Source organism: Pinus tabuliformis, chromosome 6, assembly GCF_031772625.1.
Source record: "Pinus tabuliformis cultivar Carrire ecotype Pingquan chromosome 6, CPIR1, whole genome shotgun sequence".
In the NCBI taxonomy this organism is placed as follows: domain Eukaryota; kingdom Viridiplantae; phylum Streptophyta; class Pinopsida; order Pinales; family Pinaceae; genus Pinus; species Pinus tabuliformis.
The window spans coordinates 190244582-190316670 of record NC_142292.1 but is presented as its reverse complement, the minus strand read 5'-3'; the positions used below and the strand labels follow the sequence as shown (position 1 = coordinate 190316670).

At 40.3% G+C, this 72089-nt stretch overlaps 1 protein-coding gene and 1 pseudogene across 1 annotated transcript; both read right to left on the bottom strand.

The window, feature by feature from the left end:
- Positions 1 to 22970: 22970 nt before the first annotated feature.
- On the bottom strand, positions 22971 to 27677 carry LOC149258105 (chromatin-remodeling ATPase INO80 pseudogene; annotated as a pseudogene).
- A 15117-nt stretch (positions 27678 to 42794) lies between these two features.
- On the bottom strand, positions 42795 to 43638 carry LOC149258104 (putative germin-like protein 2-1). Its single transcript, XM_089401208.1, has 2 exons — positions 43440 to 43638; positions 42795 to 43339 (listed from the first exon to the last, which is right to left on the bottom strand). Exons 1-2 carry the CDS (start codon positions 43567 to 43569, stop codon positions 42795 to 42797), a joined length of 675 nt encoding a protein of 224 aa, XP_089257334.1. The 5' UTR covers positions 43570 to 43638.
- Positions 43639 to 72089: the final 28451 nt, after the last annotated feature.

The window sequence follows — 72089 nt, the reverse complement described above, 5'->3', positions numbered from 1 at the left end:
TGTTGTACAATGTCAAAATGGAGGCCATTATGCTAGCTTGGTAACCAATTAAACCATAATGCCATTCACCAGGAAGGAGTGAAAGGTAGGCAGGCTGGCTCGTGATGGGACCTCCTGTTCCAAGGACTCTTTATTTTTTCTGATGTGCCTCTTGGATCATATCCTTGGTGTGGTGGCCATAGTGGGAATGCCACTTCACTTCCTTCCTTATGATCATGGTAGGTTGGTTCTTGATGAGACCCCCTATCTTGCATTTGACAACCCATAAGTTATATAAACATTTTTTCTTTTATTTTAGATATCATTTTTGGGATTCAACTGCGTTAAGTAAGTCATTCACATATGACCATTTCCATGAGAGGTAGTCGTAACTGACTAATTTCTTATGATTTTTGAATAGTTCACTTAGCACTCATTGCATCAGGTGATGCTCACAGGGGTGAAGAAGTGGGATTGAAACTAGTGAAATGAATCACGTAGCATCAATCATCACTTCCGGGGCTTGCACCTGGTAACCAGGACTTCCCAGGAGGTCACCCATCCCAGATCTCCTCTGGCTCAAGCGCGCTTAACTGTGGAGTTTTCCCCACAATCAAGCCCACTTAGCTTGCCACCCCATTTGCAAAACCTTAGAAAGTATTGTGCCTCATGAACCATTCAAGTAGAGATCCCTTGACTCTTTTTGAATTTAAGTATGGGGGTTTACGCAGTGCATTATATTAGATATCATTTTTTGGGATTCAACTGCGTTAAGTAAGTCATTCACATATTTTTTCTTTTTTTTTTCCTTTTTATAAAGTACTTTCCTATGTATACATAAAGGGTGGTTCAACACTCCTTAAGATTTGGAATGGTGGAAGAAGTCTTAACATCTCAATAGAAAAATATACCCTTTGTTCTTATTCCTTAATAATGATGAAAGAAGATTATGGGAATTTAAAAAAAAAGAACCACCATGATAAAGATAAGCAATCATATCAGTATTAGTAGGATAATGACAGCAAAAGTGATGGATAATTGTGTCCTTTCCTCTTTCCTCTTATCAATTCAAAGCAATTTCCTGTAAAAATAGCGATTTCATATGATTTACTGATTTCAGTATGCTCTAGTTTTGTATCCATTGCATAAGTGTATAGTTGTGCTCCAAAAAGACTCGAAATTATCATATATTGAGAAGAACGGCAACTGTCCTTTAATTGGAACAGCAAGGAGAACAAGCATCAATAAAAGGAATACGAGAATGTTGTTATTTCAAAAAGGAAGAGAAAAAAGTACAAGTGTTGTTCCTTTGGAAAAGGAACAGCAGAAAATGCCATTGTCGTTCCTTTGGAGAAGGAACAACAAACCCCAAAAGTGTTGTTCCTTTGGAAAAGGAACAACAAAAAACACAAGTGTTGTTCCTTTGGAAAAGGAACAACAAAAAACAAAAGTGTTGTTCCTTTGGAAAAGGAACAGCAAAAAACACAAGTGCTGTTCCTTTGGAAAAGGAACAACAAAAACCAAAAGTGTTGTTCCTTTGGAAAAGGAACAGCATAAAAACAAAAGTGTTGTTCCTTCGGAAAAGGAACAGCAAAAACGCAATTTCCGTTCCTTTGGAAAAGGAATAGCAAAAACCAAAAGTGTTGTTCCTTTGGAAAAGGAACAACAAAAAAACAAAAGTGTTGTTCCTTTGGAAAAGAAACAGCAAAAATGCAAGTGTCGTTCCTTTGGAAAAGGAACAGTAAAGTGAAAAAGGAACAGCCAATACAAAAAGTGTTGTTTTTTCGGAAGAGGAACAACAAAACGAAAGTGATGTTCCTTTGGAAAAGGAACAACAAAAAAAAAAGTGCACACAAATGTTGTTCCTTTGGAAAAGGAATAGCAAAAACAACAGTGTTGTCCCTTTTGAAAAAGGAACAACAGAAAAATGCAAGCTGAAAGAAAGGAATCAGCAAGATAGTGAAGGTGTTGTTCCTTCTACGAGAAACAACAAAAACAATAGAATTGTTGATTCTTCGAAAGAAACAACAAAGTGCAAAAACAATATGTACAGAGAATAATTTATGCTAACAAAGCAAAAGAATTATGTACAAAATGTAAAAACAGTTAAATCACTTTAATGAACCAGAGGTGAGGAAGATTTCTCTTCCTCCACCAAAATTTGCATGTCGGAGTCTTTGCGGAGTTGCTGGTAGAAGGATTCCCGAGTAAGTGGTTTGCGGTATAGTTGAACTCGGTGGCTGTTTGCCTTGAAGGTATGTCCAGATCCGTCAATGGTGATTAGGGTAAGGGTGCCACTATCATGTCACTTTTGGATTTCGTATGGCCCCAGCCAACGAGTCTGAAGCTTCCCAGGAAAATCCTGAAACCTGGAATCGTATAAGAGCGCCCAATCTCCTTCGTGAAAGACTTTCTTTTTAATGAGAGCGTCATGCCATTTAGCTCGCTGCTGTTGGATTAATGCAGTGTGTTGAAGGGCAGAGAGCCTGATCTCATCTAGCTCATTGATCTGCTGTAATCTATTAATTTGTGCCTCGTTTAGATCTAGACCAACTTCTTGTGTTGTTTGCAATGTTTGGATTTCTAATTCTATGGGAAAAATGGGTTCCTTTCTGAATACCAATTGGTATGGTGAATAGCCAGTAGTGCTTCTCCATGTTGATCTGTAAGCCCACAAGGCTTCTGGTAATCTTGCAGCCCAATCGCGTCTATGTGACGCAATGGTTTTTGTCAAGATTGCTTCTATTACTTTATTGCTGCTTTCTACTAGACCGTTTGCCTGTGGGTGGTATGGAGTAGTAATTTTATGCTGGATATGATAGTTTTTTATTATTGCGGCAATCTTATTACTAGCAAACTGTGGTCCACCATATGTAATTATGTCTCTTGGAAGCCCATATCGCACAAATATATGGAACAGGGACTATATGACGGAATGCTCTGTAGCTCTCGGCAATGCCTCTGCTTCAACCCATTTGCTGACATATTTTGTTGCCACCAGAATATATGTTTTCTGGTTCGAGGATGGGTTAATTGGACCAACAAAATCAAGTGCCCATCGCTCCAATGGTTCAATAACTAGCTGTGGATTCAAGGGCATTTCGTCAGACTGACTAAGGCATCCTGTTCTTTGGCAACCGTCACAAGCTTGAACGAACTTCTTTGCATCTTTGAATATTGTAGGCCAATAATAACCTATTTGCAGCACCTTATGTCCAGTTCTCTGATCAACAAAGTGTCCGCCACATGGTCCGTCGTGACAAGCTTTCAAAATGTCAAAAATTTCATCCTCTCGGACGCATCTCCTGATGTGCATATCTACTCCTGTATGGAATAGGTAGCCCCCAATCCAGGAAAATCGAGCACTTCGCTGGACAATCTGTTTTCGTTCATTGGGGGTCAGATGTTTCGGTAATTTGCCTACTGCTAAGTGATTCGCAACATCAACATATCAGGGTGTTTTAACAGTGACAACGAACAAATGCTCATCTGGAAATTGATCTTCAACTACTGCTGCATCCACAGGTTTGGGCATCCGTGAGAGAAAGTCAGCTATAGGATTTTCTTTTCCAGGGCGGTCCTTGATTGTGATATCAAATTCCTGCAATAAAATCAGCCATCTGGTTATTCTACCATTTGTGATTGGTTTATTTTATAAATACTTTATGGCAAAGTGATCTGTATACAAGATAACAGGATATCCAGTAATGTAATGCCTAAACTTATTGACAGCATGTATTACAGCTAGAAATTCCTTTTCAGTAACGATATAATTCAATTCAGCAGGGGATAAATTCTTGCTAATATAATAAATTGCATATGGTTTTTTATCTTCTTCCTGCCCAAGGACTGTTCTAATAGCTGTATCTGAGGCATCTGATGAAATTTGAAATGGCAGGTCCCAATTTGGTCCTCTAAGGACTGGGGCTATTGACACAAGCCTCTTCAGATCCTGGAAAGCACGGTCACATTTTTCTGTCCAAAGAAAGTCAACATTACCTGTCAATGCATATAGAGGTGCAGCAATATGCGAAAAAAGTTCTATAAATCTTCTATAGTAACCAGAAAATCCAAGAAAAATGTGTACCTCTGTTTGAGTGGTGGGAGTGGGAATTAGTAAAATTATTTGAATTTTGGCTGGGCCTACCTGTATGCCAGCCGTTGAAATATAATGGCCTAGAATAAGTCCTTCAATCATCATCATATAACATTTTTCATGGCTCGGACAGAGCCTAGTGGCAATGCAGTGATGGAGAACTTTTTCCAGTGTGTCCAATGCTGGGTCAAAATCGTCTCCGTATGGTGTAAAATCATCCATGTATACTTCGAGTCCTTCATTTATTAAATCTGAAAAGATGCTGAGGATAGCCCTTTGAAATGTGGCAGGAGCATTGCATAAGCCAAAAGGTAAAACTCTGTAGGCAAATGTTCCCCAAGGACAAGTAAAAGTGGTTTTGTCTTGGTCTTCAGGGGCAATCTGAATCTGATTGTATCCACTGAAGCCATCTAAGAAAGAAAAGAATTTCTTTCCTGCCAGAGTGTCTAATACTTGGTTAATGAATGGAAGGGGAAAGTGGTATTTTTGTGTTGCTTTATTTAGTTCTCTATAATCTACACAAATCCTCCACTTCCCATTCTTCTTTGGTACCACGACAAGTGGAGAGACCCATTTACTATCGGAGATAGGGTAGATGAAGTTCACATCTAAAAGTTTTTGAAGTTCAGCTTTTACAATGTCTTTTAGGTGAGGATTGCGTCTCTTTTGTGGTTGGTGAATAGGTCTCACATATTTTTCTATGTAAATGTGGTGTGTACATAACTGGGGATCAATTCCTTTCATCTGGAGAGTCCCATGCAAATGCTTCTTTGTATTTCCTTAGTAGTTGGATGAGCTTCTCTTCTTGTTCGGGAGTCAGGTTGGCATTAATGTTTAAAGTCTTTCCTGGGTCAATTTCTACAATTTTACTATTTGAGACAGAGGTAGTAGGTATTGTTTGATCATGCGTATCTTTAAGAGGATCTTCTTCTAATTCATTATCAAATGCTACTTCTATCATGTGACATTGTATACGGGATCCGGTTTCAGTTTCGCTAATAAAATTGTTAATGGCATCATCTTCTGTTTGGTCTTTGAAATCGAGGGCCTCTTCTATGGTTAATGGAGATCTAATATTTTCGGTTATGATACAAGATGCTTGATAGTTTTTATTATTGTGACACTTGGCTGCACTGGGGGATATAAAGCTAGATTCTTGATATTTCCCCCCTAGCTATGGTCATACTGCCTTGTCGGCAGCCAATATAAGCATCGGTAGTTGCAAGTCAAGGTCTGCCTAAAATCAACGGATGTCCATCAAGTCAGTTTTTGGGGTTTATTATCAGAAAATCGGCTAGATACTCCCAAGAGTCAATGGATACCATGACATCATGTAGTGTGCCTTCTAGCCGAACCACAGATCGGTCAGCCTGTTCTAATAAAGTGGAGGTCGGTTCTACTGATGTAATGCCCAGTTTTCGGCAAGTAGTGGTTGTTAAGATATTAATTGCAGCTCCTAGATAAACTAAGGCATTTGAGAAGGTTTTTCCATTGATTTGTATGGTTGCTATTGGATTTCCTGGGTCTCGTATTTAACAGGTGTTTCTTTCCCTGATAATAAATCGGATAGAGTGCCAACTACTTGGACTTTTGAGTTGCTTGTTATTTTCCTCCTTGGTTTCTTTATACATAGCTCTTTGATAGTCTTTGCATATATCAGAATGTCTTGAATGGCTTGGAGGAGTGGGATTTTTATGTACAAGTTTTGTAGTTCTCCCAGAATGACAAAATCAGAGTATTGTATAGGTCGAGGTATAATTAGGCGTTCTGGGAATGGAGGAGAGGATGTGATTTTTGGATTATGAATTTGTTGTCTGGTCATTTCCTCCTCTTGTGGCAGTTGTTCCAAAGGTAATTGATTTTCAACTTGAGCTGTTTTATCTCACTTTTTTTCAATGATACACCTAGATCTTAATTGAAGATCATTACACTCCCTTAGATCGGTTCCTATCTCTGGTGTCTCAATTATTTGAATGGATTGGACCAGTCTATTATTTGGATTGGGGTTGGATTGGGCTGGGAGTTGCGGTCTTAAGTTAGGCTAGGGGTTTTGTTGTAATGCTGGCAGTGTAGGTTGAGGGAGTGGGATGGTTCCTACTAGTTGATTCATCGGTCTTTGCCAGTTTGTCTACCAGGCTTGACTCTGTGAGGTAGGAGGAGCCCATTGTGCTGGATATGCATTGTTTTGCCAATATGGTGGGGTATAGGGAAAATTTGGCCAATTGGGTTGGCTTGCTTGATTCGGCCATGGAGATGATGAAGGAAATGATCGTTGTCACCAATTCGGGAAGGGAGGTTGATTTTGCCACATTGTATTATATTTTTGAGCATGATATTGTGGAGGCTAAAAAGAAGAAGCTGGGTTTGTACATGATTGTCGCGGCTGCCATTGACGACGCTGATTAAGTAGATACACCGATTCTGGCTCTTCTTTTGCTTCCTTGTATACTGCTTTCAATCTAGGAAGTGAGGGGCAGCTCTTTGTGGAGTGGTCTTTTGTACAAATGGCACAAACTTGGACTGCATCTAATGGACACTCTTTATGGCTGTGTTTATTTCTGCATCTAGGATAGAAGATTGCCAAATTTTGTTCTGCTTCTACTTGCTTTTGTTTGGCCTGCATAATATCAAGTTGTGTTGTCAGTGTCCCCAATATGTCAGTTTTTAAATTTTCTAATAAATTTCCAATTTCTGCACGAGTTACTCCTTCTGCCGAAGTTCTGTTAGCTCTTGCAAACCGATCATGTTCTGCTAGTTTTAGTCTTGTGCTGCCTCTCGAGCTCCTGATACATAAATTAATAACATTAGCAAAATTTTCCTGATAAATATCTCCTTTTCCCATAATATTTATTGTTTCAATCCATTGTTCCTTCATTCCCCTAATTAATGTTGTTTTTAATACATTATCAGGTAACGGTAATAATGCATAAGGAGATATTTGAAGCTTGTACTGGAAATGCTCTACATATTCTTCTAATGTTTCATTTGGTCTAGCTACCATTTGAAATATTTCATCTTTTAACTCTCTAGACCTGCAATAGTCCTGATATTTTTCTATAAAAGACTCTTTCATTTGGTTCCAGTTATTTATAACACCACCACCTAATCCCATGAACCATCTTAGAGCAACCCCTTTTAATGTGGAGGGAAATAATTTCAGTTTCTAGGGGTCAGTGGTATAGTCATATCCTCTACACATCACGTCAAATTCGAATAAAAATGCATCTGGATCTTCTGATGTAAGGCCATGGAATGTAGGAATATGCTGAAGAGGAATTGCTTTCATAGGTGCATTAGCTGCAGTATCCACAATGGGGTATTGCAATGTAGAGGCTTGAGTGTTTGGCTGGTTCTGGGCCATTTAGTCAAATATATGCCAATAACCTTCTGGGATGCCTAGGAGGGTATTTCTAGGTTGTCGAGGGGGAATGGCTCTAACGGGAATGGCCTTAACAACACTTCCTTTATCTGGGATGATGAGAGTGTCTAATGTCTGGGAGGGTTCAGGTTCTTGAATTTTTTTCAACTTTGTTATAAATGATTATTGCAGCACTTCCCTTATCTGGGCTGCTTAATGGCTGTATTACCCCAAGAGGAGATTTTGGTTCTTCAGTTTCTTCTGTTTCTCCTCTTCGTTCACAAAGATTGCTAAGGTTCCCTTCTTGCAATGATTTTGGGCTAGAATTTTCAATTTCTTGAAATCTTGCTCTTCGGTTTGACTATGCACGTCAGCAAAGGCTACAGATGGTGATCCTATGGCCTGAAGGGAACTAGTAGGCTGTCTAGAAGCAACTTTTCTAGGTCCTACTGAAGGCTGAGATTATGCTTTTTTAAGGATTTTGTCTATAAAGGTCGATCGGCCAAGGGTCACCGGCCCCTTAGCTTTATCGAGCTTGGGTAGAGGTTTGGGATTCTTTTCAGGCTTTTTCTGCTTAGTCATGCACTCAAATCAATTGCTAAGTTCTACCCAAACAAAATAACAACAAATCTATAGGAAAGTGGGTAGGAGAGTAGGGCTATTACATACTCCACACGTAGGTTCTTACCTTTCGTTTTTAAAACCCAGTTCTTTCCTAACAGGTTCTCACACTACTCTGGAAAAGAAACAAACGGCTACACTCTTCCCCCGCAACGGCACAAAAATGTCGAACTGTAAAAAGGGTCTTTTTCACCTCTATTTACCTCACATTAACTTATCAATCCAAGAACGATTTGTTATCTCAAAGAGTGTACTCAGTTTGAGGCGGTCATTTGTCAGAGTAATGCTAGTAGTATAGTGCTCAAGAAAATACAAGAGTAAACAGATGCTTAAAATAAGATCTACTTACAACAAAGCACTTTAAGACTTAAATCATGCATTCAGAAGACTAAGTAAATTATCAGTCAAGGGTACAGTAACAATAACTCATCCCTCTGTAAACTGATGTAACTGAAGACAATCAAGGAACAGATCATCAACCTGGGAACTAGACAATGAATGTCAATGCTCACTACAGTTTCAGATCGTTCAACGCAATGGCAATGCAAATAACAGGAAATGGAACAACAACTATAATTGAAACAACAACTAGGAAATGGAACAACAACTAGTCTTGATAAACAGCGAAACCTTACTCTAAGGAAATAAAGGCAGCAATTGTATCCTACAGAAATCAGAGAGAAATCCTTACTCTAAGAATAAATCAAACAACAAATGGAAATAGAACGACAACCAATTAGCAATGAAATATAGAACAACGCTTAGAGCCAATTGTGAATGTACAGTAAACCAAAATAAATAACACACACAACACACCTTGATATTGAGAGAAACAGTAATCTGACTCCGATACCACAAATATTAATCTCAGTTATAAAGGATAACGATCACAATTTGTAATGGAACAACAATGTCAATTGAACAACAATCGTAATTAAGTATAAACCATAGATGAATATAGTAATACCAACTTAAGACTGTTACAGCCCGGTTACTTTGTAATTGAACAGCAATAGCATTATGTAAAGAACAGTAATGTTACATCAATGATTTAAAGGAACAACAATGCGTTATAAAGTCAGAATGAACAATACGACATTCTTGTTACAGAGAACGATATTGTAAATATAACATAGTTGCGATATAAAATAACAAAACACACCAGATTACCGATCAAAGCTGATAGTGAAAACCACGCACGAATTAAAGATAATGGTACAAGAGCAAGTGTTCCACCAGGGCCAGGCCCTTAGCCTCCAGGGATACACTGCTTGAGATTATTCTAGGATCAAATATGGAACAGCAACCAGATTTATATTAAAGCATCCAAACAAAGTTACAGTGGATCACTTCTCAACGAGAGTCGATGATCAAAGTTTTAGATACAATGAGAAATTACATAAGAGTAACAACAACCGGTCCCTTGGGCTAGCAGTGCTGCCCCTTTTTATAACAGCCAAGCGGAGATATCAATTATGCAAAAATAGTTAAGATTGCGATCCCTAAGTATCAAAGGATCCTGAAGGATTCGCCAAACTATTAATTCCAGTTATCCCTTTGTTCTCTTGCGCCGATTCGATATCTCCTTTTCCTTTCCTTGGCTGATACACTTCAGTTTGGATCGCCTTGTCTGCATATGGTTTCCTGCCACTAGCAATTAACTCTACCCTGTCTTTTTCCTTGGGACGACAATATTTTTCTTTTCCCTTTTTCTGCATAAGAAAATGGCGATTATTAGTTATTTTGTGTTACATACAAATCTCATAGATTTTGCCATAATTTCTTATTATTTACCTAGTTCATGATGCAAAGGGATTATGAGTTTTTAAAGAAAAGATGACAAAATAATCAATAAAACATACCTTTTGAATCATTGACCGGAGAATCCACAGTATGAACATTTTTATACCAACGTTTCAAATCCAAAATGGGATCCATCATCAGGGTTTGAGAATGATGATAAAAGAAGAGCAGATTAGACAGAATAAATACTCATGAGGATAAAACATACCTTCTTCAGTACTCCACAGAAGACATCAATGAAACATAACTAGTGAACCATTTAGGAGGATGGCTTACCTAAATGGAAGTAGATGAAGCACCATCCTTCTCTATTTCCTCCTGCAGTGCCTTTGTAAGCCACCTAGGCTTCTTAGTTATACGGGAAGGAAAAAAAAATTATATATTCCTATGGTGGAACTTATCTGAATTTCACCTGGTCTCCTTGAAACATTCAAATCAACACAATAGGTATGAAGTGTTGTCTTCTCCTTAATTAATATTGGGCTCTCTTGGAACTTCGAAATCCATGTATCGTTATCTAGCTTCACATCTTAGCTTACTAATATCTTCCTTTGAGAAGGAACATAGATATTGTAAGTTTTAGAGGACTCATTGTACCCAACTAAAATACCCTCCAAGTTGGAGGGTTCAAGATTCATCCTCTACTCCTATGGAACATGAATATAAAGTAGACTATTAAAAACATTGAAATGAAAAACATATGGTTTCTCCCTTGTGAAGTCTTCCTTGGGATTTTTTTCCATCAACACCTTGTATGGACATCTATTTAGTATGTAGATTGCAATATAGCAAGCTTCTACCCAAATGAACATGGGAAAATCTAAGTCATGAACCATAGATTTAACAGTCTCTATTATAGACTTGTCCTTCTGATCATCAACGCCATTCTTTTGCAAATTTTACAGTATTGTCATCTCTCTCTTGATCCATGCCTTTTATAAAAAAGGAATCAAATTCATTAGAGGTATACATGCCTCCATAATGCAATCCTAGTACCTTGATTATCCTAAATGATTGGTTCTCAACAAGAGCTATGAACTCTTGGAACTTGCTGAAGGCCCCATCTTTGGTCTTCCTAAAATATATTTAAGTTTTCTTTGAAAAATCATCAATGAAAGTAACATAATAAATATCACATGTCTGTAAAGTTGATGACATGGATCACAAACATATGAATGGACTAAATCAAGAATCCCTCTAGATCTATACTTTCTATTTAGGAAAGCAACCTTGACATGCTTATCAACTGCACATTCCTTGCACACCTCTCTCTCCTAGACCTTGAAGTCAAGGAATCCATCCACCATTTTCCTCAAAATAAGTAGGGATCCATAGTCTAAGAGACTAAATATTTTGTGCTAGAGCTCACATAGATTGTCACTACTGGTCAACAAATCTCTGTGCTTCATTGGATTTGCTAGCAGTTTGTAAAGGCTACCCTCCTTGTCTCTTTTGGCCAACACTTGATTAGAATCAAGGTTCAAATGTTTGATGATTACTTTTTGGTGGCTAAAACTAGAATATTACCTCTGTACAAAGTTGATGACATGGATCACATATATCTAAATGAACTAAATCAATAATCCCTTCAAATATATACTTGCTTCTTGGGAAGGAAACCTTGGCATGCTTGTTGAGTGCACATCCCTTGCATGCCTCCCTATCTCCTTGACCTTGAAGTCATGGAATATAACCATAATTTTGTTCAAAAGAGGTAGGGAACCATAGTTTAGGAGACTAAATCCACTGTGCTAGAGCTCACATAAATTTTCATTACTAGTAAAAAAATCTCTCTACTTCTGGGAATTGCTAGGAGTTTGTCAAGGACACCCTCCTTGACTCCTTTAGTCAGCACTTGATTCGAATCAAGGTTTAGATTTTCATTGATTACTTTTTTATGGTAAAAAACAACCCTCTACTTAAAATCTGCTAGACAAGAATCCAAAGGGAAATTTTTTAGTCATACATACATCATGTTGTTACAATATTTATCCATTTGGCACATGTAATGGAATGGATCCAAATACAAATATTGGGTACTTTCCATTGTCACCAAACTCCACTTCATATTGTTATCTTGTTCTTTCTAGTTAAGAGAGGTGATTTTTTTGGGGATGTGTCTAGAGGCTTCACTGTTAACATAACACCAAACACCTGGAATCCACCATTGTTTTTTTGGTATTGACATTATCTCCCATATTGTATACATCATTCTTCATGATGGATTTGCACTCCACCATGGCATCCTGCCACACCTGCTTTATTGTTGCTTCCTCATAACTAGAAATTTTTATATCAATAATGGAAGACATCAATGCAACATAACTAGGGAACCTTTTAGGAGGATGGCTTACCTAAATGGAAGTAGATGAAGCACCATCCTTCTCTGTTTCCTCCTTCAGTGTCTGTGTAATCCACCTAGGCTTCTTGGCTATACGGGAAGGCAAAAAAATATCTATTCATATGCTAGAACATATCTAAATTGCACCTGGTCTCCTTGAAACACACAGATCAACACAATGGGTAGGAAGTGTTGTCTTTTCCTTAATTAATATTGGGTGATCTTGGAACTTGGAAGTCCATGTATTGTTATCTAGCTTCACATCTTAGCTTACTATTATCTTCCTTTAATAAGGAACATAGATCTTGTAAGCTTTAGAGGACTCATTGTAGCCAACTAAAATACCCTCCAAGTTGGAGGGTTCAAGCTTCATCCTCTACTCGTATGGAACATGAATATAAAGTAGTCTCTCAAACAAATTGAAATGAAAAACATATGGTTTCTCCCTTGTGAAGGCTTCCTTGGGAGTGTTTTCCATCAACACCTTGTATGGACATCTATTTAGTATGTATATTGCAATATAGCAAGCTTCTGCCCAAATGAACATGGACAAATCTAAGTCATGAACCATAGATTTAGTAGTCTCTACTATAGACTTGTTCTTCCACTCAACAACACCATTCTTTTGCAAATTTTATAGTATTGTCATCTCTCTCTTGATCCATGCCTTTTAGCAAAAAGGAATCAAATTCATTAGAGGTATACATGCCTCCATAATGCAATCCTAGTACCTTGATTATCCTAAATGATTGGTTCTCAACAAGAACTATGAACTCTTGGAACCTGCTGAAGGCCCCATCTTTGGTCTTCCTAAAATATATTTAAGTTTTCTTGGAAAAATCATCAATGAAAGTAACATAATAAATATCACCCGTCTGTAAACTTTATGACATGGATCACAAACATCTAAATTGACTAAATCAAGATCCCTCTAGATCTACACTTTCTGTTTAGGAAAGAAACCTTGACATGCTTATCGGTTGCACATTCCTTGCACACCTCTCTCTCCAAGACCTTGAAATCAAGGAATCCATCTGCCATTTTCCTCAAAATAAGTAGGGATCCATAGTCTAAGAGACTAAATATTTTGTGCTAGAGTGTTGGGCATGGAATCCACCCACAGCATGTTTTGGGGCTCAAAGCCCAAGTTTTGGTCAAATGTGTTGTAAGACTCCATGAATTTCGGGCACGGAGCACAAAGTATAGGTTGAGTCATATGGTTGTCCGCCCTAAGTTTTGTAATGTAATGTAATGTCATGTCGGCCTACCCATGGTTCGCAGACCATGGGATTGTATAAAGAGAGCGAGGCTCTAAGTTGTAAAGATAGGGAATGGGAGATAGATGAATATGAATGGTTTGAGCATAGAGTAAGAGTCTAAGTGTATTGGGTCATAGTAGTAGGACGAGGCTCTGCAGCTGAGTGCGCAGAGGCCTAGTAGAGTCCGCAGATGAGTGCGTGGACCCCTACAGCTGAGTGCCCAGGGTGGTGTTGAGTATATAACCTTGAAAGAAGAATAATAAAAAGAAGTTGATTCCAATTTCCGTGTATCTGCTTTTGTATTACATTCTATGAATTTATATTGTTTTTCTTATCATGCACACTTATATGAATGCTGAATATACTATTAAATATCACTAGACTTACACAGATAAGTTAAGTAATCAGAGAAAAATAGGTTAATAGTAAGGAATGTGGATAATAATATGGATCGCGCCCCGAGTAGGGCTGCGCGAAGGCAGCATCGGAGGGGGACTAATAGATGTGCGTAGCGACATGCGCACTGGGTCAAACCGCAGACCACTAGAGCTCATCAGACATCCCCAGGGTGCAGAAACCTGGTTCTAGCACCCTCCCATACTACTTCGGATGAGACCTCAGTCTGCGCTCCGTGGACTGTTTCCGAAAGGGCCAGTAGTACCGGGATTTGTTTGGCTAAATCACCTCTGAACCTAGGTTAGGCCCATACAAGCCAAAAAATGGTTCTGTTGCCAGGACCAATATCTACATAAGGGATGTCTAATGTCGTGCCACTGGAATCCAACAAAGAAAGAAATTGAAGGGTGGTTGGACAAGAATATTCACAAGTTCATGGCGCAGGAAAGCAAAAATCTGTGAGTATCTAAGAAATAGTGGTTGGAGTGCTACTTCTATATGAAAATCCACGAAATTTTCTTTGCATCCTTTCCTTCTGAGCTGTATGAGTGGATACTGAAGCTAGCGGGCAGTCAGGGAAGGTTTAGGCTCGACAAACCAATCGCGTGGACTCTGAAATTAGTGCGCAGACTAGAAGCGTCAGGAGATAAGATCGTGCAAGCTGTGGACCATTGGCTCGAAGGAATTATAGGAGGATTTATAACTGAGTTCGCAGTAGATACGATCGTCAGCTACAGTGAGGCGAAACGACATTTCCTCAAGGGACCGCGAGGTAAGTATATTAAATATTTGAACACTTGGATTAAGATGCTATTGTGTGAAAAGCGGGTTATGCGAATGAATTAATGTTTGGGACTACACGAAGTGGGAAGATCTAAAGCGAGGAAGAGCTTGTGAAAATCTCTCCGAGAAGCGCGATCAATCTGATAAGGCAACAAATTCCACGCTTACCACCTCCACCTACACCGCCACCCATCTCACCCTCCTCACCTCCATCTCCACCCACCCTACCTCCACCACCACCACAGTTCAGTATGGCGAGTGCGATCAAACTGCTGGTATTCAGAGGAGTAGGGAATGAAGATTCAGACCAATTCTGGTTCGTGGTAAGAGCGGTATGGGAAGCACAAGGAGTCATGGATGAGAATATCAAAAAGGCTACGTTGGTAAGCGCATTGCAGGATCATGCATTAACATGGTACATCAAGAATTCTAATGACTATCCAAACGCAGGAATCACAGAAATCCAGACTGTGTTGAACAAGGAATTTAGCAGGCCAAAATCGGAAACACAATCAATCATCGGGTTTAAGGAGATCGCGATGCTCTCAGACGAGACCCCCTGGGATTTGGACCAAAGACTCACGGGTATTATTCGCGAAGCCAACATGACATTGACAGATGGACAACACCGCACATGGTTTGTAGCTGATCACTAACATCACACTTAAGGACGACAATGTCATAGAAAAAAAATTCACCCAGGCCGAATATTTGGAGATGGCAATGAGATTGCATGACACCCCTATACAAGACCCTGGTCTAGGAGTCCAACAAATCTACGCACAGCTGCAAAATCTATGTCTAGAGATGTAGAGTTTGAAACAGGACAGGACACCTCAGCCAGAGGCGCGCGAGGAGGTATGGTGCATAAAATGCAAAGGCTAGGGGCATGACAAGGACCACTGTCCACTGTTCGTGAATTATTTGGCAGGAGGAGGGCCGATGCCGTTAAGACCTATGACACAAGCAGGACCAAGCATGGCGCCTGCATTATGGTGCGCGATCTATCATATAGGAGGAAAACACACTACGAATAATTGTCATCTATTGCAGAAGTATACACAGACATCCCAACAATTGTTTTGTAATTTTTGTAGGTCGGTAGGCCATGATGAACGCACTTGCAGAAGCTACAAACTAATGATGGATCAGATTCCTGCCTACACAGTGCAAACTGAAACACGAGCCCTCAACCCAAATGTAGGAATGGCATGCGCTGGATTTCAGGGTGCGGTCGAGGTCAAGGTGGAATGGGACCAGGAAGGGGTCACAGACGACTAATTTGTTACAATTGTGGAGGGCTAGGCACTATGCCCACGATTGTACAAACCCGACAAGGACATCATGTTTGTACTGTACTCAATTTGATCATGAGGCAGCAGACTTCCCTACATTGATAGCAAGATAGCGCAAAAAAGGGGTACTTCAGCCCCCTCTAACTCAAAATTTGCAGATAATGAGGTCTGAGCCACACAAAGAAGACCTATGACCACTGGTGATGATAAAGGTAAGTAGTTAGAAGAAAGTACGTGGGTTCGTAAGGCTCCTACAAAGGAACCTGAATTTGATTTAGAACCGCGAAGGAGACATTCATGGAAGCTAAGAAGAGCTTCACGGAGGCCTCCACTTCAGGTAGTAAGGATCAACTAGAACGAGGGATGGATCCTTCAGTGCTCACTACCTTTCTGGAGACATGCATGAAACTGCTACGTGACAACAAGGCAGTAAAAGGACTATAGGAACTTATCACTAGGCGTGCGAGGTCAGGAGAACCGTGCATGGTCTGGAAACTTGGAAAGTATGCATTGTGCATAGGAAGGGAAATGAGGTTGACTGTGCAAATCAGCGAATATGAAATGGATCAGGTAATCTTGGATCTCAGATCGGACACGAATGTACTGCCAAAACAAATATGGGAACACATGGGTAGACCCGCACTATAGTGGTCTCCTATTCAGTTATGAATGGTGAACCAACAAAAGATCTTGCCCATGGGAAGATTGCAAGGGGTGACAGTAGATATTGAAGGTGCGAGCACGCAGGCAGATTTTGAAGTGATAAATATTGTCGATGATAGTAATCCCTATCCTACGCTACTCACGACGATGATAGTGATGATGATCTCAATTGTATTTACAAGATAACAGCACGAGAAGAGGATTGGGTGAATCCGATCGCAGATGGAAGGATTTCGTGGGAGTGCGAAAGCTCTTGCACTTCAGATTTAGATGAAGAGATAGAGCAATGGCATAATCAGTTGCACAAAGTAACAACGCTTAATTGCAACATGATGGTTAGATCACTGTGCTGCGTGACCACAGAGGCAAGGGATCTGCCTACATATGATGGGTTGACAGCAGTGGATGAATTCCTCAACAAATTTGAAAGCGCAGTACCAGAACACCAGCGGTTCGATGCTATGAAGTGAGCACTATGCGCAATGCCCACATGATGGTGGGGTATGCATCAAGGAAGTTTTGAGGACTGGCGCGGATGCAAAAGAATGATGCGCCTATGATTTGGGAAACCACAGATACAGCTAGTAGACAAATATGATGGACGAGATGATCCACGCACACACCTCGCGAAATGGACCAAGGTCTATGGGGAAGAGCCACAGCCTGAATGGGTACATTTATTCTATCATACCCTGGATGTCATACCCATGAATTGGTATACTGAGATGGAGCTCTACCATGGTACGAGCGAATGGGATGTCTTGCGCGAGGGATTTTTGTTAACTTTCACATTTGAAGATCGTTGGTCAGATACTGTTGACGATGCGCTACAGGCAGTAAAAGTAGCTATCTTCAAAATACCCCAGGAGTCAATGGAAGTACTTCAGCCAGAATGGGTGACACAGTTGAGCTATTGTTACAACGTAAATGTTGAGGAGGATGATTAGGACCCACGAAATATTAACATTTCAGAAACGGAAGGCTGTCATGAGATTCAAGGACCATCACTTGAAGACCCCGACATCACCACGCCACCAAAGACAAAGCAGGTCAACATTGGAATAGAGGTGAAGCCGAAGTACGCAACGCTTAGGGACTATTGGGATGATGCCACTATGGATAAGGTTGCTGAGTTACTCCGCGAATACCAAGACTTCTTCTCGATCAAAATTACGGACTTAAAAGGGATCGTTGGCTACTTAGGGATGATGAAGATCACCCTGAAACCTGACGCGAAGCCAGTTAAGCAGCGGCCTTACCGCTTGAATCTGAAGTATAAAGAAAAGGTCCGTGAAAAATTAGACAAAATACTCGCAGCCGGAATTATTGAACCAGTGGAAGAATCCGGTTGGGTGAGTCCTGTGGTAGTACAGGAGAAAAAATAGAAGGGCGGAATAAGAATATGTGTGGACCTCAGGAAGCTGAATGACACATGTGTACACAATCCATTCCCAACACCATTCACATATGAAGTCCTGGAGAATGTTGGCGGTTAGGAAGCATACTCATTCACGGATGGGTTCTCAGGGTACCATTAGATCAAGATCGCACCGGAAGATAGGAGCAAAACAACCTTCGCAACAGAATGGGGCTTCTTTCAATACACCGTTATGCCGTTTGGACTGAAGAACGTGCCAACTATATTTCCACGCATCGTTGTGGCTGCATTCAAAGAATACATCCACAAGTTCTTGGAGGTCTATTTGTATGATTGGACTGTCTTTGGATTAGTTAAGCACCGTGTAGCAAGCTTACGCTTGATGTTGGATACTTGCCGCCAACACCAGATTGCGCTGAACCTTAAGAAGTGCACATTCCTCATTCCCTTTGGAAGCCTACTGGGACATGTAGTCTGCAAACAAGGACTGATGGTGGACCCTGCGAAGATTGCCATTATTCTAAATTTGGAAGCACTACGAAGTGTTAAGCAATTGCGTGCTACTTTGGGACACACTGGATACTATAGGAAGTTCATCAAAAGTTATGCCCAAATAACAGTGCCGATGGAAAAGCTATTGAAAAAGGATGTTACATATTGCTGGAATGATTATTGCATGAAGAGTTTGGATGTCCTAAAGGGGAAACTGGCCTCCGCTCCAATCCTAGTCTTCCCAAAATGGGATGTGGAATTTCATGTACATGTTGATGTGTCGTGTATTGTGCTGGGAGGCGTACTCACACAGGAGGGCGCAGAGGGTGTGGATCACCTGATCGCGTTTTCAAGTCGAAGATTGTCCAAAGTAGAAAAGAACTATTCTACCACCAAGCGTGAGGGGTTGGCAATGGTGTACGCGCTCTAAAAATACCGACACTATTTACTTGGAGGACATTTCAAGATGTATATCGACCATTCTGCGTTGAAATACCTGATGAATAAGCCTGTGTTGGGGGGGCGCATATGCAAATGGCTCTTACTGTTTCAAGAACATGATTTTGAGGTCATAGTCAAGCCGAGACGACTAAATGTAGGACTAGATCACTTGTCACGAATTGAGACGAGTGAGGAACCAACAAATTTGGAGGAGGGGCTACCTGATGCACAACTCTTTGCAGTGTGCATCGTGGACGAACACTTCGAAGATATAATCCATTTTCTAACGACAGGGACTGCACTGAAGGAATACTCAGTCCAACAGAAGAAGGAATTGGTGGTGTGCGCAGCGGACTTTTCTATCATCGTGGGGCACCTCTACAAATGGGCAACGATGAGATATTGCGAAGATACGTACCTGAATTTGAACGAGGTCAGATCCTCGCAGAAGCCCATGGGGGCGATGCAGGAGGACACTATGCAGGACGTGCAACTGCACAGAAGATTCTTCTCACAGGGTTATGGTGCCCAACCCTGCACCAGGATTCAAAAGCGCACTGAAAAACCTGCGATAAATGTCAAAGGACTGGAAAACCATTACGAAGGGATGAGATGCCATTAAATCCACAAATGACACTGCAGCCATTTGAAAAATGGGAAATTGACATTGTGGGACCGATCAAACGTTAGGGAAAGACGAGCATGCGCTACATCATCACTGCAATGGAGTACCTGACATGATGGGTGGAAGCGCAGCCAGTCAAAGACTGCACGATCGCTACGACTGCGATGTTTTTGTTCAAAAATGTGTTGACACGATTTGGCTGTCCGGAAATCTTAATGAGTGATCATGGAACACATTTCCTGAATGAAACCATTAGCGCACTCATAGAAGAGTTCCAAGTGTATCATCAAAAAAGTACACCGTACCACCCACAAGCTAATGGGACAGTAGAGGCATTCAACAAAATATTGGAGGCTGCACTAACTAAAGTATGTATCGCACAACGAAACAACTGGGACCTGCGCATACCTGTCGTATTATGGGCTTACAGGACAACGTGCAAGAAATTGATGGGACAGACACCTTTCTGGTTAGTCTATGGCACATAAGCTATCATGGCGATGGAATACATCGTACCTAGTCTACAAATAGCAGCGCTTACAGGCATGACAGACCACGAAGCTCTGGAAGAAAGGCTCGCGCAATTAGAAGAACCTGAGGAAGAACAGTTTCTGGTTGGATTTCATCAGCAAGTACAAAAGCAACATGAAAAGGCTTGGCATGACTGCCATATCAAGTCGCGCACCTTCAAGGTAAACGACTTAGTGCTGTTGTATGACAGTAAGTTTGAAAAATTTTCGGGAAACTTTCGAATGCACTGCCTGGGACCATACATGGTTAAGGAGGTCATGGATGGAGGCACAGTCTAGCTAGTCAAACTAAATGGAGAACCCTTTCCAGGGAAAGTAAACGGCAGTCGCTTGAAGCCCTACATGGGTGGGTCGGATATCTGACTAACCAGTCGAAGCACAGTCTTCACGACCCCAGGAACTAGACAAGGGTGTGGAACTATAAACACACGCTGCAGATGTTGGTACCAAGGTAAAGACAGAATTCATACACAGATGATTCAGAAGCAAGAATGTAATAGGTACACCAGGCAGTCGCTCAGCGCGCTACCGACATTTAGGTCATTCGGGACCAGTTGGAGGGACTCCATGCTAAGATCGCCGCGTCGACAGAGTGACTCGAGGGCGAGTCACAATGTTTTTGTTGGGGGCCTGTTGGGCATGGAATCCCCCCACAACATGTTTTGGGGCTCAAAGCCCAAGTTTTCGTCAAATGTATTGTAAGACTCCGCGAATTGCAGGTGTGAAGTATAGGTTGAGTCATAGGTTTGTCCACCCTAAGTTTTTTAATGTAATGTAATGTCATGTCGGCCTACCCATGGTCCACGGACCATGGGATTGTATAAATAGAGCGAGGCTCTAAGTTGTAAAGATAGGGAACGAAATATAGATGAATACGAATTGTTCGAGCATAGAGTAAGAGTCTAAGTGCATTGGGTCATAGTAGTAGGAATAGGGTCTGCAGCTGAGTCCATAGAGGCCTAGCGCAACTGAGTGCGTGGACCCCTGCAGTTGAGTGCGCAGGGCGATGTCGAGTCTGTAACCTTGAATGAAGAATAATAAAGAGAAGTTGATTCCAATTTCTATGTATCTACTTTTGTATTATGTTCTATGCATTTATACTGTTTTTCTTATCGCGTGCACTTATATGAATGCTGAATATACTGTTAAATATCACTAGACTTACATAGATAAGTTAAGTAATCAGAGAACAACATGTTAATAGTAAGGAACATGGATAATAATATGGATCACGCCCCGAGTAGGGCTATGCGAAGGAAGCATCAGAGGTTGCGAGGGACTAATAGATGCGCGTAGCGACGTGCGTGCCAGGTCAAACCGCGGACCACCGGAGCTCATCAGACATCCCCAGGGTGCGGAAACCTGTTTCTAGCACCCTCCCATACTACTTTGGGTGAGACCTCAGTCCGCGCTCCACGGACTGTTGCTAAAAGGGCCAGTAGTACCGGGATTTGTTTGGCTAAATCACCTCTGAACCTGGGTCAGGCCCATACAAGCCAAAATAGAACTCACATAGATTGCCACTACTAGTCAACAAATCTCTGTGCTTCATTGGATTTGTTAGCAGTTTGTAAAATCCACCATCCTTGACTCTTTTGACCAACACTTGATTAGAATCAAGGTTCAAATATTTGGTGATTACTTTTGGTGGCTAAAACCAGAATATTACCTTTGTACAAAGTTGATGACATGGATCACAGATATCTGAATGAACTAAATCAATAATCCCTTGAAATAAATGCTTGCTGCTTGGAAAGCAAACCTTGGCATGATTATTGAGAGTACATCCCTTACATGCCTCTCTATCTCCTTGACCTTGAAGCCATGGAATCCAACCATAATTTTGTTCAAAAGAGGTAGGGAACCATAGTTTAGGAGACTAAATCTACTGTGCTAGAGCTCACATAGATTTTCATTGCTGGTCAACAAATCTCTGCTTCTGGGATTTGTAGAATTTGGAAGGCCAAATACCTGACCATTCTACTTCATTTATTGCAACTGTGTAGTGACTCTTTTTTATATTCCATCCTGCGGCCTTTATACCTTTTCATAACTTTATTTTAGCAAGGGTGTGTTACAGGTTCTATGACCTCACAATGTTGAATAGTATGTCTTTTAATTCCCACGAAATGGGTCTTGAGTAATGTATGAAAAAGGTTGCTAATATCTATACCCATATAATGTCCACATTGGAGATACATATATTGCAAGATTTTCTATTTATCTATTAACATGTTTACTATATCTCTCTTGTTACTGTCATCCCTAGTTAAAATATGCCCTCATTTGATTGATTGAACATACCATGAATAAGAATAACTGCTATTTTCAAAGGAATTTGTCGGATGTAATTTCTCTAACTCCCGTTACAGCATGTCTAGTCCCTGTATACTTGTATTTCCTCTTATTTGGAAGGCATTCATGACCTTTACTTGTACACTTTTTTATAAGTGATACTCCTCTGTAAATATTTTTCTGCTTCCATGATTCACTCACAAAGGCTAGTGTTGTTTTTAAGTCGACTTCAACTTTGTTTCATAGGAAATTTGAAGAACATTATAGAACATAAAATACATTGAACCAACCTCAGATAGCTCTCAAACCTCTCATATGCCAAAAAATATCCTGCTTCAAGTTTTTTGTGCATAATTTGAATCTGAGAGCATGGGAGTTACGTTAGCTTAAGAACCTTGAGAATAGGGCATATGTGTATCACTACATAGTAGTTTCAAAGGACCAAAAGGTAGAATGAATATGAATCATAGCAGTCTACCACTTTCTACTACTGATCATACCTGTACAAATTATTGCCATCAGATGCTTCTTGTTGGATAAGACCAAGGCCATTGTGATCATCTAGTACCAATAGCATTGCAATGCTTGTTAAAGATAAACCCAACAAATGGGCTTCTATCTTGGAGAAGACCAGCTGTGAGAAGAATTTTCTTCTTCAATTTCTGCATTGGCATCAATATTACCTGTATTAACAAAAGAAGGGGATTATGTAGACTCTCCAACTTTCTCAATAGGTATGCCTGGTTGTGAGACATCATTTGAACTCTTCTTCATTCTCTTCCCAGGTCTTCCTTTCTGTTTAGAATCATTATCTATTCTCAAATGTTTAGGATCAATTTGTTCTAGAGGTACCTTTGAATCCTTCATAGTTTCCTGTGCATTTTTAGGTTTTGAAGATGGCTTCCTCTTCGAATTAAATTTTCTCTTTCTAGTTCCTGCCTTTCCAGTATCTAGTTCAATAGAATTCTCTTGTGATACTACAGAATCCTCTAAATAAGCATCACCTTCAACATTGGTCTGAATAGCTTTTGCTGTGCTGGACATGCTCTTTATCTTTCTCTACCTATCCTTACCCTACATATATCCTTTGTCCTTTATCTTCTACTCAAGCTAAGCATCATCCAGCAACAAGGAAATGTCTTCAGCATGTAGTAAATTACCTTGTGCATGACCCCCCATCATAACAAGTCGCTGAACAATATTTTTTTGACTAGCATTTTAAAAAAATTTCTCTTCGACAGTCTCCTTGAAAATAAGTCTGTACACTGTGACTTCCTTTGTTTGTCCTAGCTGATGTGCCCTGTCCATGGCCTATAAGTCCAAAGTTGGATTCCAATCACTTTCATAAAATATAACAATATCAACAGCTGTGAGATTGATTCCCAGGCCCCTAGCTCTTCTGCTCAACAAAAGGAAAAATATATCTTGCTTGTTTTGGAATATCTGACCATGTCATGACGATCCATTATGGTTGAAGATCCATCCAAACAAAGATATTTGTACTTCCTGTAATTCATGCAGTCCTCAAGAATATTGAGAATTTTAGTCATTTGAGCAAACATGAGAATTCAATGGTTTTCAACATGGAGGCATTTCAGCAAAGCATCTAATGTCTGTAGCTTCCCAGAATCTGTAAGCATTTTTGCAAGATCAAAGCTTTGCAAAGGAGGTGAAGATCCGAATATTCTATTTGTAAGCTAAAGAAATGTTTATTCAGAGAATAAATCTGAGTCTTTATTTAATCAAATAATGAGGATCCCGAGGTTTTGTAGAACCATTGAACTTGGATGTACGAGCAAAACCAACAAGTAGCTTTTTCATCAATGGATGATGAAGTTCTTCTGCATCCTGATATGAAAAACCATGTCTAAGCAGATGACATCAATCATGGGAGCTTGAATTGGAATAATGAATGAATAAACAGATTTTAACAATCCAATATTATTAAGAAAATGGTCTTCATTGGAGATGACTAATCCTTCATATTGTACACTTCCAGGACCAGTACATACTTTCTTCTCCAAAATATTGACTCTGCACGTGTTGCCAACATCAACAATCTACTGAAAGCTCTTAGTTTGTATTCTTCAATATGATCATACTGCAAGATATCCTTCTTAGTTTCCATGAAGCCTTAAATAATTTAGTCTAAAAATTGGCAATCCCATTTCGCTAAAGAATAAAGCATCCGTTCCACAACTGAACTTGTAGAAAGAAAAGCAACCTCAGCTGGCGAGAGGTCAATTATACGAGAAAACCCAAAGTTGCCACTTTTAGCAGGAAAAGTAGACCCCCCTCTGCTTTCCATGGAAAAATTGATGAATGAATATTTTCAGGCAAATAGACATTAAACAAGTTGTTCAAAAATCTCTACCAAAACCCCTAAACTGATCCAGAATAGAACATGGGTTAGATCTTAATACCCTCTCTGTAGACTAGCTTGGGAATCTTATATGAGATAAGATTTCGAATTCCAACATAGTGTATATCTTCCAGTTCATCAAAAGGTGGTGGTAAAAGTGAATTCCCAATTTGTTCGAAGTATATAAACATGCACCCTTCATTCCTTTCAAATAACTCTGGATGATTGCATACCTTCCACAACTGAATAAAAATTTTCATGAGGTTTTCAACCTTTTTGTATTTTATATGACCTCATGCACTACCAAGTAATTTGGCTACATAAATCTTATTCTGGATAGCCTGATAAAAGGCTTGCTGGCGAGAGTGCAATGTGTAGTTCATAGTTACTTCATTTTTATTAGTCATTTCGGTGATCACATCTTTCTTGGATAGCATGTAGTTGATTAAGTTAGTGTTCATGCAAATTGCCTCCATGATCTACATGGTTTTCTATGCCTTTGGAGAACCATTCATTGAATTTATCATGGCTATCAAACAATGTTGGCATGACAAAATAAAGCAGTGCCCAAAGTTCTGCCATCTTATTTTGAATGGGTGTTCCTGTAAGCAAAAGGCAATTTCGACAGTTGAAACCCAAGAGTGTTTTCCACCGTATTCTGTTTGAACTCTTAATCACTTGAGCTTCATGTAAAACCATATACTGCCATTTAACTCGCCTTAATTATTTCTTAGCAGTTACAAGGAGCTGGTATCTTGTAACAAGTATATGAAAACTTGCTTCCCTTCGATAAAGTCTTTTAGGATTTTTTTTTTTTTGAAGTACAATCCATTCATTACCCTAGTAAGGGAGAGATATCAAATCAGGAAAAAACCTTCCAATTTCATCGGTCAGGTGCAACCACAAGAAATGTTCCCCATATGTTCTTTTCCTCAGTTAAATGAGTTAACAATGCCATTGCTTGAATGGTCTTTCCTAAACCCATTTCATCAGCTAGGATGACATTCAGTCCATGTTCATAACCAATTACAAACCATTGAAGACCCTTGAGTTAGTACTGTTTTAGAATACCAGTGAACATTTTTGGTGTTTGCACCGATAAGGTAAGAAGCATTGAGGAAGCGTTGAGCAAATCCATGTTGCTAGAACCTTCAACCACACCCTCTAGTGTTAGGTTATCAGCCCCACGAAATTTTAAACACTCGTAATCAAATGCACTCATTTATTTTAATTTTGTCTGTTCAGAGTCTATGTTCTTTGCAACTCTAATGGCTTCTTATTTAAATGTAGTTTCTTCTAGATCTTCTTCCTCCATCGATTTCACATCATCTATTTTTTGACCCACATCTTCGGCAGTAGAGGCTCCAACAACTAGCATTGAAGGTTCAGTACGCTGAGAAGTTGTTTTATTCTGCATGAAATGATTGTAAGGCTTTGTTTGTGAAAGTAAAAAGTTTAGCCTCTGTTGTTATCTTTTACCTTGTCTAAGCTCTTCCTCATGCTTCAAAGCTTTTGTTGCACCCCTCTGTTCCTTTTTCCAGATTTCACCCTGTTTGTATTCTTTTTTCCAGACTAACAGTATATCTCGAGCTAATTTCCTAGTGCACATTGATGCAACCTTCTTCAACTTCAAGGACCATGCAAATCTAGCTTTCACCTCCTTTTGGAAATATTCTGCAAACTTTTTAGCATCGTTTGATTATTTTATATGATATAATGAGAAAGTTTTATGGTGTTTTGGCAACTTTCTTTTGACAATGTTGGCACAGTTCTTTGCAATTTTCTCAGCATCCTCCCTTTCAAACACAGATTGATCATAGCTACCCCCTATGATCGATGCTTCTTTGTGTGGGATGCTTCTTTGGTAGCTTGTGTTCAATAATCTCATAGCTACCCCCTTTCTCCAATACCTTCACATAAAAAACTTGTAATTTACCTGTTTCAGACATAATCAACCTTTGAATGTATAATGATTCCTGTTGTGTTGGCAATGCTTCCAAATCAGAATCAAATACTTGCAGACAAAACTTTTGGCTTGAGTCACATGATGATGATAACACTTTCAACCCACCTTAAAGAGTCTCATACTTTGTGGAAGTTTCTCCCATTCCATCACAGTTTTTATGTATAATCCTTTTATCAGTAGCCATCATGGAAGAGAAAGATCTAAAATCTAGCCTACCCTTCAAAAAAATCTCCTCTATTTGAACATCTGTAAAATTTGGTAAATTAAGAGATGGTGTTAATTTGTCATAAACTTATGGAATTTTAAAAGAAACTCCCTCTTCTATCTCCAATAAACCAGATGTTGATGCATGAGGACCATGTTTAGGAGCAATGTCAAGATGGTTGTAATTCCCCAGATTCTGGACCACATCATCTATATGAGGACTTGACAAAGCAGGAATGTCTAATACATGTGGAGTCATATCATCTCTTAGAACCATCTGAGAACCATGGCTTAATTTCCAATGCTTCCCATTTGAAGTACGCTTTGCAGTGGAGGAACCTATGCAGGAAACAACTGCTACTGCTGCTTTCAACTTATTGGCTTTCTTGAACTTTAGTGCATGTTCCCCAAGCATGTTCTGATAATATTCCTCTGATATGTGCTTCTCAAAGTCATTATCATCTTCATCATTTCTATCTGCATCTTTCTGTGTAGATGATTTATAACCAACCTCTGTTTCAACATGGTACAATTTTCTTTTTAAATCCATCTCTGATGGTAAATTTGATGGCCTCTTAGCCCCACCACCATTTATTTGTGCAAGCATTGTGTCACAACCTTTAATTCCATTACTCTCATCTTGACTACTGCTAGTGTAATTATTTGGATCATCATCATTATCTTGTGGTACCTGATAATTCCATATAGAATCTAGGTTAAAGAGTTCTGAATATGAATAATTATTTTTATCCAAATGGTAGCCATTGGTATAAGGCAACTTGTGCTCCATCTTGATATTGGGACAGAAGAAACTGTCATCACCTCCAGGAGTAGTGATTAGACTTGTGCCCTTTGACAAGGCACCTGCATGATAATTTGTCATCGAAACCCTCCAAAATTCACCGGCAGGGGTGTGTATTTTGTTTGGGAATCGAACCATCAACCAACAGGTAGTCAATACCCTAGGTTCCCTATGGCTCCTTACGCTAGAATAAACCTACGAAGCTTATGAGGACGGTGGAGAAATCTAGGTTTTGAGGAGATGCGGGGGTTCGGACCAGGCCATATCTTCTTCTACCATATTTCCAATGCTCTGCTGCTTGCTTGCTTCCTTTTTATTCTGAGTTACCACTTACCCCATGTGAACACCAACTTTATCAAACATGATCATCATTGTTCTTCTTTCCTTTTTTTTCTTTCTGGTATCTTTGTTCTCATCATTAACCCACAATACTTGATATTTAGTATTTAGTATTTATTATTTACAAAAGTTACTACTTTCTTGAACATGTGCCAAAATTTAAAAATTGATTTAGCATTGCTTGATTTACATGCCAGAAACATTATCTTTCAATGTTAAATGAACTAAAATATCTTCCCTATGAATTCAAATTGGGACCACCCTTTAAAAGGTTTCTCAAGTGTTGTAAACTCTATGACCAATCCTCGTTAACATGTATAACTTCATATCTAGACCAAAATGTGGAGAGGGATCTTCAATCAGGGTAACCTCTGAATTGGAAGACATGAGTTGCCTATTTATATTATGGTACAAGTTTTTGATTCAAAGAGATTAGTTTTCAAAATTTTATATCCTGGTGGAGAGCACAGTCACAAGACATGGACCCAGGAAACATTGGGCAAAGTCTAAAAAGAAGACTGATTTGGATTTACCCAATAGAAAATTGGCATAAAACTCCACAATTAAAATAAATTCCGAAATAGTGGCTTGCCTAGTTGGTAAAAGTGAGGTGCTAAAATTTCCCATATCAGTGTTCAAGCTTCTTTGATGACAAAAGTGCGTTTGTGCTTATGGATGCAACAACACAAAAAACAATGGTTGAAGTCAGATGCAAGTTTTGAGCATCTTTTGGCATAATGAATGCCTTTCACTCACAATCTCTTAGTGGATACCATTGGTTCTGATTTGTCTCACTTATCTAGCCACATTGTGGTAAGAGGAGGCTAGTTCAAATTCTCTCTTTGAGACATACAAAAAGGGGAAATTTGTTAAAATATGTCAGAGAAGTCATCTCTATCAAACTTCCTTTTCAAAATCCTGGGTCAAGCTTGTTGACTAGCTTAGGCAAACATAATTAAGCTCATTGCATCTTGGCCAAACTTGACAAGATTTGACTAGGTTTGGCCCAAACTCAAACAAATCAAACATTTATAAACAAATTTGGGAACTCTTATTTTAATGTTGGAGAGTAAGCATAGAGTGTAGCACAAAACCCCAATGCCATACATACAGGACTTATTCTAGAGGACAATAGAAAAGAGGTTGGGATTTTCTTCCTTTTTACTAAAGAAATAAATGTCATTTTATCAAGTGCATAATCAGTCATGTTGGATTCTTTTTTTCCTTTAATATTTGAGCAAACGTGGACACATGTTCAAATTAGTAGTTTTCATTGTTGGTTATTTTTTTTCTCGTCATCTTTATTTTTTTCACTCTAATCCTATTCTCTATGGATCTTTTTGTTATTCCCCTAGATTTATTTTATAAAGGTAGAGGGGGGATGAAGTGTATTATTGTATTGCGTAGTTTTTTTGCTTTGAGGTTCTTGTCTTCACACCCCTTTGCTAGTTTAAGTACTTGTGGGAGGACATAGTTATCAATGAGAAGTAGAGAGTGCTTTCCTTGTATCCATGCAATTGCATCTTTGGATACTCATGCTTGGTGTGGATTTGGAAGTGTTTGAATGCCCCTTGGATATTTTGTTGGTGTAATGGATATTAGCCAAACTTTGGGCTTACAATTTTAACATCTGTTTAGTGGTTACATTTTAGGATCATTATATTTTGACATATTGAATTAATTAATCACAAGAAGCACTCTCAATTAGTTTTCTAGATCCCATAGCCAGTAGGCTCATTATTCATAATTGCATCATATATACTCATTGTCTTTTACTTTTTGGCTTGCAAATCAGTGTTTTAGAGGCAGATTTTTATGTTGTCACAACAAATTTACATGATTCAGAAGGTGATAAATCAATCTTTGGTGTAATTGCAGATTTTACATTTTCATAATTATAGGTCATTTATAGGCTATAAATGTCTTCAAAGTTTCACTTCTAATTGAATATTAATTTAAACATATTGAGTATCTTATACATAACTATTTTTCCCTCCACCCACTTTTCATAACTTCCATAACCATTTTGTAGGGACCCACAACTTCAATGCTATTTTGCTTGTTTAGTAAAATATTTGCCAAGCCTTTTACAATTTTTCATAATTTATTGAAAGTTGTAGAATTTACAAGTTATAAAGTTTCAATGTCTAATTTTTTAAAGTCTAATTATTTACAGGGTGCTAGCTCAATGGAAAAGCACCTACTTTACAAGAAGGAGGCTGGTGGTTCGATTCCATTGTGCCTGATATTCATATGGAATGGCGACGATTAGTTTTTGGTGATAGAGGCTCTCTTGACCATTACTAATGAACTTATGGTGACATTTTTCGACCCTCAATAAAATATGAAATGGTGACAGTCAACTAATGCTAGCATGCATATATATATATATATATATATAGTGAGGACCATGAAAGGTCCATCACCATAAATCATTGTTGTTCATATGAAATGGTGACAGTCACTATTTGTCATTATAATCATTATTCGTGATTGACCTTGAAAGTCACCACAACACCTATACGTTTGGCGATGCGGCCTTTGTGTACGGTCAATGAACATCACCATATATATATGCATTAATAGTGACGACCATGAAAGGTCCATCAAAATAAATCATTGTTGGTCATATGAAATGGCGACGTCACTATTCGTCACTATAATCATTATTTGTGAGAGAGCTTGAATGTCACCACAACACGTATTTTTGGTGATGTCACCTTTGGTGACGTTCAATTTTTTGGTGAAAGAGGCTAAGGTCTGTCACCATTGCTCATATGAAATGGCGACGATCATTATCTGTCGTTATAAATCATTAGTGGTGATGGACCTTCAATGTCATCACAACACCTATACTTTTGGCGATGCCACCTTTGGTGACATTCAGTTTTTGGTGACAAAGGATCTTTTGACTGTCACCAATGAGCTTATGGTGACATTTTTCAACCCTCACCAATATCCTTTTTTCTTGTAGTGGTTGGAGCTCTGAAATGTGATTTCGCGAATTGCAATATTTCTCCCATCGCATTTTTATAGGCAAGGGAGGTCACATAGTCGCAATGTATTTGGGGTCACATTTTAGGTCATGGTGATGGGGTTTCCATTGCAATCTTGTGACTTGAAAAAAAGTTGCATGGTCGCAGAAGAGAGAATTGGAGAGTTCATGGGATCTTCTGAGTGCAGTTTTGTGATCTAGTGACTTGGAGAGGGGTCACAAAGTCATAATACAAATAATTCACAATCCTAGTTATTTCTTTAAGGTTCTTGAGTGCAATTTGCAACTTGCGGGATGGATTATTGATCCGGATTTAAACAGGAACGCAATAAAATACAGAGATAACCATAAAGACAGATATGCAGCGGAAATAATACTTCATTTCATTACTGTAAAATACTTAAAAATGCTTACAAATAGAAATAGAAATAACCCAGCTAGGGCGATGGTAGCTTATCTCTAAGAAGAGATGTGTCGGCTACATGCCTCTGAACTGTCTTACACTGAGGCTCGAAGGCCTATTTATTGTTGAGAAACAATGGAAAACCCTTAACATTCCAAAACCTAACCCTAGAAGATGAAACGCCAAACTATGGGCCCCGTTTGGGTAAATTGGTACATCAACTTCCCGGGGTCGTAACTTTGGCATACGATCTCCGTTTTACGCGCATGATAGCCCGTTGGAAAGATCTCTCTGAGGACTACAACGGAAAAGACAATTTTTTACCTAAAAACTCGCTAGATTTCCCAAAAAACGTCATTTAGGGCCTCAAAACGGCTCCGGAAGTTTAGGACCCGAAAAACTGCTAAAAATAGTAAACTGCGCTATAATTAAGGAAACTGAAAATGTTGAGAGGAACAATGGTGGGGGTCCAGGTGGACTTGGCAGGTGGCCACCAATATCCACCTGGATCATTCCTCCCCCCTTAGGAAGCAATGGTCCCCATTGCGTTGAGTTCCTCCATGAGATGGGGAAACTTTTGCTGAACTTGGTCCCTGGTGAGCCACTTGCCATTGTGAAGGAGTTGGCCTGCTTTGACAACTCGATACAGTTGAATATTCTGTTGGCGAGTATTCTTGATCTGTGTGTCCATGATTCGATCAGTTGCAGCTTGTTCCATGCAATCTGGATTTAATTCTGTGGGTGTGAGCTGTTCTGCAATGTCGGATGTATCTAGCAATGGTGGAAAGTATGGCCGCAGGCGATCCACATTGAACACTGGGTGCAGGCCAAGGAATGGGGGAATGTTGAGTTCAAATGCATTGTCTCCCACAGCCTTAGTAATGGTGTAGGGACCATATCGGAGTGGTCTCAGTTTCTGATAGGCTCCAGTAAGGCGTTCCTTTTGCAAATGCAACCAGACTTTGTCGCCCACCTGAAACTTGTGTGGCACCCGATGTTGATCATGTCGCTGCTTGTACTTGGCATTTAATTTCTCTAGAATGTCATGGACCTGCTAGCGAATATGTTGGATGTGTTCAATGAAGCTGGTTGCCTTGTCTGTTTCGGACTGGACATGAGTTGAATCTGTGTGAGTAGCTGCAAGTGGCATGGCCACATCAATGGGGCATAGTGGCTAGAATCCCAAGCCCACCTAAAAAGGGCTATGGCCACTCGAGCTATGAAGAACTCGGTTGTAGCTGTGTTGAACATAGGGGAGGCTCTCGTCCCATGTGCGTGGATGCTTTGAGTTGTACATGCGCAGAATGTGTACAATCATCCTATTGACAACCTCTGTTTGGCCATCAGTTTGAGGATGGAAAGCTGTGGATTTAGTGAGTTTGGTGTCTAGCATTGACCAGACGCTGGACCAAAATGTACTGAGGAACTGGCTATCCCGATCTGAGATGATAAACTATGGGATCCCAAAGTGCACCCACACTCGTTCGAAGAAGAGTTTAGCAGTGGCTTCTGCTGTGATATTCTTCTTGCAGGCTGCCATAATGGCCATCTTCGAGAACCTATCGATGACCACAAAAACACAATCATTTCCATGCTTAGTGGAAGGAAGGCCTGACATGTAATCCATGGAGATGGATTCCCAAGGTCGACTAGGGGTAGGCAGCGGGTTATAGAGGCCTTGCTTCTTAATGGTCGGTTTGGCAATGGCACAAGCAGTACATGATCTGATATACTTCTCGACATCTTGTCGAAGATTCGGCCAATAGAAATACGTTTGCAGTACTGCCATCGTTTTCTCGACCCCGAAATGCCTAGCAGTTCGACTATAGTGTGCTTCCCAAATGATCTTGGCACGCTCGCTTGAAGGAACACAAAGGTGACCCAGGTGGCATAACAGGGCATCCTAGAGGTGAAATTCTGGAACATGCCGACCCTCCAAGAGTGTCTGGTATGTGTGGCCAAATTCTGGGTCGCTTTTGTAGAGAAGTGGCCAATCAGAAGTCTCGTGCCCACAAGAGTTGAGCACAGTGGTTAACGCCATGATCGGTGGTCAACTGAGGCAATCTGCAACATTATTGGTGCTACCCTTCTTATATTTGATATTCAAATGGAACTGCTGCAGGTATGTAGACCACTTCTGATGACGATCATTCTGCAATTTCCCTTAGGTCTGTATGAACTGGAGGGGTCGGTGGTCTGTGCGGATGACCGTTTCCTTCCCCAAGCTTCCATTGTCGGCAGGACTGCACAATGGAATACATCTCTTCATCATAAGTGGGATACTTCCGGACTGTGAAAGTGTTTCACTGTGATATGCCACTGGATGCCCATGTTGAGTAAGGACTGCCCCAATAGCATAGTCAGAGGCATCTGTCTCGACCTCAAATGGTTGTTGTAAATCTGGTAATGCAAGCACTGGTGCCGTGCAGAGGCAATCTTTCAACTCTATGAATGCCTTCTGTTGAGATTCAGACCAAAAGAACTTTGCTTTCGCTCCTCCCTTAGTGACTTGACTCAAGGGCCAAGTGATATGAGAGAACCCCAACACGAATCTGCGGTAGAAGTTGGCAAGACCTAGAAAGCTGTGGAGCTCTGTCAGAGTGGTTGGAGATGGCCAATCCCGAATGACTTGGATCTTGGCTGGATCCACATGCACCCCCTGTTCATCAATAATGTATCCTAGATACTGAACCTGGGTCATGCCAAAGTGCATTTCTCCAAATTGGCACATAGCTTGTGTTGCCGCAGTGTTTGGAGAACCTGTCGGATGTGGTGGAGGTGCTCTTCCCAACTCTGGCTGAAGATCAGAATGTCATCCAAGTATACCACTACAAATGAGTTGGTGAATGGCCGCAAGATGTCATCCATTAGCCTCATGAAGGTTGCAGGAGCATTCGTCAATCCAAAAGGCATAACCAACCATTCGAAAAGGCCCTCCTTGGCTTTGAAGGCAGTCTTCAACACATCAGAGGGTTCGATTGGTACCTGGTGATATCCTGACTTTAGATCGATCTTGCTAAAATATTTTGCCCCTTTTAGTTGGTCCAAGAGGTCATCAATCCGTGGGATCGGGTACCTATTACGGATAGTGATCTTGTTCAGCGCCCGATAGTCAATACATAGTCTCCAAGTCCCATCCTTCTTCTGTACCAACACGATCGGGCTCCCACAAGGCGATGAACTCGGATGGATGTGACCTTTCTGCAGCAGCTCCTGAATCTGCCTCTTGATTTCATCATTCTCCAGAACGGAGCGCCGATAAATTGGTCCATTGGGTAGCGGCGCACCTGGGGTCAGATCGATGGAGTGCTTGACCTGACAGTGCAGAGGGACCCCTGCGGGGGAGGTGAAGATGTCCTCGTATTCCTCCACGACCTTGTCCATCTGTAGTTGTCGTGCAGAAGGCCCTGCCTGGAGGCTGTGGCCACCGTCTTCTTCTTTCCTTGAGGGCGTATCATCAGGAAAACAAATTTCCCAATTTTGGAAATGAGCTTATTGCATTGTTTTGCAATAATCAAAGAGATGGCGGTAGATGGTGCTACCTCTGGTATCCTGTACAACTTGTTTCCCAATGTAATAATAACAGCACGGGGCCTTGATTCATACACAGCATGTCGCTTCCACAAGTATGGTTGCCCTAATAATATATCACAAACTTCAAGAGGAGAAATGTCACACAATACCTCATCCGTGAAGGGCTTGATGTTGTATGGAAGGCGACACTGCTGGCTCACATGAAGATCTCGTCCTTGGTGAAGCCACCCGATGGTGTATGGTTGTGGATGTGCTGTGGTTGGTAAGCCCAACCGCTTCACGACCTCTGCCGAAATGAGGTTCTTTTGGCTCCCGCTATCGACAATGAAGTGTAGTGGGGAGCCCTTTACCCACATCTGGGAGTGGAAGAGACGCTCCTCCTCCTCTGGATCTTCGGGTTCATTTTTCTGGACCTTGGCGGTAGCAACAGTGGTGTTGGGATCTGCATCAATGATCTGCTTCCCTTTTTCATTCCCCTTGTCGGGTTCTGACTCAGAGTCGGAACATGCATCTGATTCTGAAACCTTTAGGTCAGCCACCAGTGACCGCTTGACCCGACACTCACTTGTGTTGTGAGTGGAGCTCTTATGGAACTCACACCATTTTCCCATGTCCTTTTTCGGCTTCGCGACACTGTTCTTTGCTTGCAGCTTTGGCGGGTTGTCTTGGGCTGCCCCGCCTTGGCTTTGTCCTTTGTTCTGTGGTTTAGGGGCACCTTTCCCTTGCTTCTGATTCGCAGATCCAAAGTCTCGCTTCCTTTGTTTAAACTTCTACTCGATCCTGACGGCATATCGATATGTTGTGCCAAGCGAGGAGATGTTCAGGAATTCTATTTCTTCCTGGATGTACTTATGCAGGCAGCCGCGATATTTGAGTATCAAATGCTGCTCTGTATCCTTGATTCCCAACTTTGTGTGAAGGGTATGGAAAAGATTGGTGAACTCCGGCACGTCTTGGTCCCTTCCCTGTCGCAGCGTGGTCCACTTTATGTATTCATCCTCATAGCTTCCGACAGGGTAGTACTGCTCCTTGATGGCATCTCGGAATGAATTCCAAGTGGGTGCGGCTGAAAATAGTGAGCCGGTATTTTCATCCTTCTGTTCGCAGTAGGTTTCCCACCAGTCTTTGACGTGGGGGGCTGCTTTGAGAAGAGCAAAAACAATCTTTTCCCGACTCGAAAATTCATGAACAGAAAAATAACCCTCTAGCAGATTTAACCATTTATCTACGGCATCCGTGTCTATCTGACCCTCGAATATGGGGATTTCAAAATTAACTTTTACCTTAAAGGGCGTGGCATTTCCAAAGTAGCTGTTGGAAGCCGATGCGTCGCCTCTAGGTAGCCGCTGAAGGATCTGGGCAAAACTATCCATCATCGCGTTCCGTTGTCGCTCGAGGGCTTCTTCGAGCAAGATTTTGATAGGATCTCCTGCCCCCTCGTCTTTCTTCTCATCCGCCATGGGAGGTCGTCGGGATTTGCGAGGCTGGTCTCGCAAAGGTTCGACCAGTTCAAGCCCTAACTTCTTATATCCCGACCTCGTTGGGGACATGCAAAGAAAAATAGAGAAAAAAACAGACCGCTCTGATACCACTGATCCGGATTTAAACAGGAACGCAATAAAATACAGAGATAACCATAAATACAGATATGCAACGGAAATAATACTTCATTTCATTACTGTAAAATACTGAAAAATGCTTACAAATAGAAATAGAAATAACCCAGCTAGGGCGATGGTAGCTTATCTCTGAGAAGAGATGTGTTGGCTACATGCCTCTGAACTGTCTTACACTGAGGCTCGAAGGCCTATTTATTGTTGAGAAACAATGGAAAACCCTTAACATTCCAAAACCTAACCCTAGAAGATGAAACGCCAAACTATGGGCCCCGTTTGGGTAAATTGGTACATCAACTTCCCGGGGTCGTAACTTTGGCATACGATCTCCGTTTTACGCGCATGATAGCCCGTTGGAAAGATCTCTATGAGGAATACAACGGAAAAGACGATTTTTTATCTAAAAAATCGCAGAGCTAGATTTCCCAAAAAACGTCGTTTAGGGCCTCAAAACGGCTCCGGAAGTTTAGGACCCGAAAAACTGCTAAAAATAGTAAACTGCGCTATAATTAAGGAAACTGAAAATGTTGAGAGGAACAATGGTGGGGGTCCAGGTGGACTTGGCAGGTGGCCACCAATATCCACCTGGATCAATTATGACCTATGAAAGTCACATGGTCACAACTTACAAACTGATCACATTTTCAATTTCTATCTAGGGTTATCACTTGCGAGTTTACGACTTACGTATAAAATTACGACCTTCGAGTGGGTATGTGTCCCTTGAGAAATTTCTAGTTTGAAAATATGACTTATGGGGGATTACACTCAAGAGTTGTGACTTATGCTTAAACGTGGCTTGCAAACTGTTTCTTGTTGTGATTAAGTTCACATTTTGTCAATTCATTTTCAGGCCCAATTGCATCAAATTGTACGTAAGTGATCCACAACATGATCCACGACACAAAATCACATCTTTCATCCTTTGACTGAGCAAAAGAGCCTTGAAAGTGTGAGAAACCCATGCCTAAATTGAGGCCTCTTTTCCATATTACTTAAATCTTGGCCCCAGTCTACAAATCTAAAAACAATAGAAATCTTCTGCCAACGTCACATGCATTCTTTGTATAGCCTTAATTTCATGGTGTTGGCTTGTTGACATTCCTTTTGCTTGTGTTCTCCATTAATTCAAACCCAGATTCGACGCCAGTCACAATCCTCCATGCTAGGTGTACCACCACATTCGATGCACCCAGTGGACTTACTGTCAAAGTCTCTGCAAGTGACTAATGAAACACCTTTCGTGCTTTGTGACAATGTCCTTTTCCTACTCATAAAACCAGGGTTGGAATTTCAAACCAGGTTCACACGTTAAATTTGTCGGTCTTCACACTTTCTTACCCGTTTTCACAACTTCAACAAAGAATGTTGACGGTTTTGCAATTTTTTTAAAGGTATTTGATGGGAAAATCACCCTATGATGGGCAATTTGCCCGTCAAATTCCATCCCTGTATAAAACAATGCTCAAGAGATGCTTTCCACATTCAATAAAGATGAAAATTTCCAACTATGCATCCACACTCTGAAAATGCTTAATAATGGGCCACATCTCCCTCAACAAGAATACAAATCTCAATATTTATTGCATGGGCTGTCAAAGCACCCTCAAATTAGACGTTTGTCAATTTTTATCCTTCGGTCTAATGTACATGCTCCAGATCAAAGCAGTTGTTCTGGCATTAGCAGTTCTAATTGTAAATGAAATATTATCACTAAAACTTCCTTCAATATAGCTCCCCTAAAGAATTTTCACATCATATATACACGGGGATGATATATTTCAATTTGACTCTTGTCGCATAGACTTCATAGGCCATTAGAGTTTCTAATGCCTATTTCATAACACAACATTAGCATGGCTAGCATATGGTAAATTGTCAATTAAATGATAAATGAAAAAATTAGGTGCATTGTCCAATACTCAAGTTCTTGATTTAGCTTTCACTAGGGTATTCCACTTAATCGGTCCTCTATTATGTATTCCATAACATCCACATCTCCAATTGTGTCACATACTGCCTCATTCTTTGGTAGACATGATGATTTTTACCACATCTGATTATCGAATGTAAAATTAATAAATTGAATGAAAATTGTTCAATTTCAAGTTTGTTGTCAGATTCGTTAAACATTGTTGTGACCGCTAGGCTTGGTAAGAGACTTATATGCTTGACTGATGTGGTCAACGCCATAAAGTTGTCGATAAAACCTTCCCTTTATGGTCCAGCACTATCGTAGGTACTCCTTTTGTGTGTTGGTATATCACTTCTCTTGTGATGTGCACACATACAACAAGGATGTATAATATATCACTTACCCCTTCCTTCCAACAAAGCATAAACTGGTTACATGCCACGCATTGAAAGTGTGTCTTGTCTCGTATAATAAAGGTCTCATTCTTCATGTTTAGACGAAATTTCTTCCCAAAAGGTGCCCTCACAACACATGGTTTAATGTGATACTTTATTATTATATACAACACTGCTTTGTTTAAGCACCTGCAAAGAAAACAAAATAGAAAATTATTTTATTATCAAGTGCTTTGCATATGACAACATAAAATAGGATAAGAAATGAAGAAATACGCTACAAATCACCAAAGTAAGGTGTCATAAATTACATTGGTTGAACAAAAGATATTTAAATTAAGAAACCAATTTAAGGTTCTAACACTTCAATGGGCCTATTAATTGTAGGTAACTTTGATATTTGTGATGCCCAAGGGGATGCCACACTTATAGAGAGAGTTCCTATAAGTACTTGTGGACATGCATCCAGAGGGTGGGAATTCATGCAAAGCAAGGTTGAATCGTTAATCATGTCAATCTAGGGTTTCAAATATTTATGGGAAAGGTGGCATTTTACAAAACCTAGTGAAGCTTGGGTGATGCCATGGCCATTGACACAAGATGTCTTCACTTTATTAAAATGCACATGGTAGAGAAATAAGGGGTTGAGCGCACTTGAGATTTCTAATGCATTAGTAAGGAAATGAAAACCCTAAAACCCTAATACAATCACAAGATCCATATACACGATGAAACACGATAAATGAATGCAATATGCATCACTTGAGTGGGGTACATCAATAGGGATTGATAGGAATGAGTCATGGGGAGAGTGACCAATTTGAGATCCGTTCATACCCCTAATGAGTTGAGGCAAGAGGAGGGGGGATCTGAAATTTTGAATATGCCCAAAGTTTGGGTGTTGTTGTAGTAGCTGAAACAATAAGTCGGCTCATTTGTACAGGTTTGGTTAATGAGTCCATTAAAAAATAAAAATTTCAATCAACTATGAATAAATTAGAGAATCAATTGAAGTCATAGAAGACAAAAAATAAATCTTTGCAACTAGGAAAAGATGAATTAGAAAGAAAGATTATGGAACTTTATAATGATGCTAAAAGTAATGTTGAAATTTCAAATTTACTAGAAGCAAAAGATACAAAAATCCAAGTCCCAAAGAAAAAGCTCAAAACTCATCCTCAAACTCCAAAGCTTCCTATAGTACTTCAGGAAAAGGAGGACTTGGAAAGAGAATTACAAGATGTTAAAGGAACCATTGGAGTATTAAGCAATCAATTTGAAGAGTTAAATCAAGAAGTTCAAATACTTTCAAAATCACAATTTGAACATCTCTGAGGAGTTGATCTTGATATTGTATTATCTAAAGAATTGGAAAACTTGACAGTTAAAAATATGGAGTGTATAAAATTAAACAAGGAATTCACTAAATTAGAGCAAGATAATGAACATAAAATAAAGGCCCTTGAGGAAGCTCTGGCTAAACAAAAAGAATTAAAGGTAGGATTAAATTCAATGAAGCTCAGTTTGATTGATACTAAATATGTTATTTGGAACCATCTTGCTTTGGAACTTAAAAGATTGAAGGATTATTTTGCATAGGTTGAAGATGAAAAAGAATTGGCAAATTCTTGTTTGACTTAGGCTTCCATTTTTTAGAAGGATCTAGGAGACAAACCTATGAAAGCCATAAATGTTGTAAGATTTCTTAACACAAGGACCAAATCTCAATTGGTTTTTTCAGGAATATAGGACAGGGCCGACCTTGTCTTTCAAGCTAGAAAGTATATTGTGAAAGATGGCTTAATAAAGGATGTGATAGGAAAAGAAAATTATATGTTAGGAATAGTATCATATTTTAAAGATATCTTCCAGGATCTTTTTGTGTAGGGTCTACCAAGCTTCTGGAATGATCAAGGAGTGCTTATCCCAGATGAAGAGTATCAGGTCAAGTTTCAAGAAAAGAGGAATGACACATCATAATTCAATCATACTTCTTCTAATCTAACGGGTCAAAACATTTTCGACCTTTAAGAAAAATATTTTAATCTTCTTAATCAAATAAGAAGAGTCGTCAATGATTTACCACCGATCTCATATGCTTTTCACACAGAATTGGATACTATGTATAAAGAGATGATAACAACATCATTCCCATCAACAACCATCTGGAAGAGGATAACTTCATTTAGTGAGAAATGGATTGCATTGGAGGAATCTTCTACTTCAACTGATCATGACGTCTCATAGACAATCTTGGGATTTCTACAACAGATTGCAAATTTATCATATTTGTTGCTAATATTGGGGTTTTTTCCCAAAGAATGTAAAAGTGGATATTTTGTAAATTTGTATAAATTATCTCATCACGATGAGGAAAAGGTTGGGAATTTGAGAAAATAAAGACTACTATGTGTATGTAAAGACCTTATCCTCTAGTAGGAACTTTGAGGAATCTATAGAAAAAAATCCACTATGGATATCATGATTTTGTGTCCTCTAAAATGCTTCATACCATCTAGACTTAAAAATACAACATTTAAAAGAGCGGTACTAGTCCAACCCAATAATTTCTTGTATTTTCCCAAGATATTGTAGATTCCCTTCATTAATATTCTTATCTTTTGAGCTTGATCAACTGGATTTCTTGAAGTCAACCATGATGCCATAATCAGAGGATCATCTCTTTACATCTACACATTCTACATGATAATGTCGAGCATATGCCCACATTGTTTGATATTTCCTTGCCTATGAAAGACTATTTATTTCAGTTAAAACAAATATAATGACGAATATTAATATAGTTAATAGTGTCAAAATTGTAAGGAAACAACATTCTGTAAGATTCCAATTGTACCTTTCTTTCACATCCTCTAGACATGTTGAGTTCATCTATTGTTTTGTTTGAATCTATATCTACATCTTCTATTTGATTTTGAATTTGTTCAGTAACCCATTCTAGTGTGCAATTTTTGCCCCAATCCTCTTATAGATCAATAGAAATGGTGTATTCCTTGGGTTCGATCTCTTAAAATGTCTCCTTGCTTCTAACACTTTTTCTCTCTTTTTATCATACAAATCAATCCATTTGTTCATAAAATCCATGTGGTACAGAATGAACTTGTGAAGTATAGCACTTTTGTCTACACCTATTACATGTCAATATATTTATTTCAAACTCCAAAGGCCATGTTGTTAATTTGACAAATAAATTATAAAGCAAATTAATGATGGGAAAGAAAAAAACCACACTGATCATTCATTATAAGTAATCCAAAATAATTACACATGAATAAAATAATTCGTTAGGTAAAATAGAATATCAATATTAAAAGTAATTTATGAGGTACATAAATTTCTTAAAGCAAATAGAATACCAATTTACTGCTATCAAATAAACATTTTATTAGACCTACCATTTCGTTTGAATTTTAAAATTATATATTTAAGATTTAAAATATTAAATACACAAAAATCGGAGTGTGTTGCATATCCACAAACATTACGTATATAACCTTATCAACGCTTCCCCGCAACCTTGATGTTCCATGCAGTACAGAGAGCCGGGAAAAGCAGATGACCTAGGGAGGACAAGAGCACGAAACACTTGCAAGATATTTGTTCCTCGAATTGAGGTTTAGTTAACTTTTCATAATGTGCTCAAACATAACAACAAGATAAACAAATTGAACGTCAACTAGATAAACCAATTGAACCACGTCTTGTCCCTGGTAGAGAATTATATTGAATGTCTAATTCATGCATAGGAGAACAAAAATAAGTGGAGTAAATATGACGATGGAGAGAGGGTGTCCAAATCGAATGAATTTCATTATCCAACTGAACTGAATTGAACAACGAAAGACCAAATCTATTCTGACGAGAAGTGACGACGTCATGAGATGAGATCAGGAGGAGGACTTGAATTTGTTTTGGAGACGGTGGACGAGCTTGGCATCGATCTGGAAAGCTCTGGCAAGAACGGAGGCATCAACAGGGGGAGAGGCCCCGAACAGTGCGTTGGCAACCAGCTGAGTTCCTGGATTCTGGCTGCTCAGTCCAGAGATGGCCACTGCGTTGACAGAGCCAATGTTGAGTTGGAAATGCACAAGGCCTTTGGGGAACACAAACACGTCTCCCTTCTCAAGCTTTGTGGCGATCAATGTGTTGTTAGTGGTGATGAAACCAACTGAGAGAGTACCCTCGATGACCACCAAGATTTCGGTGGCCCGCGGATGTATGTGAGGGGGATCGAGGCCGAGAGGAGTAGCGAAATCAATCCGAACCATGGAGATTCCTAAGGTGTTCAGGCCTGGTAGCTCCATGACAGAGGCTGGCGTTACGTTAAATCCCAACATGTTACTTGTATCTCCCGCTTTATCTAGGCCCCTCAACAAGAAGTCCTTTGCTGTAACCATGGCCGCATCCTTGCACGGGAATCCGTTCACAATAACTGCATCATAAATCAAATTAAAACAACATTTAGATGATCACAGTATTGATCGCAAACGCATCAGAAATAGAAATACACATCATCAAATGCAAATTTATACCTTTGCTCTTTAAATCAGCGACGCAAATGTCTTGTAAAGGATCTGGATCACCTGCGCGCACAATAACAATACTATTCGCGTATGACAAGATCACCAGTACTGCAAGGGCTAACGCCGGAAAGGATTCCATGCCTGCAACTCTTTTCTTTTCTTTTCTTCCTTACGATAATTCGATGCTTAAATGATAGATGATGCTGCACTGAGTAGTTCGATGAAGAATGAATTTTGAACGTTCTTCCTTTTCCTTTTATAACGTAGCGGCCATATGCCATTTCCGATTTTAATACAAGTCTCCCCACCCAAGCCAAGCCAAGAGTGAATGACCCAGTCATGAATGCCGCCTGTATTGACATTAAGAAGCCATATGCTGATCTTAATTTTCCAACTTTTAATTTCAGTCTCCGTCGAAGCAAGAGTACTGAGTGACGCACTCTTCACGACGCGGCCGGCCGCCTCAGATTAAAATTGTGTGAAACGGAGATAACGCGGATCATTACCCACCAACGCCCGTGACCGTGTCAGAATTCTTGGTATTTTTTTTAATTTTCGCCGTCTTTGCCGATCTCTCCTACGGGGACCGTGCGGCATCCTCATTTTCCCTTGGGGAGAAAAGATCAAAGGTTCAGTTTCGATGACAAAAATTCAAATGCCCCATTAATATAGAAAATGATTTGAGGACATTGAATCAACTAACTTACCTACCCACCACTAAAATTCCCTGCGAGCGTAGAAGTTTCATGGGAAGGCTATAATAATACATAACCGTCTCCATCAACAAACGTATAATAATACATAACCGTCTCCATCAACAAATCTAGCACCACACTTTTTAGATTTCAATCAGCAACCGCATGATATGTTTATCCCGATTGCAGCAGCAACGGTATGGTATGGTACCGTACGGTACGGTATTCTAATGGCAGGTTGTTGCAACAGCATGGTATGGTATGATATGTTATTCCAGTGGCAGGTTGTTGGAAAGGTATTCAACACCATCAAAAAAATTTTAGGGCATCTAAAAATCTAAAGCTTGACCAGGTAATCCAGATTTCTAAATATTTTAGCAAGATTTTATCAAAATCTTTACTGAAATTTCCATTATTTTCAGAGCACTTTAAACTTCTCTTATTTGATTGCAGTAGCAACGACATTCTATGTTTATCCTGATTGCAAGTTATTGGAAAAGCATCACTGGAGGGTTTGAAGGTTTTTTTTATGGTGGAAATGGCTTCAGCACCATCAAGTAACCCAGATTTCCAAAAATTTCAGTAAGATTTTGTCAAAATCTTTACCGAAATTCCCAGATTTCCAAAAATTTCAGCAAAATTTTGTCAAAATCTTTACTAAAATTTCCATTATTTTCTGAGAAAAATTGTAATCTCTTATTAGAAACCCTTATGTGGCTATCTCAGGCCCACCCCTCTCTTTTGTGCATAAGGAACTTTCGGCGCTATGGGAGAACAAGGAAAAGGTACCAACGCTATCACTCACTCAGTGGGATGGTTAAGGAAATCATCGACATCCATAACATATGGTCATCTAGAAATATAAGTGTACATTGACGATTTGGGATTTCTCTAGCATTCTCTTCTCAAGTCCGGCAATGGATTCGACTCCTTCAATTACATATTCTACTCAATGCCCTTTCTGTTATCTGTTTGTTGCCTTTGTAAGTTGCATTATTTGAGGGATGCATAGTTGGAAGTTCATCACTATATCTCAATGTCACTATTAAATATTTCAATGTCGCTATTAGGTGCTCTTTGAAGTTGTGTATTTCTATGGAATTGTTATGAGCTTTTGGAAGTCCAGATCGGTGTCTGCTTAGAAGTGCAGTTAGTAGAATCCTTGGGGATTTTGTGTTTGTTTTGGTTTTGGGTAGCTTTATTTAGTGGTCGAGTCTAGTCATGTAAGAGGGGTTTGAAGGAAGCTATTTGTGTGCGAGGTCATTGTTGCACTAGAGTCCTGGGGTGGTGGAGGGAAGTAAGTCAGTGCTTGAATTGGTGTCATCTTCTGCCTACTAGGGCAATTTTTCGTCAAAATGCAGTCTTTTTGTTTGGGGTTATTGCGATGAGTTGGTGTGTTGGTGTCTAGGCTTGGTTGGGTGGGATTTGAGTATGTCTATGTCTCCTTTTGTAGGAGGGGGAAACCCATTTAGAGAATTAGATTTTCCTAGTCAAGACTTGGAGATGTTGTCGAGGCAAAGGCAAAAAAGTTGAAATCTACCACACGAGAAAGGCTCTTGGCTAATGCCTCTGTGCGAACTTACTTTAACGTTATTCCACTAGAAACTCGCCAATGGATAAGAGAAATAGAGATAAAGGGTGGGGAGGAAAGCTAGTCCATGTTAGACTCAAAGCTCCTCGATGACTTGGTAGGATGGGTGCTAGACCTAGGGCACATTGTAGGAAGGAAAGAACAATACTTAAACACAATTGCACTTCATTGGTAAATGAAGTCACTCTTGGGTTTAGTTTTGAGAGACAAACAGGTCAAGAAATACCACATCTTCACCTCATTGGAAGAGGTCAAAAGGATGCTGACAAATTTGAGGTTATGTGTGGATAGAATGGACGCACGCCTAAAGTGCATGTAGAGCCACGTTCCTTGCGATTTAGGTGGGGGTGTTGGCAGAGACCCTCTAGGTTCTAATGCCTGTGTCCCGAAAAATGTGTGTTCATTTGATAATGAGTAGCAAGTTTGTGTGGTGTTTGATGGGGTCTAGCTCCTTCTATAGGCACCCTATTTGGTTTTTGGTTGGAAATGTGTTGTCTTATCTTCATTGGGATTATGACGACATAAAAAGATAGTGGCCCTACCTTTTTTTGGCTGGCATAAGATATTTTTTCCAAACTCTGATGCTTTTTGGCTAGTGTGGGTTTCATTTTTCTAGGACCCTCATTGTGGAAGGTTTTGAAGATGGTGGTTGTTGTTTCATGGGTTGATGTCATGGAGTTTGGTGGCGAAAATTATGCCTAGGGGACTTGCGCTTTGTGACAGATGGGTTGGCATTCATGGACGAGCATGATGCATCCAAGGTGGAGCTATCCTTGGCACTGTGGGCGTGGTTACATTCTATTTTGTAATGGTTCTTTTGTTCAAATGGTTTTAAGGTTGGTTAAAGTAAAAATCCAAATGAAAAACAAGAAAATGACAAAATCTCCTTGGAAAATTAACAAGTATGCAAAAGAGTGCCACGCCAAAAGCATGCATGCGATCATATTTGGACCTAGATGGTTATTTAAGTCAAACCAACTAAAATTTGACAATAATTCAATTAAGAAAAGGGTAAAATCCCCCTTAGATACAGTAGAGTTTGAAAGAAAATTGCAGAGCTCATTTTGACAACAGGCGCTACAACACAATGAGACAATAATAACGGGGCTTGGTAGGGTAGTTACCCTACCAATAACCTAATCAATCCTAACCATTGATCAATTAAGAGAATATTTTCACCATCGAAAATAGTAGTTGGCTAGGGTCCATATAGGCAGTGTGGATCCCAAGCCACAAACCATACCCACACTATCCTCTCGAATATAAACATAACTATTGGGGAACAAGAAAATATCAAGGAACAGTCCAAGATAACAAGCTCATAATCATGTTCTCCTATATTGGCCTATCACTAAATTGACTTTTATTTGTTAGAAGGTATTTGTTGAGGCAGACACACATATAGATATCTTTCCATAGTTACTACTCAGACTAGAATAGCAAAATAAATTAAATGGATGGTAAATGTCAATAACCATCAATTCATAATAAGAAAAAAAAAACTTACTTCATCATAGTTGTTAAAATTAAAATAATCATAAAAATTAATTAAATTACAAATTTATTTAAAATTATTATTATTATTATTATTATCATCATCATCAAATATAAAAATAATTAATATGTAAGTTAAACATATACACATTTTTAAAAATTATGTAACAAGATTCTTAATCATGGAGATTTCAACCCCACTTTCTGATGGAGATTCTTAATTTGTAATCTAACAACTCTAATATAATACCATGGGCCAATAGCATAGATTATCAATACCACATGCCCAAAAACCCATAATTCATTTCATATGGAAGTTGTTCATACGACACATTTTTAATTAATGAATTTAATTAAAATGGAAGAGAAGAAGAAGAAGAAGCATAACTACTTCGGAAACAAATTCTATTCTTTGATTTGTCTATAACACCAAAAATATTGATTTAGTTTAAATTACAGTTCCTATGGGCCAAATAATATTACAGTTTCATTGCAAAACACAATGCACTGCATGTAAGACTATAACATCACAAGTTTAGTATGCGCTTAATCCTAATAAAATATGTAAGGCATTAAGCTCAAGTTTGAACAACACAATGTTAATTCAAACGCACTCATAGATGCGTATAATTACATATATTTTTCCATGGATTACAATGACTGTGTTTAAGTTTCCAGGCATTCTTATGTCCATTATAGCGAGGTCTATACAGCGCATCATGTCAATGGTACTAATGAATATTTTGTCACTGTGAGTGTGACACAAGTCCTCCTATACTAGCCAACATGAATTTGAGCTACCATTACCCTTCTCATTAGTCAAGTTCAAATATCAATTAGATTAATATTAATTTATATAATGGTGCCCAATGTTTTATTATAGCGACTGCACATCCCTTGTCAGATGTATACAAAACGTTAAGGTGATTTTCCATATCCATTTACATGTCTCCTCACCCTGCATTAAGGATAACAATGCAGAATCTCAGCCATATGAAGACAATGATCATTACTTCATTCCTTTAACCACAAGAGACTCTACCCAGTTTATGTAGTAATACAAAATGAACACAATATCATAACATACATTCCATGCGAATAATACAAATAAACTTAGCAATATTAACATAATTTTTTCATGGAAGGTGTTACACATGAAGAAAATTATCTTGGATTAAGAAAAAATATGGGAAGCTAAGTTAGAGACATGAACTCTCCATCCAACCATAGACGAGTTGTAGCTAGTCCATACTTGTAGTTGTCACCCTTAATCTAAATTTCAGAGATTGCATTGGTTTGTTGAAGGGATTAAACACAAATTATTGATCGAGACAAGTACACGAGAGGTTTTCCCCACCTCCACTCCCAACCAAATAGAAGTCAACAAAGGCATAGAAAATATAAAGGCCCATTACCTCCACCCTTCAGTTGTTCAATAGCCAGTACCCTTTAGTGAATCCAAAGGCTTCATGATCCACCTGGCTCCAGGAATGCTCAGAATTCCAAAGTGGCTCAGAATAGCTCAAAAATCAAAATCATTTGATTGAAGTGACACCAAGAACATGTCATAGTGTTTGTTGTCCTAATTCCAATGGCACAAACGAAACTCCAATCCGAGTTCGTATGCTCAAGATATTCGCGGTCATAGTTTTGGTCAAACTTGGCAAAGTAGCAGTCTTAACGAGGAAATAATTTGGCAGCAACCTGGCACACAAAATTCGGCTGCCAGAACAGATGAATTTGTTGCTTAATTAATTTTCCCAATGACACTTACTTTTTGGCAAGAAAATTTGAACTATTGTTATATAAAAAATAAAAATAAATATGAATTTGGGGTGGCAGGTTGCCACCCCTGTGACCCCCGCCAACAATCACATATGATATAAAATATGGTGGGTCAGGGCCGCACATGACCTAGGCCCCACCCATGACAACCATAGCATACATTTTTCATCGGGTCTCTAACCCGCTCGGCTTAATAGTCGGATGGTCTGCTGACAGAACAACAAAAAACCAAAACAAATGCCATATTTAGTATAATCATCGACTGAACTCAAGCCTTGTTAAATGTAACCGCATATCACATATGCCATGTTATGTAATCGTGCCATAACCACCAAAAAGCATGCCATTTTTTGGAGTTTAAAAATATAACATGGACGTGCAAACGTGGAGGCTCGCGAGTTTGACCCTGGGACCTCCCCAAACCGAAATGCCTAACTTGGAACCGCTAACCAACTGAGCCAACTATTTTGTTGGTATATTCACCCTCACATATTTGTATAAACCCATTCCAATTGCTCAACGGGAGGACCAACAGTGGAGGAGAGGTGGAACCAGGAGCGACCAAAGTAGTGGAACCTTGAGCAGGGGAATCCCCGAGATTGCAAAAAGATTCCCTAAGAGAGCTAGAGGTGCTAGTGTCATATTTGTACGATTTTATAGTCATTTTTGCACATTTTCTTGCCAGGATTCTAACCGTTTCGTCTATTTCCCCATCTGTGTAGCATAAATTCAGGTAGACAACAACAAATAATATTGGTAGAATCTTGAGGAATCTAAAAGATTTTCTTGGAGGCTGATTTTTTACAAACACATAATGATGTCAATTTTCTATCCATTTGACACAATTTTTCACTACAAATTCGGTGGTGATGTCTGTTTCAGCAGCTGAGCTTTGAATTTTTTCGGTCATCCCCAAAAGTGGAGGTATATGATGTAATTATGTCATGTCTTTCTTCTGATTTGTGGAGATTATGTTTTTGTTGTTGAGATCCCTAATTATCATTATGTTGAGAGATACTTGTATGCCACATCAAGTGAGAATTTATTAGCTTATCATGCTGAAGAAGGGCCCATTTGAGTGATAGCTCCTATAGGAGGATGTCTTGTGGAGAGACATGCCACTCTTGTTGAGGTAATTTTCCCATAAGAGTGAGAGTTCCTGAGAGTGTCTCGTGGAGAGACATGCCACTCTGATTGAGGGAATTCATCCTTGTAATGACAAAGAATGTACTATATACTCATCATCATCTTTAAAAATTTAATGAAGCGGCCTCTCCACACTTGACATGAGGGTTCAGAGACATGACCAACATTGGGTAAACTCCATTATCAATATGTTTGTGTTCACGATTTGATGGTCGTCTTTATGTTTCACTTCTTTACAGTATGCACATGTGGATTTTCATACTCTTTCATATGAAATTCTGCTAACATCATAGAAGTAAAATATCTTGGTTAATTATGGTAGCTAAAGAGATCCAGATCAAGTTTGGTATCAGAGCGGTCTTCTCATTGATGTGAATTGCAAGTGTGAATGATAGCACGTGCAACAAGAAAAAAAATTGAGAAAAAATAATATCTCTATGAGGACCTCCTCAGGATGGCACGCATGGTGGACATAATGTATGCAAATTATGAGGAGAAGATGGCAAGAGAGGAACAGGAGAAACAAAGAGTAGTGGACGATGCTCCAAATACCCCCTCAAGTGAACATTGATCTTCTTCATCGTCTTCTCATCATTCAGATGAGGAAACCATTCAGAGCCTTCAAGCAGAGAATGTTGAGTTGAGGCTACTTCTACGAGAAGAAAAAGAGGAGAAGAAGATATTGCAGCTTCAGTTACAAACCACAGAAGAGGCCTTGCGGAAATTGAATCGCAACGAAGACTTGGTGAAGCCATTATCACCTATTTTAGAATTGACAACTGAGGTAAACAATGTTGATCGCTCTTCAGTTTCGTTTTCACATGACAATATTTCTATTGGAAACATGGAGGTACCCATTTCAAGAACTAGCATGACACTCCTTACCAAGATGGGGATAAAGGAGTAGGACTTGGTGTTAATGGAGAAGGAATGACTCAGCCATTGGAGGTTGTACAAAGACCTCGATTTGCAGGTTTGGGATACACTGAAGGAGAGTGCTCAAAGCTAGCAGAAGCTTCAAAAACATTGTCGAAACCATCGAGGAAAGAGGATGATTAGAACACATCACAATGCTCCCGTGACAACATACATTGCAACAGAAGATCTAAAGAAATCTCTCTTCGCTAGTATCACAACAGAGACAATTGAGAGAGGTATAACAGGTCTTAGTATTCTAAAGTTCATTTTGATTACAAGAATGTTAATGATGAACGGAAATCATGGCATAGAAAACTATGTAGTTTGTGTGGTTTACATAATCATGTGGTTGTTGAGTTCTGGAAGAGAATGGAACTAAGAAAGAGGATGAGGAGTGAAAGGCCTTCTTCACATTAAGGAAGGAAGAAGGTTAAGCAAGTCTGGAGGAAGAATACTTTTTGCATTCATTGCAACAGAGGTGAACATCAAAGAGATATGTTGGAGGCTCCATCCAAAGTAGTGTCTCAAGGATAAAGCGCTTATGCAGGAACTAGGTGGAAAGATTTTTCAATAAGCGAATCAGCTCTAGGATGATGACCCATTCACTTTGATGAGTGAGAGATGGTTTTACTAGTAATGGTAGCTTTTCATGGCCGCATTTTTTAAATCATGTGTTGTGACATAAATGTAAAAGTGATGATGTGTTTTCCATTGCTTATTAAAGCAACAATGATGTTTTGGATTTTTATTGATAGATGGGGAACTGATTTCTATTATGATGTAAAGTTTATCGCATAGTGTGTCTTATAAACTCGTGGAAAGTATGGGGATGTTTAGGTCATGATTGTTCATGTAATTAAGCATGTAGTTCAATGAAAATATTGTACTACAGGTTTGCAAAAGATGCAGGTGTCGGTTCATCACTTATGGCTCCAAAGAACAAGGGTGAAGGAGAATGAAGAGTGACTTGTCACGACACTTGTCGTGCATACAATATAACACGAAAATTGCAGATTATGTTCATGCTTTTGGAGGACCAAAAGATCCTCAGTGGGGAGGAATGATCTAGGTGGCTCGAGGAATGCTTAGAATTCATAAGTGGCTCAGAATAGCTCAAAAATAAAAGTCATCGAATTAAAATGAAACTAAGACTAGCTCATAGTGCTCTTCGTCCTAATTCCAATGGTGTGAACAACACTCAAATCCGAATTCATTTGCTCAAGATATTCGCGGTCAAAAATCTCAACAAACTTGGCCAAGTGGCAGTCTTAACGAGGCAACAATTTGGCAGTGACCCTATGCACAGAATCTGTCCACCAGAACGGGCGAATTTGTTGCCTACTTAATTTTCCCACTGACCCTTATTTTTCAGAGGGAAAATTTGAACTATTGATATATAAAAAATTAAAAAAAAAAATATGAATTTGGGGTGGCGGGTTGCCACCCCTACCATTAGTCACATATGATACAACATATGGTGGGTTGGGGCTGCGGGTAACCCAGACCCCACCCACGACAAACATAGCATACATGTTTCATTGGGTGTCAAACCTGCCCGACTTAACAGTCGACCGATCCACCGGTGGAAAACCACCAAACCAAAACAAATTCCATGTTTAATATAACCATCGGCCGAACTCAAACTGTGCTAAAATTAATCTCATATCACATATGCCATGTTATGTAACCACGCCATAACCACTGATAAGCATGCCATTTTTTGGTGTATATAAATATAACACAGACACACCAAATGGGGAGGCCTGCGCGTTTGACCACAGGACCTCCCCCAACCAAAATGCTTAACTCCAAACCGCCAACCAACTGAGCCAACAATTTTGTTGGTATATATGCCCTCATATATTTATATAGCCCATTTCAATTGCTTAACGTATGGGAGGGCCGACGGTGGAGGACCGACGGAACTAGGAGTGGCCCGGGAAATGAAACTTTGAGCGGGGGAATCCACAAGATTGCAAAAAGATTCCCTTAGAGGGCTAGAGGTGCCAGTGTCATATTTTGACAATTTTATAGTCAATTTTTCATGTTTTCTCACCAAGAGTCCAACCATGTGGTCTGTTTCCCCATCAGTGCAGCAAAAATACATACAGACAACAAAAATCAATCTTCGTCGAATGTTGAGGAATCTAAAAGATTCCCTTGGAGGTTAATTTTTGACAGAGACAAAATGATGTCAATTTTGTAGTCATTTGACACGATTTCACCCCACGAATTCAACAGTGATCTCCATTTGAGAAGTTGAGCTTTGCATTTTTTAGCCATCCCCGAAAGTGGAGGGATATGATGTAGTTATGTCATATCTTTCTTTTGATTTCCTGAGATGATGTTTTCGTTGCTGAGATCCCTAATTATCATTATGTTGAGGGATACTTTTATGCCATGTCATGTGAGAATTTATTAGCTTTTCATGCTGAACGAGAACCCATTTGAGTGAGAGCTCCCATAGGAGGACGTCTTGTGGAGAGACATGCCACTCGTGTTGAGGGAATTTGCCCATATGAGTGAGAGTTCCTAAGAGCATCTCATGCAGATACATGCCACTCTGATTGAGGGAATTTATCATTGTAATGACAAAGAATGTAGTATGTACTCATCATCATCTTTCAACATTTAATGAAGCGACCTCCCCACTCTTAACACCAGGGCTCAGAGATGTAACCCACACTAGGTGAACTTCATTATCAATGTGTTTTTGTTCATGATTTGATGGTCGTCTTTATGTTTCCCCTTCTTTATAGTATGCACATGTGGCTTTTCATAGTATTTCCTATGCAATTCTGCTAATCTCACAAAAGTAAAAGTTATTGGTTACTTTCGGTAGATGAAGAGATCCATATCACTTCATCTCAACCTTAAAGAAATGTAGTGCATTGGTTCCACCCATTGAGGGGAATCCATAACCCACTGCCAAGCCAAAAGAAACATTCAAAGGAGGAATCAAGAAGTTACCTTACCAAGAATTTGAGTAAATATCCACCCCAGGTTGTCAAGGAACTCTATAGAACACCATCTCCACCCACCATCCCCAAGGCCATCTTGAAACTTATCCTCACCTATAGAGAATCCCTCCTCATTCTCCTATTGCTAAACCAAAATATGTATGCGTGAATATTCTCAGCATGTTTCCAATGTGCGAGAGGTTCTCCACAATGTAGATATCTTCAGTTCTCTAGTCCGAATATATGCCTAGATGTTTTCCTTTTTTGTTGTTGTCAATGTGTTTTTCTCCTCTTTAATAGTGATAGTTTGCTCCTCATGGATATGTTGCTTGAAGTTTTTTTTGTCCCTTCCTCTATTTTCCTACTCTCTCCCTTGTTGTTCTATGTCATCGAGTGTACCCCTTCCTGTTGTTTTCTACATCTATCTTTTTTAGATTGTCTCCCAATGTGCCTTCATTGACTTCCTTGATTTTCCAGCTGCCTACACAACCCATAACTCATTAATTTCTCATCCTATTTGATTTTCAAGTACTCCAAGTAAATATTGGTCTATGTCCTCTTCTTCAAATCCTTTAATTCAAAAAACACTAGACCATTAAGCTCACCAACCAACCATTAATGGTTTTCATGAAGTTGTCTAGATTTTCCTGCTCCAAGGAAACTCAACATCCCAAGCAAGTAACCATCCCCATTCCTTGGAATTTGTGTCCCTTAACTCAACTTTTTTTTTTCAAACATGAGATACATGAAATTTATATATTGTATTCATAAATAGAAAATGATTATGAGTATCAATTAGTCATGGATCTGATGTTTTTTGCACTTTTGATGGGATCTAGGGTTTTACATTTTTACCGTTAAGATGTTGGTTACTCCTTCTCACTAAAACCTCAATAGTTATTCTCTGATGGACTAAATTCTCATCATAAGTACATGGATTTCGTATTCTTCCATGTCAGATTCAAATTGATGGAGAATTGGTAAATTGTTAGTGTACATGGGAAAATTGATGGAGAATTTTCTGCTCAATACTTCATTCACGGTACACAGCTCGATTTTGCTTCGACCATTCCTTAATACTTCATCATTCAATGGTACACGTCTCTATATTGGAATGGCAACCCTTATCCCAATTGCAGGTTATTAGATTGACACTATATAGTATACCAATGCCACAATTTCGTTGGGCTGGCAAATTTATTGTTGGAATTCTGCAATAAAATTTTCACAAAATTTGATTGCTGGAGTGTTTGATTTTGTTAAAATTGGCAACCAGGGAAAAACTTCATGTGGGTCATCTTATTCATGGCTGATAATATTTTTATTAGATTCCTCTCATCAAGAGGTGTAGGATTGATATAAAGATCATCCAATTCCAATAAGTATTCATGGAGATATGAATTTATTTTGATTATGGAATTATTATCAAGCCGACCTACAACTCATGTAGGCTCAGAAGCCCAACAGTCGCATCTATTCACCCACCAACGTTGTGTATAAATATAAGAGGACTTTTCCTCATTTGGACTCACTCATCTCATCACATCTCTCTCTCTCTACTACGCAGAAATGAGTCTCTTCTCTACTGCGCTGAAATGGGTCTCTCTCTCACACATGTGAAGCCGGAAGCTATTGCATTTGAAGCTGCAACTGCAGAAGTAAAGATTGACTTGCGTGGCCTAGAAGATCTCCTATTTGGAATTGCACTATAGGTTCATCTGAACCTCCTTTGAAAGCCGCAACTTTTGGTGGTGGAATGAAGTCAATCCGATGAACGATTTGCAAGATATCGACTGCCCTAGTTTGAAGCCAAAAACTGCTGAAACTAAAGTTGCAACTGCAGAAGTAAAGATTGACCTACGTGTCCTAGAAGATCTCTTCTTTGGAACTACACTGTAGGTTCATCTGAACCTTCTCTGAAAGCCGCAACTTTTGGTGGTGGAATGAAGTCAATCCGACGAACGGTTTGCAAGATATCATCTGCCCTAGTTTGATAATGAAGCCGCTAATGTTGATGCTATTGATCTAGGGTTTGCTACTGCTGATATGAATCAGATTTATTGTACTATATCTCTCTGCTAAATTATTGAAGATAAAAGAAGATTTGATCAAAGGGTTTCCCCACACATTGTGGGGTTTGTCCCTGGCTAGCCACCACATCTTGTGTCTCTTGTCTTGGCTTGTTTTCTGTCGATCGTTTAATGTTCTATCTGCACTTTACTTTATGTACGTGTGATTGCTAATCTTTGGAATATAATAAGGAAAAGAAGTAAACTGTTATAAGCATAGAACATACCATAACTTAACAGACTTTTTTTCCAGTTTGAAAATATGACTTGTGGGAGATTGCACTCAAGATTTCTAACTTATGCTCTAAGAAATCATAAGGAGTTTCAAAGAAAGGACAAGCATAGACATAAATAGTTACCATGACCAAGCTTGATAGTGGATCTAAAATGCCATTTACTGAAGATATGATGAATATAGATGAAGAAGATTTCATTGAGGAAGCAAGGATAAAGAGGTCAACATGTTCCTAGGAAAAATATTTGATGCTTGTAACTGATAAGTCAAAGGATGGATATTTTGCAAGACAATATGTTATTCAGATTCATGGGCATTATTAAAAAAAAATTAAGGTTGTTTAGTCAATAGATAGTGGAGCTATATTAGTTGAAAATCCTATCACAACCTATTACAATCAAATCAATCAACAAGGTTACTGGGATAGACAGGAGAAAGTTGAACAACTTAATAGAAAAGAAGCTCCTCATTTACTTATTGTGGTAGATAAAAAAGACATGTATTTAAATATTGGAATGATAGAAGTTGTTCCTAAAGGAAGTAAATCTCATGAAGAAGTTAAGACCACTTAGTTTAAATTGAATATGAATCAGTTTAATATTGTTGATAAAATTATTTTTTCTTAAAAAGAAGGTGTTGATGGGATGGAATATACCGCCGATAGCTAAGGGGTATCCCCTGTGTGGAGTCATAATTAGATCTCTATAACACTCTCTTGCCACATCTATCCAAGAAACCAGCCAATGAGGGTAAACATGCGACGAGAGACTACTATGATATGATTTTCCCTCCTAAGTCATGTTAAAGAAGTGGAACCGATAGAAACACATCATACAGACATTCAACATCAACATTTAGACCCTTAGGAACCAATACAACCTTTCTAACAACCATCCCCATGGTCCCACTAAGATTTTGGACCACTTGACCTCTGGAATCTCTCATGCTATGGGCATACCAATATCCAAGGACCTCTAGATGCTGTCATAGGCCTGCAAGTTGTTGGAAATACTGAGAGGTGAGGTGAATCAATATTTCTTAGCAATTAGCACTTTATTAGAACCTCTTCAGAGCATTAGTTAATCTTCAGTTATTATTATTATTGTTCAGTAAGAGCAATAAACAACAAAGCAAAAATAGAGACAGTAGGCACAAGATTTTAGGTGGAAAACCCCCTCTAGGTAAAAAACCACCGAACTCTTTTCTAATAAGTTCTTTAATCTTCAACCCCAAATGAAAAGAAAGCTACGACTTCCCAGAACTCTAGAAAAGCATTCTTCTCTAGCTCCCACTAGAAGGATGCCCCAACACCCTGTTTTTATCAACAGTCACGTGAATGGATGCCCCAACACCCTAGCAAGCCACAACTTGCCCTAACACCACCCTACCACCCTGTAAAGACAAAAATAGAATAGAAGTGTGGACTCCCATACTAGGGACAATGATCCATGTTACAATGATATTTTACAATGAATTTTCTTTGATTGACCAACAACTCTAGGACGTAACCCTTGTCACGACAAAAGAAGAACCCTTGTCCAATAACAACACATGCGCTTATCCCAAAACAAATTTTCCTTCTTCAACTCTAGGCAATGACACAAACTCCTTACAAATGTGGGCTCCCTTACAAGGGATAATGACACATTTACAATAATTTATAATGTTTGAAAATGACACTAACTCTTGCACAAACTCCTTACAAGTCAAGAGATATTGATGTGGATATTGTTGAAATGATTCTTCTCTTTGTCATTTGCTTGCTTGTCCTTTCACTACTTTATTTCTTGATCTCCTTTACAATTTTCACTTTTTTATTGCTTGTGCTTGGCTTCCTTACTTGATGTCACTCGTTGATCTATCTTTATGTCACAGTTTTTTGCATCAGTTGAGGATGCTTAAACTGTGTTGAACTTACAAGTCCAAACGAAGCCCAATCCCAAACAAAAACAAAATACCCTTCAACTTATCTTTGTTTGCAATACAGATGTAAGTACATAATAGTGAAAGTACAAAATTAAATCATTACAATATGTACCTGAGATGTGCTTGTGTTTTAAGTATTCCCCTTTTTTTCTTGACTTGTTGCAGCAATCTACGCTCTTCTTATTCAACTAGTTCTTAATCAAAACAGACCATGACACTGACCTAGATTTTAAGGAGGACCAGACACAATTGAACGTGGTAGCTATAAGTGTAACAACCCTGAAATTAAAACATGCAACTAATTAGATTAATTATGCGATTTACAATCAACACACCTCTATTCAACTAATTAGCATAGAATTTTTGAGAAATATGAGCAAAGGCAACTTACTTGTAGTGATGATATTCCTTACTTGTAATTTCGGAGTTGAATGCTATTTGAATCTTGCTAACCGCAACAAAGTTTTGGGGACGACTCTCCACCACACCGTAGGCCCTCAATCAACATATTACTACCATGGAATACTTTGTCTCACCACACTTTTTTCCCCAGAGAATGGGGGAAGGAATGATGAATCTCATCTTCCTCTTCGTCTATTAAATAGACCAAACAATGGAAAGGGGACCGCATGCACACATTCCATGTGTCAACATGCAACTTTTATTTCTTTATTTTAAGTTTTACTTAATTTAATATTTTTCTTAATTTAATTCTTTCTTATTTTATTCATTTTTACTTTTTGATAACTTTACTTATTTTTACTATTTTTATAGTTCTCTTAATTTAACTCTTTCTTATTTTATTTTACTTTTTGTTAACTTTACTTATTTTTACTATTTTTATAGTTTACTTTTATTTATATTTATTTAGAACTCTAGTATTGTTATTTACTATTTTATTTATTATTATTATTATATTTTCTTCATTATTTATTATTTATTTACTATTATTATCATTTATTTTCTTATATTTTAATATTATATTATATTATTTAATTTATTATTTATTATTTTTGTTATTATTAGGGGGCATTACAATAAGCCTTAGACACGACGATGACAAGGTAGTGTAGACACACTTAGGACATAACTTACAATAGCTATCAAATTGAACACAACTTACAGTACTAATTCAACTGCATCTTAACTCAAAAATAGCCTACTACACACTATTGTGCAGTCCTCAATTTAATCTAGCAATAGTCATTAAAATACACATTGAAAGAAATTTAAATATGTACAAACCTTGAATTTTAAATATGAGGCTCAAAAAAATTGTCGTGATGCAAGACATGAACTGAGACTTATTTCAAATGCAACTTGAACACAAATTGTATGCAACATAACTTACCGAAACTAGAGAATACTGCCACGAATATTTTCTTGCAAAGTTCACATGTATTTCAATGAGGACTTGTGGAAGTGTTGGCTTAAGGGGGCCTGACCCAGGTTCAAAGTTGTTCGTGCCAACCAACAAAACCCTTAGTTTTTGGCCATTTTGGCATCAACCCACATAGCGCAGGTTGCAGTCTCACCCGAAGCAGTATTGGGGGATGCTAGAACCAAGTTTATGCATCTAGGGATAAGTGATAAGTGGCTTCTAAGTCTGCACAGCTTCAGATCTGCCTTCGCGCAGATCGATATCTTCTTAGGGCCTATCACTGTAACTAGGGCAATATGGCTTGTAGACCTTCACGAAGGTCTATGATCAGTCTTTGTGGACTTTAAACAAACAATCTACATAATTTTGTGGACCAATCAACCACCGTAGATCTAAGTTCTTATAGATCTACTTAATCCATCAGAAAACATAACAGAAAGAGATTTTAACTTCGCGAAAGTAAATAACCATTCATATCATGCATAATTAAGATAGATTCAGTGAATTCGTGCATCATTCATTCATTAATTCATAAAATAAATCATTGAGCAACAAAATATACCATAAACCAATTCAACAGAACTACACAGTAATTCTTAAAAAACAATCTTTATTGATCTTCAATTCTCGGTTTATAGACTCTTCTACCCTGCGCACTCAGTTGCAGGGGTCCACGCACTCAACTGTGGACTCTACCCAGGCCTCCTTTGCACTCAGCTGCAGGAGCCTTCCCTTCTTCACCTAAGTACAGGAAGCAGAATGTTCCTGCCTTAGCACTTGCCCAAGACAACAAAAACCTTTCAGCGTACCCAATTCTCTCTCCAAAGTTATCTCTAAGACTCACTATGGCTCAACTATCTATAGCTTTCCTTCATACAATACCATGATCTGCGAACCATGGGAGAATCTTAAATCCAACCAAAAACAAGGGCGAAGACCCTTTTGACTCCTATCTATCTGCGCGCTCCGAATCCACATATTGTAGAGTCCTTACATTCTTTTTACAAAATTGGGTTAACTTAACCCCAACACTAACCCTAGGGACCCTATCCAAATAGGCCCCCAACACAAATATCGTGACTCGCACTTGAGTCACTCAACTGGCACCGCGATCTTGCTGCAAAGACCACCCATCTCAACCTGCATCACTGCAACTTCTGCAGTGCTCTGTGCCGCTGTCTTTTGTACCTCTTCAAACAATTTATTAGTTGTTGGGCCCTCCAATGCAAGGCACATTGTCCTTTGCATCTGCTGTAATCTTTTGAGCTTCTCCTGAAGTGATAGAGCAAGTTGACAAGCTTCCTATAGCCATCACTGCAACCTGGCCTTCAGTAAGGCCTCCTTCCCCTGCAAGTCCTCCACTTGTCTGAGCAGCTGTTTGCCCTCCTGTATCTTTGTGAGGCATTGCGCTGGGGCCAAAGTGCATGTAGTCGCTCGGACCTCATCATACTATCGTTGTGTTTCTCGAACATTTGTGTTGAGCTTTTACAGGTTTCGGTCCTCCTGCAGATTCTTCCATAACTCCATCGCTGCATCAAACATTGAGGAGTAGTCATTGACTGCGGTGTCTAGTGTATTCATGTCATCCTTTATTGCTGCCCTGCGCTACTCCCGGATCTCTAGCAGAGTCGTCGGCTGCAACTTCAACTGTAGCTCTGCTATTTTCATCTAGAAATCAAAAGTCACTCTATCAACTTCTTCCTTTGATGCACGTACTGCAGCAACCAATTTCCGCAATTTTGTCGAGGCCTCTCCATCCTCTGGTATATTCAATTCAGGCACTAACTTGTAGGCCTACTCAATCATCACCTCCAGGTTCTGAAGTTGAGTCTACAATGCTTCATTTTCCTTCAGCGCCTGAGTTTTGTGTATGAAAAACTGTTCGTTGTTGACCTTGAACTCACTGGCGACAGTGAGATCGCATTTTTCCCTGATCCTCAATTCTTCCAACACCACCTGATGCAGCGCATGGTGGGTCCGGAGTGGCAACGAGGCCAAATTCAACCCCATGTACTTCACTGTATTAATCAAAACACAATCCTCTTCTGGTTCTGTGCAAACAAACCCCTCTACAAATGGAATGACTCTAAGGTCCAGAGTCCGCTCTAGCTCTGCCACTGTGCTACTTCCCTGTGTTAGGCTCGCTTGCGCTCCAGTCGCTTTCCCAACACCCAATTGGATCCTATTTTCCCGGATCTGCAACTCATGCAGATCCTTTTGAACGCTCCCCAATGTTTGCATATATTTTTGCTTAAATTATTGCAGCACCTTCATTGTCATGTCTCGTATCTTGTCTCCGATCTCATCAAGATCTCCTTCAGTCAGCACCATGGGATCATTATGTGTATGCTTATCAGAGTTATGCTTTTTCTATTGTCTGACAATCTGCTCTTTCCCGCACCTCTTTAGGATGAAAGGAGTGCTCTGCTCCTCACCACCGCCTCCTCCCTACTCTGACAGCTCTTGCTCATCAGTGTGATGCGAAGAAGACTTTTCACCCTCTGTTGTATCCTACCATTGCTTCTCTTCCTACTCTTTAGCAGCGCGCTCCTTCTCCATCCAGTCCTTCTCCGCAATGGCCTTAGCATCTTCCTTCTTCTTCTGCCCGGCCAAGGCACACACGACATCCTTCTGCTTTAGTGTAACAGAGCTCTCTGCACCTTTTCTTGTTCCAACATCGAGTGTCATAGGTTCACGACACTCTGCTAGCCAATACCCTACAACTTCTTGCACATCTGTCTCGGACACCAAATAAGGCAACAAATGCCATGTTTGCTCTGGAACCTTCCACGTGTGGATTGAAACATTATGAAAGTTAGCCTTAAACTCCACGTAGGCTTTCAATTGTTTGAACAAGGTTTGGGAAAACCTTGGCCTCTGATTAACCACCATCTGAAGATCCATCTCCATTAGGACCCAGAAAATCTTCGTCTCCTTGATTCAGGTCGGATTCTTTGTAGACCACAGCAAGGAGAACCGTGCTGCCTCAGTGTAATATTCCTAACCCAGAATATTCCTCAAACCCCAGCAAAAACTCCAACTAAATATGTGCAAACGATATAATAACCCAAAAGTGATAAAATAATAGTGGAACAGCATATAATAATGTAAACCGGAAATATAAGCAGATACACAAGAAATGCAGTGAGAAATGCTAAGCCATTTTATTATACTGAGCAATAAAATGAGTACAAGAGGTGATTAGACAGATGGCACCTTGACTTGCACAAGGCAAGTGAAAAAATACTCTTAGAATGACAAGAATGGCCTCTCTACATGGATGTTGCTGTTGTGCTGCTACTGCTACTAGAAAACAAATGATGATTTGGGGCTGGTTCCCTCCTCAGAAAAAGCTAAAACTCTAGATTCAGGCTCTACTCAAGAAACCCAGAAAAACCCAAAAAGCTTTCCTGGAATAGCTGACCCTCGAAAATTGCCCCTTGGGGAATCTAGGCAATCCCTCAATGCTCTGCGCTGCCACTAAAGAAACCCCTACAGAACTCGGCCTGAAACTCTACCAAAATCCTCCAAGATGCAAGGGTTGATCCCTTGCTCAATCACCCAGCATAAATCCTCCTACAAAAACCCCAATCCAACATTGCTGCCAGAAAGAACTGCGTCCCTCTCCCAGTGTTGCGCAGGCCTCCAAACGCTACTGAAATTGCTGTTGGAATACTGATAAAACTATTGCTGAAATGCCAAAGGAAATACCTTGCCCGATCAGGCACTCGAAGTCCCCAGGGCTAAGGGTGAGATCTCCGAACGGAAACATTTAATGCAGTAAACAGTGTTGCAGACTAGCTAAATAGCCAGCGTGCTCAGAAGTCGAAACGACTAGCTCAAAATGCACATAACTGAATGATCCCAAATGATGGGGCTCCTCTCTATTTTATAGCCTCTGCCTCTCACAATCCCTAGGTTCACCTCCTCCTGCGTGCTTCTCCTCTTGTCACATGTTCTTCCCTCCTGCACAGTCTCTCCATGTGTCTATGTGGGCTCCATTTCTGCATCCCCCTTTGGCCCCCTTGGCTCCCCTTTAAGTCACAACGTTGTGCTACCTAGGAAGTGACTTTTTATTCTAAAGTGAGTTATGTCCCCCTTCCTCACTTTTTATTTACAAATAACTATAGAAGGCAAAAATTGAACAAAATCGAATATTCTAATTAGCCATAGCTAATTAGGAATATCACAGTCTCCCCCAGCAAAATGTTGCTTGTCCTCATGCAACTGAAGTGATGGATGCTGCAAGATCCTCTCACTCTCCCAAGAGGCATCCTCATCCGGTAAATTCTTCCACCTCACCAAGAATTCCTGGACCGTCCTGCTCCGCAGCTACCTCTCCCTGGTATCAATGATGGCCTCTACCAAATGCCCCTCATCATCCATGGGTGGTAGCTCATCCGTCACTGTCACCTACTGCCCCAATGCCCTTTTCAGGCATGATACATGGAAAGCGTTATGAATCTTGCTGCCTTGGGGCAGCTCCAACTCATATGAAACCTATCTAACCCTGCGTATCACTCTGTATAGCCCATAAAAGCAAGGCTTAAGCTTCTCAGCCCCCTTCTATTTTAGTGACGATTGGCGGTACGGCTGTAACCGTAGGTAGACCATGTCCCCTACCTCAAACTGTCTCTCCACCTGACCCCTGTTGGCATATAGCTTTTGCTGGTTCTATACTGTAGCCATGTTATCCTTGAGAGTTCGGAGAATATCCTGACTCTCTTGGATCCATATCTTAGCTCTGGGAGCCTTGCTATCACCAAACATCACGTCAGCAAAAGATAAAGGATGATACCCATATAAAGCATAGAATGGTGACATGCCAATGGACATGTGATGTGAAGTATTGTAGCAGTACTCCCCTAGATGCAGCCACCTCAACCATGCTCGCTGCTACCCACTAACATAGTTACACAAGTAGCCCTCCAACCACTTGTTAACTATCTCTGTCTGCCCATCCGTCTGTGGGTGATAACTGGTACTCGGTGTCAACTCCGTCCCCACCAACTGGAAAATCTCCTACAAAAACCCACCCATGAAATGGTTGTCCCTATCACTGATGATGATCTTAGGAAGACCATGTAGCCTGAATATCTCTCTAAAGAACAACTCGTCCACCTGTGCTGTTGTATAGTGTACGGATATGGCAAAAATGTGTGCGTACTTTGTCAGCCGATCAATGACGACAAAGATACAATCCTTGCCCTATACCGTGGGCAACCCTGTGATGAAGTCCATCGAAATACTCTCCCATTTCCCCTTCGGAATGGGAAGAGGCTGCAATAATCCCACAGGATGGCTCATCTCCCCCTTGTTCCTCTGGCAAACATCGCACTCCCTGACATGCTGGAGTATGTCCTCCTTGAGGTCCTTCCATGAGAACCTCTCTCTAATGGCCCTGTAGGTTTCGATAAACCCCTGATGGCCTGCCAATGGTGAGTCATGTGATGTCTGGAGTATCTTCTTCTTGAGCTGAGACCCCTCATTCAAGAAGATCCGATCCCTGTAATAGATGATCTCATCGATCACCCTGTACCTGTCATCTGCCACCTGTCCGTCCAGAATCTCACATGCAAACCTGTCCTTGGAGTACTCTACTAAGAGTCGAGCCCTCCAGTCTGTATCCAAGCTCATAAGAGACAACGTGGCTGGTCTACGTGAAAGGGCATCTGCTACCATGTTATTCTTACCCTTGACATACTCAATGTCAAAGTCATATGCTTGGATCTTGCTGATCCACTTCTGCTGCCTCTCCTCTAGCTGCTTCTGCTCCAAAAAGAAATTGAGGCTGTTGTGATCAGTCCTCACCCTGAACCTGTTACCCACTAGATACTGCCGGTACTTAGCTAATGCATGCATGATGGCCAGCATCTCCTTGTCGTATATAGAATACAACCTCTCGTGCGGAAGGAGCTTTCGGCTCTCAAATGCTATAGGGAGACCTCCCTGCATCAATACTGCGCTGATCCCCTCTCCCGACGCATCACACTCCAAAACAAAAGGATGCGTAAAATCTAGCAATGCAAGCACTGGGAAGCTGCTCATAACCTCCTTGAGCCTGTCAAAGGCTCGCTGCACTATATCAGACCAACTGAATGCCCCCTTCTTTGTCAAATCTGTCAGGGGTGCAGCAAGCTGTGAGAAACCTTTGATGAACTTTTGGTAGTAAGTGCAAATGCCAATGAATCCTTGAATTTCCGTTACGTTTCTCAACTACGGCCATTCCCTGATGGCCCTGATCTTCTCCTTGTGGACCCTCACTCCGTCCAGCCCTATGATGTGTCCCAGATACAACATCTCCTTCAACCCAAACTCACACTTGGAGAGTTTGGCATAGAACTGATGCTCCCGTAAGATACGCAATACTGTCTCAATGTGCTGGAGATGCTCCTCCCAAGTCCTGCTGTAAATGAGAATATCATCGAAGAATACCAACACAAACTTCCTCAAGTGACTACGGAAGACGTGATTCGTGCAAGACTGAAATGTAGCTGGGGCATTGGTTAGCCCAAAAGGCATAACCAATAACTCAAAGTGCCCATAGTGACACCTGAAGGCGGTCTTGGGAATGTCCTGCTCCCTCATGCAAATCTGATGATACCTCGATCTCAAATCAATCTTTGAGAAGAAATGTGCCCCTCTCAACTCGTCCATCAACTCATCGATCCTGGGTATGGGGTACATGTTCTTCAGGGTCTTCTTGTTCTGGGCCATGTAATCAATGCACATCCTCAGCATACCTTCCTTGTTCTTCACCAACACCATAGAAGAAGCAAAAGGACTCGTGCTCGGTTGAATGTGCCCAAGAGCCAGCAACTCCTAGAGCCTGCTCAATCTCATCCCGATAGGCCTTGGGGTGCCTATAGGGGGTGGTGATCACTGCCTAGATGCCCTGCTCAAACTCGATAGTGTGCTCAAACCCCCAATCTGGTGGCTGTCCTAGTGGAATCTCTCCAAACACTATGGCATACCAATCAAGCATGGATTGGATCTCTGGATGTACCATCTGCCCTGTAGTCCCTGCCTCTGATGCACGCAGCTCCACTGCCCACTCTATGTCTCCCTTACGGAAGACTGCCTCCATCCGATGAGCCAACACAATCTAAGGCGGATATGTGTGTTGTCACCATATCTTCTCATGCCTCCCTGTTTTCTCATCATCCCACTCCATCTCTAGGGTCTTCCAATCTGTTGTGACCTTCCCTAGAGTGATAAGCCACTGAACACCCAGTATCATGTTGGTGTCTAGAATATCGACCACGAAAAAGTGGTCAGTCAACGTGTAGGTGCCCATCGTCACTGAAAGCTTTGGAACATATCGAGCACACATCATGGTCTGATCTCCTGGGACCAAGACTGAGAACCCATCAAAGCTCTCTGTCTGAAGACCTCTCCGCTCAACCATCTGTGCATCGATGAAGTTGTGGGTTGCCCCACTATCAACCAAAAATAATACACGTTGGCCACATACTGTCCCTCGTACGCGTAGCGTCAGATACTTGGGAACTCCTCGCAGTGCTGCAAGTGCCCCTCGGTGGGTGCAAAAGGTGCACCACTTGCTGCTGGCGGTGGAGGTGGCAAAGGTCCCTATATGGCATGGCTATCTTTTGCCTCGACATCCTCCTCGTCATCCTCTTCTCCACTGCTCTCGGAGAAGACCTCAATAAAATGTGCTTTACTAGTAGCACATCTATGTCCTGGTGCCCATGGCTCCTGACATGTGAAGCACAATCGCTTCTTCTTCAGCTCCCTCTTGACATCATCGTCAATCTGCACACGTCATGGATTCCCCTTTGGAGGTGGAATCCTCACATCCTTCCCCTTAGACTGGAAAGTCTGTCTCTGGGGGTAAGGTGTCCGGGTCCTGGGTAAGACATCCTATAGGTCCCGGGTCTTACCGATAGCATCCTGAAGGGTGGTCGGTTTAGTCGATCTGACTAGACCCCGAAGTGGCTCTACTAACCCCTCAACATACATATAGATCCTCCGTGCCATGGATAGATCTGGCACCATCATGGAGACCCTCAAGAAATCTACAATGTAGGTCTCTGGGCTCCCTGTCTGTTTGAGCCTCGTCAGCTCAACAAAATGCTACTCTAGATCCCTCCGATCAAATCGCTCCATCAATCTCCTGGTAAACTCCGCATATGTCGTCACTGTAGAGTGCCCGAGTGTAACCATCCCGTGAAACCACCAATCCTGGGCCTCACCATCCAAATGCAATGTCACCACCTTGATGGCCTCTGTCTCTGACATCTAGTTAAGCTGGAAATAAATGTCCAGCTTCTCCACCCAAGACCTTACCAAATTGTTTAATGAGCCATCAAACGTAGGCAAGTGGAATCTACTCGCTACATGGTGGGTGTCACCATCATGATAATGTCGGTACCCTCTGTGATGGTCACGAGGTCTACTATCCCACTGGAGCTGAAAAAAATCACGGAATGAGAGGGCTTCCCTGAACTCCTGCCCATAGGCCTGCTACTCTGCAAAATAATCACCCATATGTCCAGCTTTGCCTCCTGCTAGGCTATGGCCCCCGTGTCTGCTCCTAAGAAAGTGGGCATGGTAGAGCGTGTAGGGGCATGTGAGGCCACCTACTGCACAGTATCACGCTGCTCTGGCAAGTGATGGGATGCACCTGATCCCTCACTAATCTGAAAAAATCGTGGGCTCTCATGCTATCTGGCCTCTACTGTTGTGAACCTCTGCCCATCACCTCAATCTGCCTCGATAGATCCTGCACTGATTTGAGGAGCATATCCGCAAATCTCTTCCCATCCTCGTCAGCCATCTGTTCTGCGTCCACTACTGGCTCTCTCTGTTCTACATCTACCACAGGCTCCACCTGTTCTGCATCCACCACAGGAACACAGTCTCCCTCCCCGTAGGTATTTTCCAACCTCGTCCAGTGTCTCTATACCTCCTACCTCTGTAACAAATGTAGGGTTTTTCCCGTGGTGTCATAGATTGCTAGCTCCACAGGCTAAGCCAGATCTATGCTCTGATACCACTGTAATATTCCTAACCCAGAATATTCCTCAAACCCTAGCAAAAATTCCAACTAAATATGTGCAAACGATATAATAACCCATAAGTGATAAAATAACAGTGGAACGACATATAATAATGTAAACTGGAAATATAAGCAGATACACAAGAAATGTAGCGAGAAATGTTAAGCCATTTTATTATACTGAGCAATAAAATGAGTATAAGAGGTGATTAGACAGATGGCACCTCGACTTGCACAAGGCAAGTGAAAAAAATACTCTCAGACTGACAAGAATGGCCTCTCTGCGTGAATGCTGCTGTTGTGCTACTGTTGCTACTGCTGCTGCTAGAAAACAAATGATGATTTGGGGCTGCTCCCCTCCTCAGAAAAAACTAAAACTTTGGATTTGGGCTCTACTCAAGAAACCCAGAAAAACCCAGAAAGCTTTCCTGGAATAGCCGACCCTCAAAAATCGCCCCTTGGGGAATCTGCGCAGTCCCTCAATGCCCTGCGCTACCACTGAAGAAACCCCTCCAGAACTCAGCCTGAAACTATACCAAAATCCTCCAAGATGAAAGGGCTGATCCCCTACTAAATCACCCAGCATAAATCCTCCTGCAAAAACCCCAATCCAACATTGCTGCCAGAAAGAACTGCGTCCCTCTCCCAGTGTTGCGCTGGCCTCCAAACGCTGTTGAAACTGCTGCTGGAATACTGATAAAACTACTGCTGAAATGCCAAAGGAAATACCTTGCCCGAGCAGGCACTCGAAGTCCCCCGGGAATAAGGGTGAGATCTCTGAACGAAGACACTCAATGCACTAAACAGTGCTGCAGACTAGCTAAACATCCAGCGTGCTCAGAAGTCGAAACGACTAGCTCAAAATGCACATAACTGAATGATCCAAAAATGAGGGGGATCCTCTCTATTTTATAGCCTCTGCCTCTCACAATCCCTAGGCTCACCTCCTCCTGCGTGCTTCTCCTCTTGCCACGTGTTCTTCCCTCCTGCGCAGTCTCTCCATGTGTCTGCGTGGACTCCATTTTGACATCCCCCTTGGCTCCCCTTTAAGTCACAATGTTGTGCTACCTAGGAAGTGACTTTTTATTCTAAAGTGAGTTATGTCCCCCTTCCTCACTTTTTATTTACAAATAACTATAAAAGGAAAAAATTGAACAAAATCGAATATTCCAATTAGCCATAGCTAATTAGGAATATCACACTCAGGTAAATATTCCTTGTGCGGAGGAAACTGGTTGTCCTCTGGTAATTACCAGGAACCTAACACAATGGACAATAAAATCCAATCATAGTGAAATTTCTTTCTTTCCTCTTGGGCTTCTCGGCAGTTTGTGAGGAACTTCTGGCATAGATATTTGGCCCAATTATATTGCACGCCCTTCATGCACTGTGCAGCCAGTGACACTACTGGCATCGGAACTTCGTCTGTGCGACACTTCTTCATGATCTTGCCAGCAAGGATCTAGGAAGCGAACTGTACAATTTGGTCTTGAATTGAAAGGATAGAGTATCCACGTGAATTTTTCACAAGACCATAATCTTTCTTCATTTTATCAGCTAGTTCATTCTCCCTGGTTTTCCCTTCAAACTCCTTGGCAGGGTCTGCTCCTTTGTGAGGCAACTTCGTTATCCTGTGGATTAGCATGTCAGTTATTGGAATGGGCTGCCCAAGCCATAGAATCCCATCATGCACCAGTGCGAGGAGCTGGCGCACATAGACCGTATTGATAGCTAAGCAATGATATTGTGGCACTAAGAGCATGTTCAACAGCCCTACTTGCTCAACACTGTGGACCCATTTCATGGGCTCCAACTGTGTAACCCGCATTTCATCATAGTATATCATTGTCATATACTTATGGGTCACTAAGTGTGGGAAATTTTCATGATCCGCGAGGTCCTAGTCCTCCATTTTCAAGACCAGAATTCGTGCTAACCTGTGACCTTCAAATTCGACCTCCTCGGGTAGCAGGGGATTCGATACCACAAATTTTCCAAAATCTGGGTCCTTGGTCAATTGGATTCTTCCCTTTCACAGAGGGATATACTCAGGAAGCCTTGTGATAGGCTCGATTTCTTCGACATCAACTTCTTCCACACCTTGGTATTCTTCTTCTTCTAAATCCACCGAATTTTTTGGTTGTTTGTCTTTTTTCTCCTTATGTCACACCTTCGTATTCTTCCTCGGTGACAGTCTCACTGACACCATCTTTTTCTGCTTTTCATTAATGGTGGAGTTCTTCTCCCTTGTGGCTGGTTTTTTCTCTTTTGCAGCAGTTTTCTTCGGCCTAGGCGACCTCAGCACCGTAGGCACAGCGGGCGTAGCTTCCATACTGGTTACTTCGGGGCTTGGCACATCAGGCACAACAGCTTTTGAACTTATGGCTTCTACGAGGTTTGTAAAAGGTCATTTTCTCAATGAATCATTCTTAGGTTGCTGCAGTGTAGTTTGCAAATGAGGGGCGTGTCACAAATTCTTCCCAGAACGCACGATTCATACACTTCAAACAGCGAAACATGCAAGCAACTCTCAGAATGCAAAGTGTTCTTTGTTGTACCAACACGTGTAACTTATAGGGGGTTTTGAATTCAAATCCGATCATTCCCCCCAAATTCTGATAATAAATTCCCCTTTGGCAGTAGATCTCAAAAGATTTACGCAATAAATAGCGCCTACCCACTCCTCTTAATTGACTTTTATCCATCAAATCATGAATAGTAACCTCAATAGTTACCTCTGGACCCACCTTTGCGGCACCTTCCTCCATGGTGCAGTTCATGTAGCGTAACTTCACCTGTCGCACCCCTGCCATCCGTCACACAACCTCCTTACTAATATTTTCTTTGAGTCAGGCAGCGTAGTTTATAGTCCCACAATCCATTTCAGCTTCCTGGATTACTAAGATTGTCCTACTACCATATAGTCATCGCGTAGGGGCAGGATCCCCTATATACAACTTCAATCTACTTCCATTCACTTTTCCAGGGAATGGTTCACCATTCAGCTTCACGAGCTGAACTGCACTACCATCCGTGAGCTCCTTGATAACGTATAGCCCCAACCAATGCATTTGAAATTTCCTTGGGAACTTCATGAACTTGCTATCATATAAAAACACCAAATCATCTACCTTGAATGTGCGCAGCTTAATGTGCCTATCATGCCATGATTTTTCGCATTCCTTTTGCACTTGCTGATGAAATCCTGCAAGGAAGCGATCTTCTTCTAATTCCATGATCTGCGTGAGCTGTTCCTCCAAGGTCTCACGGTCTTCCATCTCAGTTAAGGCTGAAATCCTTAAGCTAGGCACAATATACTCAATTGGCATGATGGCCTCAATTCCATAGACCAACTTGAATGGTGTTTGTCCTGTCAATTTCTCGCAGGTCATCCTATAAGCCCATAACAAAACAGTTACACAAATGTCCCAATCATTCCT

Excerpts from the sequence above, each read along its gene's own strand:
- LOC149258104 (XM_089401208.1), bottom strand. The coding sequence starts at position 43,569 with ATGGAATCCTTTCCGGCGTTAGCCCTTGCAGTACTGGTGATCTTGTCA. Across the intron at positions 43,340-43,439 it reads CGCTGATTTAAAGAGCAAAG|TTATTGTGAACGGATTCCCG; the intron begins GTATAAATTTGC and ends TTTATGATGCAG.